At 33.7% G+C, this 70,609-nt stretch overlaps 8 protein-coding genes and 1 long non-coding RNA gene across 15 annotated transcripts in view; 6 read left to right on the plus strand and 3 right to left on the minus strand.

Annotated features, from left to right (window-relative positions):
* Positions 1-1,638: 1,638 nt before the first annotated feature.
* Positions 1,639-6,953, plus strand: LOC136061722 (mevalonate kinase-like). Its single transcript, XM_065759871.1, has 5 exons — positions 1,639-1,982; positions 3,120-3,363; positions 3,454-3,707; positions 4,957-5,370; positions 6,677-6,953. The coding sequence occupies exons 1-5, from the start codon at positions 1,850-1,852 to the stop codon at positions 6,793-6,795; spliced, it is 1,164 nt and encodes a 387-aa protein (XP_065615943.1). The 5' UTR covers positions 1,639-1,849; the 3' UTR covers positions 6,796-6,953.
* A 3,239-nt stretch (positions 6,954-10,192) lies between these two features.
* LOC112020762 (NADPH-dependent aldehyde reductase 1, chloroplastic-like) lies at positions 10,193-12,085 on the minus strand. The gene is given in 4 exon segments (XM_065759894.1): positions 10,193-10,215; positions 10,320-10,678; positions 11,017-11,393; positions 11,846-12,085. Coding segments are annotated over 4 exon segments (882 nt in total). The 5' UTR covers positions 11,969-12,085.
* A 1,581-nt stretch (positions 12,086-13,666) lies between these two features.
* LOC136061727 (DNA-directed RNA polymerase subunit beta-like) lies at positions 13,667-21,067 on the plus strand. Its single transcript, XM_065759895.1, is given in 15 exon segments — positions 13,667-13,731; positions 13,733-13,785; positions 13,788-14,186; positions 14,189-14,833; positions 14,836-14,898; positions 14,901-15,977; positions 15,980-16,105; positions 16,108-16,470; positions 16,473-16,883; positions 16,886-16,925; positions 16,970-17,392; positions 18,157-18,195; positions 18,197-18,471; positions 18,474-19,535; positions 19,538-21,067. Coding segments are annotated over 15 exon segments (5,340 nt in total). The 3' UTR covers positions 19,837-21,067.
* Positions 20,001-20,744, plus strand: LOC136061728 (DNA-directed RNA polymerase subunit beta''-like). Its single transcript, XM_065759896.1, has one exon. The coding sequence runs from the start codon at positions 20,001-20,003 to the stop codon at positions 20,742-20,744; it is 744 nt and encodes a 247-aa protein (XP_065615968.1).
* A 4,122-nt stretch (positions 21,068-25,189) lies between the features above and the next one.
* On the plus strand, positions 25,190-27,053 carry LOC112020763 (uncharacterized GPI-anchored protein At5g19250). The gene is made up of 2 exons (XM_024053322.2): positions 25,190-25,377; positions 26,395-27,053. Exons 1-2 carry the CDS (start codon positions 25,293-25,295, stop codon positions 26,898-26,900), a joined length of 591 nt encoding a protein of 196 aa, XP_023909090.1. The 5' UTR covers positions 25,190-25,292; the 3' UTR covers positions 26,901-27,053.
* A 13,762-nt stretch (positions 27,054-40,815) lies between these two features.
* On the plus strand, positions 40,816-42,811 carry LOC112020746 (uncharacterized GPI-anchored protein At3g06035). Its single transcript, XM_024053302.2, has 2 exons — positions 40,816-41,022; positions 42,184-42,811. The coding sequence occupies exons 1-2, from the start codon at positions 40,938-40,940 to the stop codon at positions 42,684-42,686; spliced, it is 588 nt and encodes a 195-aa protein (XP_023909070.1). The 5' UTR covers positions 40,816-40,937; the 3' UTR covers positions 42,687-42,811.
* Positions 42,812-43,961: 1,150 nt separating this feature from the next.
* LOC136061723 (uncharacterized) lies at positions 43,962-49,400 on the minus strand. The gene is made up of 2 exons (XR_010623576.1): positions 48,189-49,400; positions 43,962-45,620 (listed from the first exon to the last, which is right to left on the minus strand). It is a non-coding gene; the product is annotated as an uncharacterized LOC136061723 (long non-coding RNA).
* Positions 49,401-55,537: 6,137 nt separating this feature from the next.
* Positions 55,538-57,490, plus strand: LOC111996199 (uncharacterized GPI-anchored protein At5g19250). Its single transcript, XM_024028154.2, has 2 exons — positions 55,538-55,650; positions 56,809-57,490. Exons 1-2 carry the CDS (start codon positions 55,566-55,568, stop codon positions 57,309-57,311), a joined length of 588 nt encoding a protein of 195 aa, XP_023883922.1. The 5' UTR covers positions 55,538-55,565; the 3' UTR covers positions 57,312-57,490.
* Positions 57,491-63,507: 6,017 nt separating this feature from the next.
* Positions 63,508-70,609, minus strand: part of LOC111996194 (uncharacterized) — a 12,727-nt gene continuing 5,625 nt past the window's right edge. For 5 of the 7 annotated variants that reach the window (XM_065759879.1, XM_065759877.1, XM_065759875.1 and 2 more), the window contains 3 exons: positions 69,823-70,486; positions 69,526-69,713; positions 63,508-69,112 (listed from right to left, as the gene is read on the minus strand). In XM_065759879.1, the coding sequence (XP_065615951.1) occupies positions 63,614-65,299 (1,686 nt within the window). In that variant the 5' untranslated portion in view covers positions 65,300-69,112; positions 69,526-69,713; positions 69,823-70,486 and the 3' untranslated portion in view covers positions 63,508-63,613. The remainder of the gene's footprint in view (positions 69,113-69,525; positions 69,714-69,822; positions 70,487-70,609) is intronic. The other 2 variants (XM_065759873.1, XM_065759876.1) reach the window with 2 other exon arrangements.

Genomic DNA, 70,609 nt, shown 5'->3' on the forward strand with positions numbered 1-70,609 from the left:
ATGATTATTTTTTCTATATCATCAAGTCAATATACTAATTTATTTTTGGTATAAACGAGATTCAAACCTTATTGGATAACAATGAACTTTACCAATTGAATTAATTAGAATCTACTATACTTCTAGGTTCTCATGTTCACATCCACTGATCCACATGAGGGTGACTACCTATAGAAAAGGCACATGCTCTCTTCTCTCTCTCTCTCTTTCTCTCATATGCAATTAAAAAGAAAAAACAATAACAAAAACAAAAAAGAAAAAAAATTATAATTTGAATCCTCTAATTCATTTTTTTTTTTTACAATTAAATTTATATTCTATATTCTTCACCAAAACAATTTAATTCTGTAATTTTCTTGCCCACTGAAATTTGAATATTTGTTAAATTATTAATTTTTATTCAAAATTTTGTTTATGGGATAGGATGGGAATAATGTGATTTAGTGCTTGTTTGTTTTAGTTTCAAGGTGTCCTTTCATGTATATATTCAAAAGTATTTTTCCCCCTAAACACATTAAACAAAAATAAGGTAACTAAAATAAACTCATTTAAATATACACTTACGAGTTAGCAAGTGAGAATTTTTTATTTTTGGGGATAATTTGATAGTAATAGGTAATTAGTCTTCATCCCGCCCCACATAGTTTTGTCTTACCATATCTCTGCCTTGCCTCGCCTCGTATGATAGTAAAAACTTCCTTGTTCCATTCTCACCCCGTAAAATTCTATGTCAAATTAATTTGCCACGCAATTATTATAATTTTTTTAAATAAAACTTGTTTTATTAATATAAATATACTTGAAATTACGATTAAATTTATCCCATAAAATCAAACTAAATTTTAGCAAAAATTGAATAATACTATCCAAGTGTTTAACAAGACAATATTACAACAAAAACAAAAATCTTAATATCCCATGCATTTAATTAAAGCTATTGTTGATTTTTTTTTTTTTTTGGTTTGTTTAAATAATAAAGATTTAGGGTATGCAAAATTTAGAATTATATCCCTTATCAACGTAGGGTGGGGCGAGGCTAAAATTTCACCTCATCCTCCAAACTTTTGACAAATAAGTGGGAGTAAGATAAGAGACCATATCTAAACTAATGTGATGGAAATGGAAATATGTTCAAGATAAGGATGGGAGGAATTATACCGTTCTCACGGGGGACTAAATTATTTATTCACAATTTCATTAAAAGACTCACAATTTGTTTAAAATTGTTGAGTCAACTTATGATAAAAAAATTGTTAATTAAACTTAACAATTTTATACAACTAAAGTCTTTTAGTATGTTGGTAAACAAGTGACATGAGCCATCGTAAAGATCGAATAATTTCTCCATAAAACTATCTTGTCTAAAAACGAAATTCTCTTTAAGAAATTATCTTTGTTATACTTCTCGTCTAAAAAAGATTTACACTTATTTAAATTTACCGTGTCTGTTTAAAATTTTTTTTGAATGACGGGTAAAGGACTATAATCTCTAGGACTCGTGATACCCACGATTTATCCTTCAGTACATTGTGGATTTCAAACTTTTAGTTGGCTGAATTGGTGCCTCATTTTCCACGCGCGCCATAACTTAGGTGGACAATTCACCAAACCAAACACATCTATATTATTGCACTTATATAAAATTGATATTATTGTTCACACCGCCAATTCAATGAAAAAAAGTGCTCTCTCAGTCAGCCTCTCTCACTATTAAGTTATTTAACAACTTCCACGTGCATTCTCAACATTTATGAACTTACGGAGAGAGTAACAAGAATTTAGCAGAAAAATATTTGGTGAAAATTTAGTGTTTTTTTTTTTTATTATTATTAATTTTTTGTTAAAAACAATGGAAGTGAAAGCTAGAGCTCCAGGGAAAATCATACTGGCCGGAGAGCATGCTGTGGTGCACGGATCCACGGCGGTGGCTGCTTCCCTTGACCTCTACACCTATGTTTCTCTTCGATTTCCCACTCCCTCTGGTATACACACACACTCTCTCTCTCTCTCTCTGTGGTTTCTCTTCTTGTTGCTATTTATTTGCTGCTGTTGTTTTGTTTTGGATGTTTGTGATGTGGGGTTGTGCTGAATTGGCACAAAGATGGGAGATTTGGGACTGAGTTGAATTGGGTATTGATTGAAATGGTGATTGGAGGATACCCTTTTGAGTTTTTGTGGTTTTGTGACGTGTGTGTGCTGCATTATGTTGCTGTGATTGTTTACTTTGGGTTTAATTTCTTGATTGGAATATACTCTTTTGAGCATTTGTGCTTTTTCTCTGTGTGTGTGTTACTGTGCTTAGGATTTGTGATTTTGGGGTTTGGGTTAAATTGGGTTTTGTTAAACTGTTTTGTTTGTGGAAAGTGCTCATTGATGTCTGTTCCAAGTTCCAACCTATCCAACTTTCTCAGCTTATCAACAAATTCTACAATTTTTTAATTTTTTAATTTTTTTTTTTTAAAAAAGAAAGAAAGAAAGAAAGAAAGAAAGATTTTTTCTTTAAAAAAAAAAGTCTTCACCAACCAAACGCTGGGAGACAGATTTGATGAAACTGATGATGAGTGATTCTATGTTTCAACTGTGTTGACCGCGTGAAAAACTTTACTGGTTTTTGATGTATTGTTGATTTTGATAGACATACTATAATTGCTTACCATTTATTAAGGTTTTTTTTTTTTTTTTTTGTGGGTTGAATTGTTGATTGCAGTATACCCTTCTGAGCATATGTGTTTTTCCTCTCCCTCGGTGTGTGCGTTATACAGTGATTTGTTATGGTATTCCTTTTAGAAGGCAAAAGATACACAATAATAAAGTAGGTAAATCTTTACAGAGAGTTATCAAAATAAAATAGGGTAAATCTTTACAGAGAGAAGGGAAGGTACGGACCACTGGACATTAACAGCTCAATGTTTATTAATACACTAGTTCAAAAGAATTTTATCCTCGCAACATACATTGAAGAGCTAGGGGCCAAATTAAATTTATGAAATATGTTATGGTCTTTTTGAGATTTCTGCAAATTTGCACTTCTTTTTTCTTTTTATTCTGGTAAAATTCTTGTTCATTTCTCTTCAGGTTCTCTGTTGAATCTCACTGATTTTTTGTGCTTTTATTTATAGACAATGATGAATTTTTAAGACTCCAACTCAAGGATTTGGCATTAGAATTTTCATGGCCAGTTGCTAGAATCAAAGATGCATTACCTGAAGCAGGAAGTTTGCTCTCTTCAAAACCCACCTCATGCTCAATAGAGACCATGAAATCAATTGCAGCACAAGTTGAAGAACAAAATATTCCAGAAGCAAAAATTGGACTTGCTTCTGGAGTTTCAGCTTTTCTCTGGCTGTACTCCTGTATCCATGGGTATGCTTCCATTAATGGTTGCATTTTTCAATATTATTTTCTTAGAAATCTAATTCTGACTTCTTTTTTTTTTTTTTTTTAACATATCAGATTTAAGCCTGCTACGGTGGTTATCACCTCTGAGCTTCCTTTGGGTGCAGGCTTGGGTTCATCTGCCGCATTTTGTGTTGCACTCTCAGCTGCTCTGCTTTCTTTCTCGGATTCAGTGAGTTTGGACATGAGCCAGCAGGGGTGGACAGCATTTGGGGAAAGTGAGCTTGAATTGCTTAATAAATGGGCTTTTGAAGGTGAAAAGATAATACATGGAAAGCCATCTGGACTTGACAACACAGTCAGCACATATGGTATGTGATCTTGTGCTCTGTGCTATACAAATCTATCCTTTTTTAATCAACGTTTTGCGCCTAAGAAGTGTCTTTTCCCTGTTGCTCATCATTCTGAGTAGTATTTACATTTCACTTTGTGCCTGCTTAGAAGTAAGTATCTTACTTTATTGATGGTAATATGAAAGAGTTGTAAAAGTAGTGGTAATTTGAAAAGTCTACTTGTGGAAGGGAGAATGAATTCAATATTGAATATGAGTGGAAGTGAATCAGCCTGTTTTGTGGAATGGGAGTCATACATTCTCATATTATATTCATCATTATAACCTAATCTATTTTTTTTTTTTTTTTTTTTTTTTTTTTTTTTTTTTTTTATTTTTACATATCAGATTTAAGCCTGCTACGGTGGTTATCACCTCTGAGCTTCCTTTGGGTGCAGGCTTGGGTTCATCTGCCGCATTTTGTGTTGCACTCTCAGCTGCTCTGCTTTCTTTCTCGGATTCAGTGAGTTTGGACATGAGCCAGCAGGGGTGGACAGCATTTGGGGAAAGTGAGCTTGAATTGCTTAATAAATGGGCTTTTGAAGGTGAAAAGATAATCCATGGAAAGCCATCTGGACTTGACAACACAGTCAGCACATATGGTATGTGATCTTGTGCTCTGTGCTATACAAATCTATCCTTTTTTAATCAACGTTTTGCGCCTAAGAAGTGTCTTTTTCCTGTTGCTCATCATTCTGAGTAGTATTTACATTTCACTTTGTGCCTGCTTAGAAGTAAGTTTCTTACTTTATTGATGGTAATATGAAAGAGTTGTAAAAGTAGTGGTAATTTGAAAAGTCTACTTGTGGAAGGGAGAATGAATTCAATATTGAATATGAGTGGAAGTGAATCAGCCTGTTTTGTGGAATGGGAGTCATACATTCTCATATTATATTCATCATTATAACCTAATCTATGCAGAAATTGTTGTCGAATTACTTGAATAAATCATGTGTTATCTACACAATATTAATGACCTGCACACACACATTTAACTTGTTCATGGGGTAGAAATTTTCAATAATTTAGTACATTTCATATCCATTTCCTCCATGAACACACCTCCTGCTAAAAAATAAAATAAGAAGAATTAAAATAAGGGAAGAAAAGGGAGAACTACTTTGTGTTAATATGTTTATCAACTTCACCATACAGTATGCTGTTTCCTTTATCTCCCAAACGCAAGAAGGTCACTGCATTTGAATTTGCTATAAATTTGACTGCAACAGGCAACATGATCAAATTTAGGTCTGGTAATTTGACTCTCATCAAGTCCAATATGCCGCTCAAAATGCTTATTACCAACACCAAGGTTGGGAGGAATACAAAGGCATTAGTTGCTGGTGTTTCAGAGAGGACCATAAGGCACCCAGATGCCATGAGTTTGGTGTTTAATGCAGTTGATTCTATCAGCAATGAATTGTCTACCATTATCCAGTCACCAGCCCCTGATGAACTCTCCATAACAGAGAAGGAAGAGAAGATAGCAGAGTTAATGGAAATGAATCAAGGTCTTCTCCAGTGTATGGGAGTCAGCCATGCTTCAATAGAAACTGTTCTTAGGACAACATTGAAGTACAAGTTAGCTTCCAAATTGACAGGAGCTGGGGGTGGAGGCTGTGTTCTGACGCTATTGCCAACCCGTATCCATTTCCTTGTGCTGTTTATATAATTTAATTTCAAGGATTTTATTTCCAATTTTTTCTTCTACAGGTTCTTATTTTTAGTACATTGTGGATGCTTGTTTTAGTTTCCATTATATTATTGGTTGGCTGTGGAAGTCTTGGTGTAGATATATAGCTATAGTGATTTGACCTCATCAGTTTCCATGATATAATAATATAAACTTTTGTAGCAAAAAGAATTTCTGTACTAGAAATTCTCCGGCGGGGGAGGGTTATATACTACAAGAACAATGCCTCATATTTTCTTGTGTTCCAGTTATCCTCTCCTCCTATGTAGCTCTCAACCTGCACCCATATATATTTGGAGTTGTCATTGGCCTTCTGTGCCAGGAATGGCACCAAGTTCATCCACAGAGAACTTGGAAAAGATTTTCTTTGTGGTGGTGGGGGCAGAAGAGAAAAAAAGAGAGTGGGGGTGGGGGGTGGGGCCTGTGGAAACCTTATTACTGTCAAATAGAGGTTAATAAACTGCTTGGTCTCGTTACTTTCAAAAGAATTTGAGTCAAGCTTTACTTGGATGTTGTACCATTTCAGTCTTATAAGAAATTGAAGTTATTTTATAACCATGAGGAGCTAATTATATATAGGAGAGGGCCCAATGGGATTTGGCTCTGGGTGGGTTTTGAACCCATGACTTCACCCTCCACCATATCTTTATAGAGAAAGGTGTTGTCATTTGAGCGCATTCGTAGTATTTGGCTTTGCATCTGGCCTTTGTGTAAGTTGCACATGGATCTCAATTGGCTTTGCATCAGGCCTTTTGTTCTCTGTATGACTAGTTACATGCTTTTGGAAATTCTCATAGTTATTCTTTCTTGAATTTCACTGTTCTTTTGAAATCTTATTATAATTTGATGAGAGGATGTATTATAGCCATTGTATGCGTTAAAACTTTTACTTTGAATAGAATTTATTACCCATGGAAGCAATAATTCTATTCTTTGTTCTTTTTTTGTTTTTTTGGTAACTTTCACACGCTAGATAGGAATTCAACTTGCAACTTCACCTCCAACTTGTTCTTACTAGGGAGGTTTTGTCATTTGAGCTAGAGCTCATTGGTAACACCTATATAATTCTATATGAGTCTTTTATTCATAAAAAATAAAAATACATTAGCATGGAGAAACTTCATCTTTTCAACTTTTATATCTGAACAAAATTAGAAACTTTTGGATTTTCTGAATAATGTCAGGATGCTGCTATATCATTGATATGCTTTATCTTAAATTTCATATTCAGATGCTTCCTTAACCACATGAATCAGTGCTATCAGGAACAGTTGTTGATAAGGTAATTGCGGAGCTGGAGTCATGCGGCTTCCAATGTTTGATTGCAGCAATAGGTGGGAAAGGTGCTGAGGTTAGCTTTAGTGGTTCATCCTGATCTTCCTTATTTATGAATAAGAGTAAAATCCCTTATGTCAAATAATAAGCATGAAAATGTGTGCTTTGCTGTAACGTTTTCCTCTTGATCTATCTTTTCTGTACTATAATTGTGTCCTTAGAATGATTAATTTAAGTTAATTTATGATTTTTTTTTTTTGGAAGTCTCGGGAATATCCACCTTGTTGCTTCACGGGTAAGACAATTTTAAAAAAGTTATATGAATTTTCTCTCCTCTGTAGATCCTAGTTTGTCTACTTATGAAGAAAGCCAATTTTATACAAATGGATTTTTTCTTTTCCTTTGGGAAAGATACTTGATAATTATCATGCAGCTTACATGCTCTATAAGAAGTCATTAACATTGTTATATACACTTCACAGAACCTACATGGTTAAGGTTTAGCAATATTACTATATGAAGTCCCATTAGAGGTTCTTCATTGTAGTGTCGTCTGTCTAGCCATAAAGGATAGGCATCCGCTAATTCCAATTGCTCTAATTTTCCATTTCATCAAACTGCTGATGTGATTTTCCTTGATTTTCCCTGGAATGTTTGATAGAAATCGTGTAGTTTAATACAATAAATAAGTTCAATCAATGTTGGGGATACTTTGAAGTTTGGACAATCCATTTGGTTTAACATTTTAGTTTTAATAGGTGTATTGGAAATGTGAAAGTAGTCGTAAACCCCGGATAGTGTACTGTTTATCAACCCATTGCATCAGGTATCATATACTATCCTGTTTATCAGCCCATTGCACCAGGTATCATATGGAGCCGTTATATGAGACCATCCTCTCACAGCATGCAAGACCCACAAATGTGTGAGTCCCACATACTATTAGAGAGAGAGAGAGAGAGAGAGAGAGAGAGAGAGTGGCTTCATGGAGCTGCTCCATGGGATAATTTTCCCATTCCATCATGTTATAACAATGGAGGAAAAAAATACATGTAACTGACCCTAACTATTATGCTAAGGATCCATAGTTGACACAAAAATTAAAGCTTCTTGTTATTATTGTTATATCATGTCATAACAACCTATCTTTATAGTTTCAAAACTGTCAAATTAAACCTGAATTTTAAAAATCATATCAATTTAGACCCCTTATCAACCCAAAATGTTTAGGATTTAAATTTATATGATTATAAAAGTGTAGGGTTCAATTTGAAATTAGTAAAATTTGTAACAGTTCTAAACTTTCAAATTTTTTTTTGAAAATTTTGAACCTCTTATAAGTCACATTCAAGATTCTGATTGAACAACCAAGGAATGATTTAGCTCTCTGGTGTATTAATTTTCTTCCAGTCCCCAGTCCCTCCAACATAGGGAAGTGTTTCACATTCTTCTCTACTCCGAAGAAAATACAAATTAAACAAAAATAATACTAAATGGATCAAATTTACTACCTTTACTTGTTATATCCTCTAGTCATATTCCACAAACCAGACTAAAGATTCGTAATGGAATCTTGCTGTCCCAACTGTACCTTCATTTTGAATCTCAAATGTTGAGACCCTAACTATTATGCTAAGGATCCATAGTTGACACAAAAATTAAAGCTTCTTGTTATTATTGTTATATCATGTCATAACAACCTATCTTTATAGTTTCAAAACTGTCAAATTAAACCTGAATTTTAAAAATCATATCAATTTAGACCCCTTATCAACCCAAAATGTTTAGGATTTAAATTTATATGATTATAAAAGTGTAGGGTTCAATTTGAAATTAGTAAAATTTGTAACAGTTCTAAACTTTCAAATTTTTTTTTGAAAATTTTGAACCTCTTATAAGTCACATTCAAGATTCTGATTGAACAACCAAGGAATGATTTAGCTCTCTGGTGTATTAATTTTCTTCCAGTCCCCAGTCCCTCCAACATAGGGAAGTGTTTCACATTCTTCTCTACTCCGAAGAAAATACAAATTAAACAAAAATAATACTAAATGGATCAAATTTACTACCTTTACTTGTTATATCCTCTAGTCATATTCCACAAACCAGACTAAAGATTCGTAATGGAATCTTGCTGTCCCAACTGTACCTTCATTTTGAATCTCAAATGTTGGTGACAAGTTTTATAATGCAATCTGTTGATTTAACTTCAAGTTTCAACTCAGTAGTGTTAGTCAAATGCAAAGTCCATGGCTTAAAGCTTTACAAATCTTGATTTGTTATTGGAATAGAAACCTTGACATATGTTAAAACACTGAAAAAAGAAATGGCTGAGAAGCTGCACCGACAGTGAAAGGTACTTGTCAAGATCAAGTCTGGCTCTTTCCAAGTCAGACTGAATCCCAGAACCCTATCGAAGGAGCTAAAAACAGTGGCCGTATCATAGAAGTGTAATAATTTTTATTCTTGTTCTGAAATTCACACTAAATTTAAGCCATAAAAGAAGTGGTCCCCAGCATAGACTGCATAGTGATACTTCAATAGTAGTGAACTTCAAAACGTTTTGTGAATGTGGAATCAAGAGTTTAGGAATGGAGTACTAGGTTTTTAGAGGGGAGAAAAGGAGGGAAAGGATGGTACAAACAATTGTCTCGCTGATATGAAATATGGGTTACAACACACGGTTTTTAAGTTTTAACCACTCATAAATAGTGAGTGAGAGTCCCTTGTGCTATATCATCGTGCACATAGCATTGCTGCTATCTTGAAATGAGAACTTCTTGTGATTGTACTGATCTTAAGCTGATTGCTAGTGCAGTATTGTATAAAGTCCATATAGGATTGTATTGATCTTAAGCTGAATATTGCCAGTGCAGTATCGTATAAAGTCCATATAGGATCCATCTTTTCCGTGACCTTCATTTCTAAGTTAGAATTCTCCATTTATCTTGCGGCTTTGATGTCCTGGCCAAGTGCTTGTAATTAGTCTTATTGATGATAGGTCAGCCTTGCACTGCTGCAGGCAAGCCTAGTGGTAACCTCTTAAGAGTTAAAACCATAAACCATAAACCATACTTTGGCCATTTCAAATACTAAATTGATAGTCCATTATATTTCGACTCTCATAGCTTAAGAAATTAAACTAGAAGAGAAACATTGACTATTTCAAATACTAATTGATAGTCCATTATATTTTGGCTTTCATAGCTCAAGAAATTAAACTAGAAGAGCAACAGGGTGACAGCCTCTTACAACAAGTAGATCACTTACAACTTAAACAAAGCTTAATTTACAAAGACTTTTATTGCTTCTTAATTTTCATACAGCACATTAACAACTTGCCAAGTACCCATTTAACACCATACTGCTCTCTTGGGGTTAGAGCATACAAAAGAACCTGTAGACGCTAATTGCCACTCTTTCTTCCATACAACACAAAAAACTTGCTATAATAAGGCACCAACAGGAAGCACCAAACACACTCTTCCACAGTCCCTTCAAGCATTCACTACAGTTCCACCTGTAAAACAGATTTCCTCCCAAAAAAGAAACAATAAAGAGTTATCAATCATCTACCTATAAGTACTAAAACATACAAAAATTGCAGCTTAAAATTGAACTTACCTTTAGGATGAAGAACCTGGCCAGTTATGTAAGAGGAGCAATGATTACAAGCGAGGAAGACATAGCATGGAGCAACCTCAATAGGCTGACCAGCCCTGCCCATAGGCACTTCAGACCCGAACTTAGCACACTCTTCCTCACTGAATGATGACGGTATCAATGGGGTCCAAATGGGTCCAGGGGCCACACCATTGACCCTTATGCCTCTCTCTACAAGCTGGAGGGCTAGAGCTCTAGTGTAAGCTACGATTGCACCTTTGGTTGCTGTATATTCGATCAGCTTTTTACTTCCCTTGTATGCATTCACAGATGTCGTGTTGATCATGCAGCTCCCTTGCTTCATATGCTTCAGAGCATGCCTATCACCAAACCATTTTCAAAATCAAGCACACATAATCCTCTCATCACTCGCTCACTCTATTCAGTCAAGCCTTCACTTCTGAGAGCAAACCACTCATCCTATTATTTCTAGGCCACAATACTCAACTCTTAACATGTTAATAAGAGAGATCAAATAGACTAAGAAAGTTACAATCATGCTTAATTTGTGCAATACTAAAAGCTCATATCACTTATTGATGATATATACCCAGAAGAAAACCGAGAAGTCAAGAACAAAACTTGAAATCCTGGTCCTCCGGCCTAGCCTAAGCAATTATGACAGATTTTAAGCCAGATATATTAATATGTATATTACCTGACTGTGAAGAAGTAAGAGAAGATATTGGTCCTAAACACCCTCTCAAGCTTTTCCTCGTCAATCTCCTCCACTGAACACGATTTGTACTGCTCGGCAGCATTATTGATCAGTATATCAATCCGGCCATAGGCATTCACAACCTCATCAACTACCCGTTTGCAATTGTTGTCATATCCCAAGTCAGCTGCTATTGCCATAGGCTCTTTGGCATCAGAAGTCTTTGCCTTCTTGAGCATGTGGCGCGTGTCTTGCGCAACCTTGTCCTCCTGAGCCTTCACATACGTGAAGGCTACGGTTGCGCCCTCTTGATCAAAGCAGTGGCACACGGCTCACCCAATCCCGGAGTCGCCACCAGTCACTAGCGCTACCTTTCCCTGCAAAACTTACACGTTAGTTTTACTACTAGCTAGTGTGCATGCATGCAATGCTAGGAATACCATCACAAAATGTGTTGTGCAATATAAGCCAGCCTGAAATGAATAGCTAGAAATCATGATTGTACTTTTTAAATGAAATTCTTGGTTCCATATAATTTGGCAATAAATTTTCTTCATTGGAAACTAAAATTAACCTACTGAGCCTCAGGAGAGCAAAAATATTTCAAGGATGGCAATGACCTCCAACTAAAATAGTTGTTTTGGATGATACATACGTTATAGGCTTTCTACGTATTATATGTATCATCCAAAACAACTATTTTTATCAACTGTAACAAAGAAAAATTAAGAAAGAAACTGTTTATAAACTCCATGTGGAGTTACCTAAATATATATGTGTGCATGAATTATTTGTATGCATGGGATTTTGAAACGGAAAAAAATCCTACTCGAAGCTTATTGGATGGCGTGTAGTCTGAGCTCGTAAATTCAGGGGTAGGTTCCATGACATGCTCTTGCCCAGGCTGCCTCTCCTGCTTTTGTGGTGGAAACTTCTGACCACCTGAAGCCATTATTGCAAACACTACTCTAAAGGGTCTCTGAGTTACCGGAAATGTCGCCGGAAAGAGAGTATTCCGGTGAGCTTTGAGGTGGGTTTTGGGAGAAAAACAAGAAGGTCTAGTTGCTAAGGCCCTAGAGACAGAGACAAAGACGGAAAGCTTACAAAGATTGAGGCTTTGGAAATGCATATATAGTGGAAATGGTTCAAATAGTTGAGTTATATATAGGTGTGTGGAATGTGGGCACGTGTGGATACGTGGAGTGAGAGAGTGTCAACGTGTCAGGTGAGTCCGCATGCAGCGGACACGTCTGTGGAAACGGACATTTTGGTTTGAAAATAAGGACTCTATGTAAGAGGCAAGAGGCGGGATGGGTTATTGGGGTGTTTCTAGGGTGATCCACTGGGTACTTCTTTGTGGGACTGTGGAAGTACTCTTTTATTGAGTTTAAGGGTACTGACTAATCAGTGTAATTATCTTTCACCTGAATTTGGAGGTTAAGGTCCAGAACTGATCCAGGAAAGCCCAATTATTTGCAGATGAATAGGCCTTGGAATTTGATTTTTCTTTTTTTTTTTTTTTGAATCCTCTTTTATTTAATAATCCCTTCCTAAAAAAAGAAATACTTCCCTTCTCTTTGGATTGGATATATATCTTCGATTGTTTGTATAGTATCTTAAAACAAACACAATATTGAAAAAAAAACCTCCCCTTTTCTATTGAAAAACCAATTGTGTATTTTCAGTCACAAAGCAAAAATTCAGAACAAATTGGAACCATTAACTATTAAATGTGAATTAAAATTTAGGAACGATTCCGGGTTTGAATAGAAAATTGTGTTTTACTAATGATATAATAAAATCCAAACTGCTACGTAACTAATTAATCAATAAAGAAATCCTTCTCAATTTCAATCATAATAATAACAGCAATTATGAATATATGTAAACCCCAGAACATAACTTGTTACACAAATCTTATCTAAATCTAATCGGGTATCTTATCTGTCTATGATGCTTATAGGAAATTCTCGGTAAATTATCGTGCTTCAATTTTATACAAATTTTCATTTTCATTTAGGTATAAAATCGAGATTTTGATAGAACACGACATGCGTTGTACCGAATAGAGCTATAATAAGGGGGGGCGTATCTATAAGATAGTTATATCTGCGCATGTTTAATAAGTCCAAGCCTTCTTTCGCGCTTCACTCGTATTCGATTCTACAAATTGTACTAAAAAAAATATAGGTAAAAATATCTCTCTTCTCCGCAAATTCTTTTTTGAACAATTGAATCCGCGAAAAGGTTAAGTGCTAAAAAAAATTTTAAAATGAATTCTATATTCTTTCTGATTATTATGTTCTTATCTCATTGAACAGATCAAATCCCGAATCCATTATATTTTCTGGTATACAATCAGATTGTAATATCATAATAATGGTAGAAATGGGGTCACTTTTTGTTTTGATATTTTGATATTCTATAAAAACCTCCATAAAATAAAGCCTAAGTATAATTTATCAATTCCTTTCCATTTGTATTTGTTCTCTTTGTTGCAAATTCTACTTTGAGTATACAATTCTCTTTTTATTCCTCCGTTCATACGTTACATACGTTACATATATGAAGATGAGGTTAGGTAAAATTTCATGTGATTCAGTAAACAGAATATAAATTAGATCATTGCTAGATCGATCCATATGATTCGATGAAGGATGAGCAAATAATGAATGGTTTTTTCTATATAGAAAAAGGGAAATTAAAATGCTTGGGGTAGAAATGAGGGAATGTATACAATACCTGGGTTTAATCAAATACAATTTGAAGGGTTTGTAGGTTCATTGATCAGGGCTTAACAGAAGAACTTTATAAGTTTCCAAAAATGGAAGATATAAATCAAGAAATTGAATTTCAATTATTTGTGGAAACATATCAATTGGTAGAACCGGTGATAAAAGAAAGAGATGCTGTATATGAATCGCTCACATATTCTTCTGAATTATATGTATCCGCGGGATTAATTTGGAAAAACAGTAGAGATATGCAAGAACAAACCATTTTTATTGGAAACATTCCTCTAATGAATTCCTTGGGAACTTCTATAGTAAATGGAATATACAGAATTGTGATCAATCAAATATTGCAAAGCCCCGGTATCTATTACCGGTCAGAATTGGACAATACCGGAATTTCGGTTTATACAGGCACCATAATATCAGATTGGGGGGGAGATTAGAATTAGAGATTGATCGAAAGGCAAGGATATGGGCTCGTGTGAGTAGGAAACAAAAAATATCTATTCTAGTTCTATCATCAGCTATGGGTTCGAACCTAAGAGAAATTCTAGAGAATGTTTGCTACCCTGAAATTTTTTTGTCTTTCCTGAATGATAAGGAGAAAAAAAAATTGGGTCAAAAGAAAATGCCATTTTGGAGTTTTCAACAATTTGCTTGTGTAGGCGGAGATCCGGTATTTTCTGAATCCTTATGTAAGGAATTACAAAAGAAATTCTTTCAACAAAAATGTGAATTAGGAAGGATTGGTCGCCGAAATATGAACCAGAGACTGAATCTTGATATACCTCAGAACATTCCATTTTTGTTACCGCGAGATATATTGGCAGCTGCGGATCATTTGATTGGAATGAAATTTGGAATGGGTACACTTGACGATATGAATCATTTGAAAAATAAACGTATTCGGTCTGTAGCGGATCTCTTACAAGATCAATTCGGAGTGGCTCTGTTTCGTTTAGAAAATATGATTAGAGGAACTATAGGCGGAGCAATTAGGCATAAATTGATACCAACTCCTCAGAATTTAGTAACTTCAACTCCATTAACAACCACTTATGAATCTTTTTTCGGATTACACCCCTATCTCAAGTTTTGGATCGAACTAATCCATTAACGCAAATAGTTCATGGGAGAAAATTGAGTTATTTGGGCCTGGAGGATTGACAGGTCGAACTGCTAGTTTTCGGATACGAGATATCCATCCTAGTCACTATGGGCGCATTTGCCCAATTGACACGTCTGAAGGAATCAATGTTGGACTCATTGGATCCTTAGCAATTCATGCGAGAATTGGTCATTGGGGGTTCCTAGAAAGCCCATTTTATGAAATCTCTGAGAGATCAAAAAAAGTGCGGATGCTTTATTTATCACCAAGTCGAGACGAATACTCTATTGTAGCATCAGGAAATTCTTTGGGGCTGAATCGAGGTATTCAAGAAGAGCAGGTTGTTCCGGTTAGATACCGTCAAGAATTCCTGACCGTTGAATGGGAACAGGTGCATCTTCGAAGTATTTTTACCTTCCAATATTTTTCTGTTGGAGCTTCCCTCATTCCTTTTATCGAACATAATGATGCGAATCGAGCTTTAATGAGTTCTAATATGCAACGTCAGGCAGTTCCACTTTCCCGGTCCGAAAAGTGTATTGTTGGAACTGGGTTGGAACGCCAAGTGGCTCTAGATTCAGGGGCTCTCGCTATAGCTGAACACGAGGGAAAGATCATTTCTACCGATGCTGACAAGATACTTTTATCGGGCAAGGTGGATAAGGGGGATATTATAAGCATTCCATTAATTATGTATCAACGTTCTAACAAAAATACTTGTATGCATCAAAAACCGAGGGTTCCGCGAGGTAAATGCATCAAAAAGGGACAAATTTTAGCGGATGGTGCTGCTACAGTTGGCGGCGAACTTGCTTTGGGAAAAAACGTATTAGTAGCTTATATGCCATGGGAGGGTTACAATTCTGAAGATGCGGTACTCATTAGCGAGCGTCTAGTATATGGAGATATTTATACTTCTTTTCACATACGGAAATATGAAATTCAGACTCATGTGACAAGCTACGGCCCTGAAAGAATCACTAATGAAATACCGCATCTCAAAGCCTACCTACTTCGAAATTTAGACAAAAATGGAATTGTGATGCTGGGGTCTTGGGTCGAAACGGGCGATATTTTAGTAGGTAAATTAACGCCTCAGGTGGCAAAAGAGTCGTCGTATACCCGGAGGACAGATTATTAAGAGCCATACTTGGCATTCAGGTATCCACTTCAAAAGAAACTTGTCTAAAACTACCCATAGGTGGTAGGGGTCGAGTTATTGATGTGAGGTGGGTCCAGAAAAAGGAGTTTCCAGTTATAATCCAGAAAAAATTCATGTATATATTTCACAGAAACGTGAAATAAAAGTAGGTGATAAAGTCGCTGGAAGGCATGGAAATAAGGGTATCATTTCCAAAATTTTGCCTAGACAAGATATGCCGTATCTGCAAGATGGAAGATCCGTTGATATGGTCTTCAACCCATTAGGAGTACCTTCACGAATGAATGTAGGGCAGATATTTGAATGTTCGCTCGGGTTAGCGGGGGATCTGCTAGGTAGACATTATCGAATAGCACCTTTTGATGAGAGATATGAACAAGAGGCTTCGAGAAAACTAGTGTTTTCTGAATTATATGAAGCCAGTAAGCAAACAGCAAATCCATGGGTATTTGACCCGAGTATCCGGGAAAAAGCAGAATATTGGATGGAAGAACGGGGGATCCTTTTGAGCAGCCTGTTTTAATAGGAAAGCCTTATATCTTGAAATTAATTCATCAAGTTGATGATAAAATACATGGACGTTCCAGCGGACATTATGCACTTGTTACACAACAACCCCTTAGAGGAAGGGCTAAGCAAGGAGGACAGCGGGTAGGAGAAATGGAGGTTTGGGCTCTAGAAGGGTTTGGTGTTGCTCATATTTTACAAGAGATGCTTACTTATAAATCTGATCATATTAGAGCTCGCCAAGAAATACTTGGTACTACAATCATTGGAAGAACAATACCTAAACCTGAGGATGCGCCAGAATCTTTTCGATTACTCGTTCGAGAACTACGATCTTTGGCTTTGGAACTTAATCATTCCTTGTATCTGAGAAGAACTTCCAGATGAATAGGAAGGAAGCTTAATCGGAATGAATCAGAATTTTTCTTCTATGATCGATCGGTATAAACATCAACAACTCCGAATTGGATCAGTTTCTCCTCAACAAATAAGTGCTTGGGCCAATAAAATCCTACCTAATGGGGAGATAGTTGGAGAGGTGACAAAACCGTATACTTTTCATTACAAAACCAATAAACCTGAAAAAGATGGATTGTTTTGTGAAAGAATTTTCGGGCCGATAAAAAGTGGGATTTGCGCTTGTGGAAATTATCGAGTAATCGGGGATGAAAAAGAAGACCCTAATTTTTGTGAACAATGCGGAGTCGAATTCGTGGATTCTCGGATACGAAGATACCAAATGGGCTATATCAAACTGGCATGCCCAGTAACCCATGTGTGGTATTTGAAGCGTCTTCCTAGTTATATCGCGAATCTTTTAGATAAACCTCTTAAAGAATTAGAAGGACTGGTATACTGCGATGTGTGATTTGATCAAAACTCTGATTTTACAGATTCAGAATGAGAAACTGTCATACCATTCAAGTGAATTGGTATGCCCTGGATCTGACATGTCTCTTGGTAGGAAGAACATGAAGCTCAGAATTATGGGTGTATTCAATACTCCCAAATAAGGGGGAATTGGTCTATGGGCTCTTCAGTAACAAATAAATAGGAATTTCTAGTTCTACCTCGTTAAAAAAAAAGACTTCTTTTGTGGAATTAACCATTCCCTTTCTTTTACTTTATAAAGAAATGAAATTATGTTTATTAAAATAAGCAAATTCTGTCATGTCATGGTTGCAGGAGCCTATCCATCGCATAGAGGCTTTAAGGACATCGTGGCATAACCGTCGAGGCAAAGTAGGGACCTAAAAGATCGAATGTAATGATACATAGACAAGTAAATCCCTTATGAATTCCAAGGTACTTCTTTACTTTAATTGAATGAAATTAAGAATTAAGTAAGGGTATCTCTCATTCGAAGGGACGTAGACTACTCAAGAATTTTACATTTCATTGATTTTACGTCGTAATTTCTAATTGAATAAAAAATTCATAAAATAAAATCGAAATCTACAAAAAGAAAAAAAAATGAATTAATGAAATGTTGCTTGGTCTAAATTGGAAACTTGAGTAAAGAGTAGATCTTTTCTTTTTTTTTTTGGGGGGGGGGGGTTCCGTTTTATAGATAAAGAAAATAAAGTGGAAACTCCTTTCTTTATCTTTAGTTGGTGTAACTACTTGAGCCGGATGAAAGGAAACTTTCACGTCCGATTTTGAAGGGGGATATCCTATAGGATCCTACCCAAATTTTTCTTTTGCTAGGCCCATAGCTAAAAAACCTACTTTCTTACGATTACGAGGTTCATTCGAATATGAAATCCAATCCTGGAAATACAGCATCCCACTTTTCTTTACTACCCAAGGCTTCGATGCATTTCGAAATCGAGAAATGTCTACTGGAGCAGGTGCTATACGAGAACAATTAGCCGATCTGGATTTGCGAATTATTATAGATTATTCGTTGGTAGAATGTAAAGAATTAGGGGAAGAAGGGCCCCGGGTAATGAGTGGGAAAATAGAAAGGTTGGAAGAAGAAAGGATTTTTTGGTTAGACGTATCGAAATAGCTAAGCATTTTATTCGAACAAATATAGAACCAGAATGGATGGTTTTATGTCTATTACCAGTTCTTCCTCCCGAGTTGAGACCGATCATTCAGATAGACGGGGGTAAACTAATGAGCTCGGATATTAATGAACTTTATAGAAGAGTTATTTATCGGAACAATACTCTTATCGATTTATTAGCAACAAGTAGATCGACACCGGGGGAATTAGTAATGTGTCAGGAGAAATTGGTACAAGAAGCTGTGGATACACTTCTTGATAATGGAATCCGCGGACAACCAATGAGGGACGGTCATAATAAGGTTTACAAGTCGTTTTCGGATGTAATTGAAGGCAAAGAGGGAAGATTTCGTGAGACTCTGCTTGGCAAACGGGTGGATTATTCGGGTCGTTCTGTCATTGTCGTGGGTCCCTCCCTTTCATTACATCAATGTGGATTGCCTCGCGAAATAGCAATAGAACTTTTCCAGCCATTTGTAATTCGTGGTCTAATTAGACAACATCGTGCTTCGAACATGGGAGTTGCTAAGAGTAAAATTCGGGAAAAAGAGTCAATTGTATGGGAAATACTTCAGGAAGTTATGCAGGGGCACCCCATATTGCTGAATAGAGCACCTACTCTGCATAGATTAGGCATACAGGCATTCCACCCCATTTTAGTGGAAGGGCGCGCTATTTGTTTACATCCATTAGTTTGTAAGGGATTCAATGCAGATTTTGATGGGGATCAAATGGCGGTTCATGTACCTTTATCTTTGGAGGCTCAAGTGGAGGCTCGTTTACTTATGTTTTCTCATATGAATCTATTGTCTCCATCTATTGGGAATCCAATTTCCCTACCAACCCAAGATATGCTTATTGGGCTCTATGTATTAACGAGCGGGAATCGCCGAGGTATTTGTGCAAATAGGTATAATCCATGTAATCGCATAAATTATCAAAATGAAAAAATGGATGCCAATAGCCATAAGTATACGAAAGAAAAAGAACCCTTTTTTGTAATTCCTATGATGCAATTGGAGCTTATCGTCAGAAAAGAATCAATTTAGATAGTACTTTATGGCTCCGGTGGCAACTAGACCAACGCGTTATTGCTTCAAGAGAAGCTCCTATCGAAGTTCACTATGAATCTTTGGGTACTTATCATGAGATTTATGAGCACTACTTAATAGTAAGAAGTATAAAAAAAGAAATTCTTTGTACATACATTCGAACCACCGTTGGTCCTATTTCTCTTTATCGAGAAATCGAAGAAGCTATCCAAGGGTTGTGCCGGACCTGCTCATATGGTACCTAACCTATGGTATTTATGCTAAGTAATTCTATGACACTGATGTGAATTAGTGTCTCTCTGGTTCAATTAGGACCATAGTTCCTGAATTTTTACGCGAATTTAAATCGAGAAAAGGACGTTTTCCAATCATTGACTCAAACCCATTGTCGAACCCCACTCAGCGGAATATGGAGGTACTTATGGCAGAACGGGCCAATACGGTCTTTCACAATAAAGTGATAGATGGAACTGCCATTAAACGACTTATTAGCAGATTAATAGATCACTTCGGAATGGCATATACATCACACATTCTGGATCAAGTAAAGACCCTCGGGTTCCAGCAAGCCACTGCTACATCCATTTCATTAGGAATTGATGATCTTTTAACAATACCTTCTAAGGGATGGTTAGTCCAAGATGCGGAACAACAAAGTTTGGTTTTGGAAAAACACCATTATTATGGAAATGTACACGCAGTAGAAAAATTACGACAATCCATTGAGATATGGTATGCTACAAGTGAATATTTGCGACAAGAAATGAATCCTAATTTTAGGATGACTGATCCTTTTAATCCAGTACATATGATGTCTTTTTCGGGAGCTAGAGGAAATGCATCTCAAGTACACCAATTAGTAGGTATGAGAGGGTTAATGTCGGATCCACAAGGACAAATGATCGATTTACCCATTCAAAGCAATTTACGTGAAGGACTGTCTTTAACGGAATATATAATTTCTTGCTACGGAGCCCGAAAAGGAGTTGTAGATACTGCTGTACGAACATCAGATGCTGGATATCTTACACGCAGACTTGTGGAAATTGTTCAACACATTGTTGTACGTAGAACAGATTGTGGTACTATCCGGGGTATTTCTGTGAGTCCTCAAAATGGGACGATACCGGAAAGGATTTTATACAAACATTAATTGGTCGTGTATTAGCGGATGATATATATATGGGCCCGCGATGCATTGCCGTTAGAAATCAAGATATTGGGATTGGACTTGTCAATCGATTTATAACCTTTCAAACACAACCAATATCTATTCGAACCCCTTTTACTTGTAGTAGTACATCTTGGATCTGCCAATTATGTTATGGCCGAAGTCCTACTCATGGGGGCCTGGTCGAATTGGGAGAAGCTGTAGGTATTATCGCGGGTCAATCTATTGGGGAACCGGCACTCAACTAACATTAAGAACCTTTCATACCGGCGGAGTATTCACAGGGGGTACTGCAGAACATGTACGAGCCCTTCCAATGGAAAAATAAATTCAATGAAGATTTAGTTCATCCCACACGTACACGTCATGGGCATCCCGCTTTATATATTTATATATACTTGTATGTAACTATTGAGAGTGAAGATATTCTACACAAGGTCACTATTCCGCCAAAAAGTTTTCTTTTAGTCCAAAACGATCAATATGTACAATCAGAACAAGTTATTGCTGAGATTCGCGCGGGAACCTATACGTTTAATTTTAAAGAGAGGTTAGAAAACATATTTATTCTAACTCAGAGGGAGAAATGCACTGGAGTACCGATGTATACCATGCACCGGAATTTACATACAGCAATGTACATCTCTTACCAAAACATATCAATGAAGTATCAATTCATATAGCCCTCTAGTAAATTAGTACAGTATTTAGTTGCTGTTCTTTAGATTCTTTTCTTTAAATTCAGTCATGTGGCTTTTTTCTCATGGGATGAAATGTATTTTAGTTAAGTGCTGCCACATGGCTGAATCTTAAGAGGAGGATTTAAAGAACAAATTTAAGTATTGTACTTAAGTTTTACCTTATATTTTAAACCCCTAATTATATTTGAAGTGAAGTAAGAATCTTTGTCAATATTGAATTTCGGTTTTAAAAGCCTTCCCTAAACTCAATAGATTAAGAATANAGGCCTTGGAATTTTATTTTTCTTTTTGGGAGGGGGGGGGGGTGATGTGGTAGGTTGATTGATTGTTTTGATCTATCTAGGTCCCTTGGTTTGAGTTCTTAATAGGTTTTTTAGTGGGCACACTTATCTACATGATTGTATTCGCTCATTTACACAAATATTTACCTCATGTATCGTTTTAAAAGGCAAAAAGATAATGTTCACGTTTAAAACATAAAAATAGATGTGAGAGAATAAAAACTCTTTTTCATTTGCTGTTTTTAATAGGTTTATATATCATACCAATGTTTGGAGTCAAAGAAGTGTGATGAACTTCCGCATAACTTTTCATTCTAGTGGTATTTTTGTGTTGTTCCACTTAAGAAGGTTTAATAAAGAGCGTGCATCTAACCCACTAATCCGACAAAATTAACCCAATCCAATTCAACTCAATGCCTCAGGTTGATTCTTAGTAGGTTGGTAGGTTTGGGTTGATATATATATATATATATATTCCATTAAGTTTATATTGTTACCCTTATTTTATTTTATTTATTTAGTTTAATTTACTTTGGTATTTTGAGAATTAGTTTTCAATAATTGGGAAATATATATGGGTGTATTATGTGAATTTTAATGATGTTAACATTCTTCCCTTAGGGCGTGATATTAAAAAAAAAAAAAAAAAAAAAAACACTATTATCAACAAATGAAAGGAAGTTAATATTAGTCTTCCCCCGTTTATGGGACCCTCATATTAATATATACTTTTTCTGCGATGAACTAATACTTTTTTAATATACTAAAATTCAATTGTTAAAGCAATGACAAAAAAAATATTAAGAAGAATATTTCCTTCTATTCAAGAAACTGAAAATAACCTTTTCATAATGTATAACTTTAATTAAAAAAACTTAGTCATAAAGAGCCCTATCTTTTAATTTTTACAATTAAATATGCATGATATAGACTTTTCCACTTCCTCATTTTCTCGTCAATTAATTAGAGTTCACGAAAAAAAAAAACCTAGCTGCTTTCTAGCTTATCGTTAAGTTAAATATTCCATTTTTTTTTTATATTTCACTTTTTTCAATCATTAATAAATAATTTCTTGTAAAGACAAAATTTAAATATAAAAATTGTTTTAAGGGTTGTATCTTAAATTTTTTAATTAAATTCAAATATTTAGATAAATTAATAAGAATATTATCTTTCTCAAAATAGTTTTTCTTTTAAAAATTAGAAAGCTTTATTGATTTATAATTAGAGTACATCATTAGCTAAATAAGGCGGAAAAATACGAAGGCAAATCTTTTGTCTTTGGAGAAAGAAACGAAGGCAAATCTTGTATCAACACAATCCTTTACATAGTTAGCAACAACTAACATTAGCAACTAAATTCCCTTCCTAGTGTTAGGGTTCTTTTTCTTTACCTTGCCACATGTTGTATTTGGATTAGAACACTAGCATTCATGATGTTGTATTGGATTAGAGCACTAGCAATAGATGTGTCAAATGCCAATGGCACACCAAAAAAGTCCCACATCAAATCTTCTAAATGCTAAAAAATTTAGGGTCCGTTTGGTAATGTTGTTCTCGTAACATTGTTTAAGTCTTATGAAAATACGTGTGAATAAAAAAATATTATAAAAATACGTGTTCGGTTGTTTAAAGAACACAACCAAACAAGCTCTTAGCATTGATAAAGGGTACAATGCCATGTTTTTAGAATAGGCAGAAAATGTTTTATGTGCTGAACATATTTTGGTATTTTGGTGTTTTTTTTTTTTTCCCACTTTCTCTCTCCCACGTCACATCCCAAGGCAAGTCCTCTTCCTCTCTCTCTGCCTCTTTTTTTTGTCAAATGGGGCCACATGATAAAATATATTTGTTTTGTTAATTTTTTAATATTTAAATTATTTTAATCTTAAAATAGAAGATATGATGTAGAGTGTATTATAAAATAAGATATGATGTAGATATAATAACTTTTTGACCTATTAAATGCTAAATTTTTTATAAGAGCTCATACTAATGCTCTTGGACCTTGCTTTTAGCCCCAGATTCGAGACAGGGTTTGAGTACACTACGTGCGTATCGCAAGAGTTCCACACAAGAGCAGTAACTTGAAAATAAAATAGTTAAAAGACTACAACAACGAGCAAGCAAATACAATGAGTCTTAAAATTTGACAACAGAGGAAAATTAGAGTGATGTGGTAGAGGATTCTTCACAAACGATCAAGGATCTAAGAAACTCATTTTGGCCTTTGCTGTATTTGACACAAGAACGTTATGTTTTTGTGGGATAATATAATGAAGAGAGTTAAGGTTTTATGAACCTTTTTCTCATCTTCTGTGAAGTTTTTTCCTCTTCCCTTGCCTTTTTCATGTTTCCATGCGCTTAACTTTTATAGAGGTCTTTAAGGGAGTCTAAAATCCCACTGCTCGTAATTGATGGGTCTTTTGGGTTGTGTCATGAGAAAATGCAATTGGTTTGGCTTGGTATTGATTTTGGGTAATCGGATTAGTAGAAAGGTTGCTTAGTGCTTACTTGACTCTCCTTGAAGGTTTTTAGCCTAATGAAGCCGCTGGATTTAAGGGATTATGCTTCTCAGCATTTAATGCTATTTTTGCATGAAACTTATAGTGTAAATATGGGAGTCAAATAAGGAATTTTTTTTTTTTTTTGAAAGTGTTAAATAAGGAATTTGCAGTATAGGCATATGTTTCTTGAAATATGAAGGTCATGTTTTCATGTACTCCAAGCTCACTTGATTCTTCTTCCTTTGGGCTTAGAAAAGCATCAAAATCCTCTCCTGGGCCTTCCAACTTTAAGTGGGCTTTGGGCCTCATGTGGGATGAGAATGAGATAGAGTAGAAAAGTCATGGGCCTGATCTTGGTTGGACTATTTTACTGACTAGGCTATGTCAATCTCTGCACAAAATTGGTCCTCTATTGGGACCTGTGTGCTATTGCACCCTTATTTCCTCTTTCATCATTTTCACTTTTTAAAAATTATTAATTTTTTTTTTAATTTTTAATGTTTAAACTTTTTTAATTTCATTGATCCAATAGTTGATATCAAAAGTTAATTTTTTAACTTTTGATTTAAATTTTTGATAAAGTATTACATTGTGCATTTACTTTAATTATTGCACTAGATCACAATCCGTCAAAACACCTACCAAGACGGAGAACAGATAGGATTAAGGCAGAAAATTAGTTAAATTAATTCAACACAATTACACGTGTTAGAATTTAATTAAGAAACTGTCTTACACAACGGTCTTTTTATAGGACAATATTTTGCCGAAATGTTAGCACACACGACGCAAAAACCAGAGCTCTATTGCCACTTTGCATGTCTTCCACGTGCAATTTATAAATGTCCATTCGGCAACAGTTTTCTATTTTCTAACCGAACTCACAAAGCGGCACCTGGAAACCGCTTTGGAAACTGCTACTACTATTAAGCCAAAACTACTAATTCATCAATTCTCTCTCTATTTTTACTTCTTTCTTGTCTAGTGCATTCTTATCTTTCTTTTGCAAAGTTCACAGACTCTCTCTTACACATTAAATCCATGGCTTCCCTGGTCAATCTTAGCCTGTTCCTGTTTGTACTTTTCCATGTCATTGTTTTGCTTTTTCACCCAGTTTTCTGTGATGGTACACTCACTCTCTCCCTTACTCGTGGTGTTTTGAATTGAAGTATTTTGTTTTGTTTTTTTTTTGGTTCTTCATATAATAATACTTTATATGTTAGGGCTAATGCAGTAGTACTTGGATATGTAAACTTGTAACACTATCAGTACATAAATGCATTTATCAATTTCCTTTTAACACAATAATATTAACATAAGTTTAAAAAAAAAAAAAATCTTTTTTCTTTTTTTGGTAATTGAGATTGAAGCCTTTTCCTTTCCTTTTCTTTGTTGCATGCATATCTATTATGTGATAAACTACTAGTGTAAGTGCTTGTATTACTCAATGATATGCTTGGTTCTTCCCGTGGGTTGGTATCCCCATTCCCTCCCACTTTGTTGTAACTTGAGAGAAAAGGTTATTATAGGTTTGTACACTCAAATTCTTCTCAAGAATTTATAAATGCTATGATTCTAAAATACTGATTCTTTGGAGATGACAAGAGTCACAAGACTCGCCCCGATTTTTTGGAGCAAAGCAAAGTGATGTACATTTATACTTTTTTTTTTTGAGGAACATGTACATTTATACCTATACTGTTAAATTAGTGAATATTTACCAAATCCTTTTTAGATTCAATATTTTATTATGATGAATTTAATTATTAAGGAAATTATTTCCTGGCATAAAGCTTTTTTACCATCATGCCTTGCCTTCCCTTGCTCTACATGAACATGGAACTTGGCCTTTTTCTCCCTTCGTAGAATTGCGGTTGAAGAATTGTAAAATGTAGTGGGAATCTACTGTGGTGTATTACTCGCAATTGGATGTGTAGTCTGAAGACTAATAATAGAAGTTTGGCTAGACTAATGATTGAAGTCATGATTACAATTAAAAACAAGTTTGTGTAATAACCATTTCTTAAAATAGAATCACAAAAAATAGTACTTTCAGACTATTTTTTATGTGGCATTACTTGTAATCCATAGCTTCTTACTTTGAGTTCTTCCTAATTCCTATATCATTTTTTTATGTGCGCAGAGGACGAAGACAATCTTCTTCAGGGCATTAACAGTTATCGGAACTCATTAAACCGTCCAGCCCTCATTAAAAACGAAAAAGCAGATTGCCTTGCCGATGAAATTGCTAATGAGTTGGAGGATGAGCCTTGCACCAGCCCCACCAATGGTGCCACCATTAAGCCAAGCTCCACTACTCAACTTCCTGACCTTCCCAAGCACTTCAAGAAGTGCAGAATTGATGTCAACACCACAGTAAATGGGATCATCTTGCCAGTTTGTGTGCCCAAATTGGTTCCAACTATTGTGCTTACTAACTATACACGAACTGCAAATGCCAAGTACATAAACAGTTCAAAGTACACCTTAGCTGGGTTTGGTGCTGAGGATGATTGGATGGTGACTGTTTTGGGCACGAACACCACCGGTGGAAGTTTTTCTAGTGCCATCTCTTTGGTTTCGGAGGTTGGTTTGGGTCATTGCCTAATGTCTTTGTTGTTGGGGTTGTTCTTTATTGTAGTGAGCTAAGGTGTTCCGTCTCTCTCACATTGTGTGTGTTTATGTAGAATTTGGTTTCGTAAGCTTTGTGAATTTGGGCTTGTTCCATTCTCTTTGACATCTTCTAATTGTAGTTGACTATTTTTCTTATGATGTGATATATTTGGAACAATTATTATATGATACTGGTCATGCTGGTGTCTGGTGTTGATAGTCACACTCACGTATAGACGTATAGTTGTTCATTGTTGAATGTTAACTACTAAAGTTTATTTTGGGATCTGGAAACCAAAATAAAATAAAATTGGGGGTCTAACTTTAAGTCATGGCTAAGGTTCTCTTAGCCAAAAAAAAGGCTAAAGTTGTTTTTTCTTTCGGTTTGGGTCATACTTTCGATCAATAGTCTCTACTCAATATGAAGTCCTGCGCAATTACATGAACTTGAGATATGCAATTCGCATACAAAAGTATGTCTTTGTATTTAACTTTTAAAAAAATATATTTATCTTTGAATTGTGTTGACATAAAAGAATAATTTCTATTTAATTGGGGATTGGGTTTTTAAAAAGTTAATAGAATTTTCTTAGAGTTTGTTTGGGATGAAATGAAGAGTTCAACTTATTTGAGTTTTTAGCTTTTTTTTTTTTTTAAGATACTATTTATGAGTTCCATTGCACTTTTAATACTATTCATGGATTTCATTGTATTATTCAACTAACTTTTAACTTTTTTTTAATTTATTATTATTATTATACTTTCAATAAAAAATTTCAAAAAAATTTCAATTTTAGCTAAGTAAACTGTTTCCAAACGGATTTTTAGTATTTTATTTTAGTTGGAACAAAAACCCCTATATAATTAGCCAAGTTTGAAGGCGCATATTATTATTATTATTATTTTTTAAAGAAAATAAAGGTTAGCTGCTGCTAGGCCCCAGCAGCCTAAGGAGCTTACATGGATCTGTTGAGACAATATTCTGTCTTTGCCTTAACTTCTTTTCATGTGACGAATAGAAAGTAGTTGTTACCAAAAAGATGTCTGATAATTAAAGCAAAAGATGAAGTTATTATTGTTACCAAAGATGAAGCAAAAGATGAAGTTAAACCATTGAAAGTGATTTCGGTATTGAAGTACTAATTTTTTGGGAGAGGAAAACTTGAAAGTTGAAACCTCATGCTGAACCATTCGGTAACATGTTGCAAGCATCTTTATAAAAGCAATTTAATTAGACCCGGCTTCAAGTTATAAGGGGGCCACAGATTAGTTTACCAACAATCGGCTTGGATGGAAGGAATTTGAGTTCGATAGAAATGAAATGGAACACAATTAATGTTGGGAGTCACCACTCTTTGCGAGCTTTTTTGTTTTTTTTTTTTGTTTTTTTTTTGTTTTTTTTGTTTTTTGTTTTTTGTTTTTTTTGATGCTGAAAGAAGAGGGATTTGAACCGGACGTCACTATAAGAATATCCGGATCGCGAATTAGTTGACCTATGAGAAAAACTGATATGTGTGTGTGTGAATGTGGAACTAAAATCGTGTTTTTAAGACACGATTTCTACATAACATTAATAAGATTGTATTTTTACCATAAAAGTGGATGTTTATATACAAACTCATATCATATGCGAACTGAAATCATGTTTCTAAAACACGATTTATATATAAAATAAATACTATTTGAGTTTTTACCTTAAAAATATCCAAACTTTGAAGGTTCGGATATCTGATATCCAAACTGTAGGGTCAGTTTTTGTAGCCCAAGCCCAAAAGATTCGGATTGTAAGCCCAACAAACCCAGAACAATGAATTCGTAGAGAGTGGGTGAAAGAGCTGGGCTGGTTGTGAATTAAACAGTAGTTAGCTATGGCGCTTAAGAACGAATTAACATGAGATAGTGCTTGAAAAACTGAATAAATGAACGTCCGAAGAGATGTTTTATTGAATGAGAAGTGATTACAACACTCAGAGCTACAGTAAAGTTATTTTTTCTCCTCTCCACCTCCTTTTTTCCTTTTTTTTTCCTCCCCGTTTTATCAGGAGCCCTTCTTCTTTATATAGCCTCCTCCCTCATCATTCCCGTCGTCCACTTGTCATTCATCTGCGTACATACTTGAGTATAGGTCATATCAAGCATCTTCTCTAGCTTTTTGTGAGTAGCGGTAGCTGAGGTTGTACTATTCAGGGGCCTTCTCCACATAAATGTGGCCAGAAAAGTTGCTGCAGTGCATTGAATACGGTGGTAGTAGCTTTTCCTTGAGATATTTCTTCGTCCTTATCATCCCCAGATATGCCCAGAGCTTATCTTTGTCATTGGGATTGCTAGGAAGGTCATTCGGACCTTCCATACGCTTGTTTGATCAAGACTATTTGTATCCGAGGAGTAAGACCTCTTCGAACCAAGGGTGATCTCTTCGGATTGTACTCTTCTTCCATTTCCGGGTTTCTTTCTTCCAGATGGACTCTACCACAACCAATTTTCCCTCTTTGGACACATAGTAATCTTCAAACAAGGCCCCAGGCCCAATACGTAGATTTGGGCTTTTACCCCCCAACACAAACTAATATGTAGAATTAAAATATAGTATTTTTAAGATATGATTTTGATATAATATGAATACTATTGAATTTTTGCCTTAGAGAAATCTAAATCTTAGGTTTGGATGTATCCAAACTGATAAGTAGAATTGAAATAATATTTTTAAGACACGATTTTTGTATAACATGAATTATATGAATTTTTATTTTAGATATATCCAAATTGATATGTAGATCTAAAATTGTGTTTTTAAGACATGATTTCTATATACATGAATACAATTATATTTTTACCTTAAGTGTGGATGTCTGATATTCAAATCATATGTGACCTAAGAAGTATTACACTATTTTGGTATAAAATGAATACTATTGTTTTTTTGCGTTAGAAATATCCAAATCATAAAATTTTGAATTTTTGATATCTAAACTAATATGTAGAATTGAAATTGTATTTTTAAGACACGATTTCTTAATAATAAGAGTAAGATTGCATTTTTGCCTTAAAGGTAAATGTCTGATATCCAAACTCATATGTGAACTGAAATAGAGTTTTTGAGTGTGCGTTTGGGATTGTTTAAAAAACCAGCTTATTTTACCATTCAGCTTATTTTTGCTATTATTCATGGGTCTCATTGCACTTTTTGGTATTATTCATGAGTTTTACTATACTATTTCAGCTACATTTTAGCTTTATGTACAATATTTTCAGCAAAAAATTTTCAATTTTAGCTAAATAAGCTGTTCTCAAATAGACACTACACATAATTTTGTAACAAAATGAATACTATTTGAATTTTTAACTTAAAGATATTCAAACTTTAAATGTTTGAATGTCTAATACCCAAACTAATATGAACAACTGAAATACCTTTTAGCTTTATGTACAGTATTTTCAGCAAAAAGTTTTCAATTTTAGCTAAATAAGTTGTTCTCAAATAGACACTACACATAATTTTGTAACAAAATGAATACTATTTGAATTTTTAACTTAAAGATATTCAAACTTTAAATGTTTGAATGTCTAATACCCAAACTAATATGAACAACAGAAATAGTGTTTGAAAATGGAGGAATTAGAATTTGAATTCCTTTGCTCTTTTCCATTATATTTTGTATAATGATTTATAAGCCTCAATTAAATAAAAGTCAAATATTGATTATCTCTATTTGCGAGGGAAAATATTAAAGATATAATCATATATAAAATTATATATTCATTTTCTTTTTAGTTTCTTCTATAAATTTTTAAATATACTAAAGAAAAATAATAATTTTCATTTCTTTTCCATTATTATGTTTTTTTATTAATTCCCAAACATTTTGCAAATGTTTTTGCTATTTGTTAATGCAGCGCTTTGTGGTTTTAAAGTCGAATGGTGTTGCCAAATAAGTCTGACTGGTAAAGTAACTGTAACGACCATTTGAATTTTCCAAGCGATAATTTTTGCATTTAGATGGACAATGTAATTGTAAGCAACATTACGGGTTCGTTTGGAACCACTTATTTTACTGAAATTGAAAACATTTTGCTAAAAATATGTAGAAAAAAAAATTAAAAACTGAATTTTGGAGCTATGAGACCCACCTAATAGTGATGAGACCCACTTTAAGAGTAAAAATAAGCGAAAAAGTAAAATAAACTAACTTTTTCTCAAATCCTAAACACAACCTACATTACCAAAAATATTTGTAAAGGCAGCAATTTAAAGTTCTTATGTCCAAAACTGNAAGTATTACACTATTTTGGTATAAAATGAATACTATTGTTTTTTTGCGTTAGAAATATCCAAATCATAAAATTTTGAATTTTTGATATTAAACTAATATGTAGAATTAAAACGTAAAATAAGAGACGAATTAAGAAATTGTAAGGTTTAATAAAGTTTCTAGTATTTCCCATAAAAAAAAAAAAAAAAAAAAAAAACTGTCCTCGTAAAAGTCAAACTTCGCTTATTAATGGTACAAGAAACGTAGAGATGGCACCAAGAGTACCTTGGCATGCACGGCAGCTTACAAAAAGCAGAGATTCTAAGGAAAAATATCGCAAAAAAAAGCTACAAGCTGTTGTTTTCTTTATTCTCTTTTGTATTGATATATATTGCTCATCAGTCATCACAAGACACAGCTCTTGACTCTGAAACCATGGCTTTCCTTAAACTTAGCCTCCTCCTACTCTTTATGCTTGTTCTTCATGATATGTGGACTGCAAACCAATGCATCACACTAATGGTACACACTCTATTTCTCTTGTACGCGTGTGAATAAGTGAGTTTTGCCCTAAGGGGAGAATCAATTTGATATAAGGGAGCTGCCACATGCATCCTTTGTACTCATCCATCTCTATCAATATTTAGAACACTGGTGACTACGATCTCAATATACAGAAAATTTACAGTCTCATTGGAGCAATATATTTTGGTGAAAGACTTTTGTAACTCAAATGCCACATTTTAGTGTTTCCAATAAAAACATCCAATAATTCAAATCCTCCATCTTAAGCTATCAAATTATTAAATATATAAATAAATCATTGTTTTCTTTATCCTATTGTCAACTACCCCGAATCAAATTGGTTAACTCACTCAAAAGTTAAAAGTTCTCGACTTACTTAGCAATTTCATTTTTTGCACACGTAATGGAAATTCTGTAAATTGGATGAAAGGAAATTTTAAATAAAAGAAGTACAAGGTTTTTCTCAAAAACCTTCAAATTCTTCTTATATTTTTTTTTTATTAGACTTGAATTTGACAAATTCACTATTAGATTGCATTTTCTTATTATATCTTCCATGCTAACAAAATTTCAAGAAAATAAAAAATTATTCATAACTATATTATTAATCATATGTTTAAATTTCAAGTTTTTATAGTAATAATAAATTATGCATAAAAACATTTATGGATCAAATAGTAATTAATATTCGGTTTAAATAAAATTTGATAAATATGTTAATAACATAAATAAAGGGTTAAATTTTCAAAATAAATTGTCCTATTAGTTTAGCCGGAGTTCGAAGGGTTTAAAGGGCAGGGTTCTCAATGATTTTTGTGCTTTCGTCCCAAAACTAAAAGCCCAAAACGGAACCAAAGTCCAGCCTATCTGATACTGATAGTCTTCTTCAAAAGCTTCATTCTTCGGCTTACACTACAGCAAATGGCGACGATGCTGAGGAGCACCAGCACCAGCACCACCTGGGGGAACATGGGTTTCACCACGTTGCTTGATCGGAGGTTGAGTCACTTCATGGCTCTCCCTCCGACGTTGGATGCTCCCAACCAATCCACCGTGAGCTGACATTTCCACCGTTCGTTTTGCCCGAGTCCGATCAAAACCCAGATAGCAACAACAACATAGGATTCGGATTTGGATTTGAGTTCCCAAATTTTTCTATGGAGCTTATGGCTGTCCCCAAGAGGAAGGTACCTTCTCACTTCTCACTTCATTTTCTTTTTCTTTTTCATTTCAATGAGTAATATATCAATCTGGGTTTCTTGGATTGAATTTATGTTATTGCTGAGTATGGTTGTGTTTGGGATTTTGGGTTTTTGAATTGAAGTTTAAGGGTTCTGGGTATTGCTAGTATTGTGCTAATATCGCTTATTACAAATATCTTGAGGGTTTTTTTTTTTTTTTTTTTTTAAATCTTTGGAGTGTGAGATTACTTTCTGTGTTCTGAATTATTAGTCTGTGAATTGTTATTGCTGGGTGTAGTTGTGAGAAGCTTTTATGAACCAGGGTATGGTTTCTTTTCCATAACTTTGGTCAGGAGGTTCATTTTCCTGTTGGCTGTCCCATCTACTTCTGTGTTTTAAGAGCCACAATTTTGTTATGTATTGCTGTTGTATGACTTCACAGTTCACGCTTCTTTGTGTCCTAACAGCAACAATTGTATTATGTAGTGCTGTTATATGACTTCAGTATGTTCAAAAATGTTGGCTCGCAATAGATAATCATATCTAGTGACTGTTTGGGCAAGTATTGGTGTTTGAAGACTTTTAAGTTCCCCCATCCCTGAAGAAAACAAAATAAGGTAACAATGGCGGAATAGAGAGAGCAGAGAGAATTGAGAGAAAAACTGTGTGTTTGTATATCTGCAACACTAACTAAATTGTGAATAGCTCTTTATATATAGAGCCCAAAATAGCTTAGCCTCTAATCTAACAAACTAACAATAATCCTGTAAAGATTGGGATTAGTTACACTATATACACACGTGATTAATGTGCATTAACAATAGAGAGAAATATCTTATAACAGAAAATATCTGTGGAGCCATAAGATCTCTTGGACATTAACACTGAAGACTGAAGCTTGTGAGCAGTTCTGAATAGAAGGCAAACAGCTTAAAACAATGTCGTCCAGTGTCAAGTTAAAAGTATCCTTCAGTAGAACAAAACGTCATCGTTTATATTTAAGTAAAGCGATGCCGTTTTGTACTACTAACTTGAGTTAAAATATAGCCGGTTATCTGCTGTGTCTTCTATTCTTCTATCACTCCCCCATGGCGAGTTTTTAGGCAAGCATTGGTTTTTAAAGACTTAAGTTCCTGTTTTTAGACTGTTTAATGTTTGCTAAATAAAAGCACATGGCAATATTTTTGGGCAATATCCCATTTCATTGGTGCAATATTTGTGTTAGGGGGTTTTGATTTTCTGTCTTGTGGATGAGCATTGTAATTGACTCTCAGTCACTCTTTCCCCCCCTTTTTCTTTCTCATTATGTGAATGCTTTATTTTCTACAATGATTCAAGGTGTCCAATATATTGGTAGAACCAATAGTTACATAACTTTTGGCTTAGACACCAAACTGACTAATAATGCTTTGAGCAACACTCTTCTCACCAATCTACTGTTATTGGCAGAGGGTACAAACAGAATGTAATTCAAATGTTATCTTCTGCCCTTTAGTCTTGATAAAATAGGTATGCATGAGCTACGATTCTTTCTATTAGTTTCAAATATTGTGCACATCCATGAACATATCTTACTTGACATTGATGAGGTACTGGTAATTATCAAAAAGATTGTACGTTTAGCAGTAAGAAAGTGGTATGGTATGTACAATTATAATTAGGAATATATGTAGTTTATAATTATGGTGTGGCTTTATCATTTCTCTCTACACACACACACACACACAAGTAAGGATTATCACAGTTTTCTTGGAAGCAATGATCTCTCTCTTGATATGTTTTTCTCTTTTAATGATCATCTGATTCTAGCTTGCCTGTTGGACATGTCATTTTATCCTTCATCTGTTTCAGTCATAAAGGTTGGTAGGTTTTTTGACTTTGTGCTAGCCTAGGGTTTTTTTTTTTTTTTTTTTGGGGGGGGGGGGGGGGGGGGGGGGGGGGAGGTGGTGAGTGTGTGTAGGTTCTGGGTAAACAATGCCTTTTTTGTATGAAATTGATTTTAAAAGAATGTCTACCATGCAGGTTTCTCCCATAAGAGAGGCATAAGAATGGACCCACTCTCTCTCTCTCTCTCTCTCTCTCTCTCTCTCTCTCTCTCTCCCCCTCTATCTCTCTCTCACACGCACACACACACACACACAAAAAACATATTTACTTTTGAATTCATGATGAAATTAGCCAAATGTTTGCATCACCTTTGGATAATTGGCTTGCCTTTTCAGAATTCAGACAAATAAATGAATCTTCATATGACAAAATCTGTGTATAAAGTCCTGTTTTTCTGTAACTAATAAACATTCTTGGTTTCTCTGTTCCATTTTTTAGCATCATTTGGTTCACTGTCTTTGAACATGAGAAGTCTTGAGCAGATAAATTATTTTTTTTCACCCAGATTAAGTTCTTTATCAGCAGTTAGAGAGGTGACAAAGCATTTGATTAATTGATTAGGGTGGTTCATTGCTGCATTTTAGAATAAATAGGCAGGGCTTGAGGGGTTTACACTTGTGATGGCCACATAAAAATTTAATATATACTTAGATTGACAAATTAAAGAGTAAATTATGTTTGCTTTGTTGTATATCTAAGACTACTATTTTCTGTCACAGGAGCTGTAGTCAGGTCAAGCTGCCACACTTCTACTGTTGCAACAGAAAGAGGGAAGGTGTCGGTGAGCAAAACAAGTCATCCAGATAATCATATTCTCAGATATGAAGTATCAAACCTTGGTGGACTCCTAGAATTTTAAATTTTCAGTTTCAACAAGTTTCATGAAGTAGTTGGAATTTATATTGCATCTTTCTTGTAGGAATGCAGGTTATGTTGACCTTGTTCTGTTTCACATCAATACACATTTCTACTAAATTTTTATTGTTGTTAAAACCTCATCCATTGAAGCTGGGATTGTGGATGATTAGATTGGTTAACTAAGGTCTCTGCAAACCGGAGTAGTTATATGAGCAGAATTCAAGATTTTAAAATTTCTATGTGGAAGTTTTGTAATTATCATAAAATTTTTCTGATTTTTTTGGTTCTGTTCAATACACTAATAATCTTGATCAGGCAGTTGTTTTGCAAAAGATCATATAAAAATTGGTGAAGGCTGCATTTCATAATGGTCATCAATAACATTTACTCACCAGCAGATATTTACAAACCCCAGTATAAGTATAACCTAAACATTCACATCACTTTCCCCTTACAATAATCTGTGACTTGGTTAAGAGAACAAGTTCAAAGCATAGAGGTCTGGTATTGGGATAATTATTTATAATGTGGGCGGGATTGATGTCAAGTTAGGATTCAAATAGGTAGGAATGGAGCATGTGAGATGTTAAACCTTTTTTTGTGTGTGTGTGTGTGTTTTTTATTAACTTTCATCAGTTCATGTCCTCCTTAATGGCTAAATTTTCGTACAAGGTTGAAGTTACTGGTAGCACATGCCAGATGGCACAATTAAACACCCGGCCTATGCCCACTTGAGCCTTTTCCTGGGTTCACGTATGATGTTTCATTGTTGTTGCTAAATGGGCAAGCCGCGGAATGTAATGCTCGAACCTCAATCCGACATTGATTTGGAAGTGATTAAACACACAGCAGGCATAGTCTCCTGAAGGGTTGGAGGAGTTCATGGTTGTGAACTTGTGATGGCTGCTAACTTTGTGAGTTGTGTCATCAACTTGGACATATAGAAACAGAGCTTGTTTTCAAAGTATTTATGTAAAGTAAACTCTTATGAGGTGTTGGCAAAAGGAACCATACGGAGTGAAGTGAAGGAATAATGTAGAGCGCAGACTAGATGGCGGTGCTCTAATTTTCCCTGACTGTGCGACTATCCTTGTAACTGGGAGTTTGAGAATTGAGGATATGGGATGGTCGCCTTTTTTTGGTTAAAGAAGCTGAGGGCAGGCTTCTTTAGGTGGAGCCGTGGAGGATACAAGAAGAGGAACTGGTGGCCTACTGTCTGGAAATTAGAGAGGCATTAGTAATGCCAAAGTGGAGTTAGTGAGATGATTCTAGAACCAGCTCATTTTAGAATTTAGATCCACATCCACCCCTAAAATCCACAACATCAAATCCACTAAAATGGGTTCATTTTGAAAAGTGAAAAAATACTAAACTAAGGGCGCCGTTTAGTTGGGGAGAAGAGAAAATAGGAGAGAAAAGTATGCTTGGTTGAAGAGAGGAGGGGAGAGTAAAAATGGTGGGGCCCAAGAGTTTTCTCTTTGGGCCCACCATTTGGGGCGAAATGGTTTTCTCCCCAATTTGGAGAAAAAATGGGAGGGAGGGGTGGGTTTGATGAAAAATTATCCGTCTATCCTGCACCCTTATTCATTTTTTTTCACCCTATATTACATTTGGTTTTTTTTCTCCTTATATAATATTAAATATTTTTTTTCATAGTAGAGGCATAGAAGTAAATTTATACAATCTTCATTTTTTTATTCTCTCATTTTTCTTCTCAATCAAACATAAAATAAGTTTTTTATCCTTCTATTTTTCTATCACCCGAACCAAACGTCATGAGAGAATTAAATCTCTTTTATCCTCTACTTTTCCTCCCCTTCTCCATTTTATATTGTCTCACTTTTTCACCCCAACCAAATGGACCCTACTAGTGAGCACAAATTGTGTGGGTTGGACCTACTAAAATAGATTTTTTTTTATTTTTTTATTTTTTTTGCATTTAGCATTAATTTTATAACAATTTCATTAGCTATCATGTTTCTAAAACGATTTGGGAAAATAGCATCTCGAGTTTGTAAGACTCGAGTTGGTTGAAAAATTCGAGCATTTAAGACTCGAGTTTTAGCGTGTTGGTACACAGCTAGCATAGAGAATGTTCCACGTGGAACTCGAGCCTTTTTAGGCTCGAGTTTTATAAAGAAAATTTGGGTTTTATTGGGTTTAGGTTCTTTCTTCACTTCATATGGGTTCCTCTTCAGATCTTCTACAGGTTTGGGTTCTTTCTTCTTCTTCTTCATGTGGGTTCTTCTTCAAATCTTCTTCCTGCGAAAAAGTTTTCGTGTGGTGGTCATTGTTGGAGGGGAGAACGAATTTGGTCTTTGTAGAAAGTGAAATTAGGGTTTCACGATGAAAAAATTGGTGGGTCTAGTTTGATTGGGGTTAATTTTGTGGAATTGAATGGTGGGTCGGTTATGATTTTAGGGTTTTGTGTGTAATCATTGGTGGGTTTGGTGGATTCTTCTTCTTCTTCTTCTTGTAGGTTTTTCCTTCTTCCATTTCTGGTTCTTCTTCTTCTTCTACGCTTTAAGGAACTCGAGTCTTATTGACTTGAGTTCCACATGGATTACTTGTCCATGTCAATTTCAATGAACTCGAGCCTCATAGGCTCGAGATGCTATATTCCTAACTAGTTTTAAAGAGGTGCTTACTAACGAAGTAGTTTCCTCAAATCATGCTATGTTGCAAATACACTCAAAGTTAGACATCAATTTTGACACCAGGCATCAATTTTGACACCAAACTCAAGTGAAAAGCACACATTTGAACATCGCTATGTTTGTTTTGACATTAACATTTTCTAGAAAATGATTTTTTTTTCAAAAAGTATTTTCTAGATCTTGTTTCCTATATTTGTCAGCAACTTTAAAATGAGTTGGAAATTATTTCTTGATTTTCTTTATTTAGTTTCGTATGAGATAGATTTGTTTTCCATACTTAGCTTCATGTAAAATAGAGTTGTTTTACTTATTTAGCTTCGCATGACATAGAGTTGTTTTCCAAAACAATTTTGCAAAAAACAATTCCATCTCATGCCAAGTAAATAATGGAAGTTAAGATATAGTTTTCCTTTAACCGTTTTTTTTTTTTTTCCTTTGATACTACTAAACACAAGAAAATGCAAAAAATTATTTTCACATAAAGTTTTCTATTAAAACAAATGGATTTCACAAAGTTTTTTTAACACCTAAGGTGACAGGTTGTAATAGAAGTACAATAAAAGTAAAGCTCTTAGTGAAAGTGATGAACTAATCACAATATGTCATCTATTGGTAAAAAATTGTGCCGGTAGTATTGTTATTTAACTATTACATTCTTGAAACTGGTAGCTTGCAAAGCTGCAACACTAGCCTAAAAGACTGTTCTATCAAAAACTAATTCACATACAAAAGTATGTCTTTGTATTTAAGATTTTTAAAATATCTTTGAATTGTGTTGACATAAAAGAATGATTTCTATTTAAATGGGGATAGTTTTTAAAAAGTTAATAGAATTTTATTAGTCTTTTACTTTAGTCGGAAAAAAAAAAAAAAAAATACCCCCCTAACTGGCCGAGTTCGAAGGCACATAAGATTTTTTCAAAAAAGAAAATAAAGGCTGCTCACGTGGATTTGTTGAAACAATATTCTGTCTTTGCCTTTAACTTCTTTTCATGTGATGAATGGCAGGTTGTTGTTACCAAATATATCTGATAATTAAAGCAAAGATGAAGTTATTATGGTTTTCATTAAACCATTGAAAGTGATCTGACTGATTTCATCGCTTTCGGTAATGAAGTAATAATTTTTTGGGAGAGGAAAGCTTGAAAGTTGAAACCTCATTCCGAAGCCTTTGGTAACATGTTGCAAGTATCTTTATAAAAGCAATTTAATTTGACCCGGCTTCAAGTTATAAGGAGATTTGATCTAGATGTGCCAATCAGTTGAGTTACGAGAAGAACTAATATATGGAACTGAAATCGTGTTTTTAAGACATGATTATTGATTTCTACATAACATGAATAAAATTGTATTTTTGCCTTAAAAGTGGGTGTTTAATATACAAACTCATATCATATGCAAATTGAAATATTGTTTCTAAGACACAATTTAGGTATAAAATTAATACTATCTTAAAGAAATCCAAACCATAAATGTTTGGATGTCTGATACCTAAACTAATATGTAGAATTGAAATAGTGTTTCTAAGACATGATTTCGGTATAATATGAATACTATTGAATTTTTTCCTTAGAGAAATCCAAATCTTAGTTTTATATATTTGATATCCAAACTTATATGTAGAACTGAAATTATGTTCTTAAGACATGATTTTTGTATAACATGAATTATATGATTTTTTGCTTTAGAGATATCCAAACCTTAAAGTTTGGATGACTGATATCCAAATTGATATGTAGATCTGAAATCGTGTTTTTAAGACACAATTTCTATATAACAATAAGATTTTATATTTGCCTTAAAGGTGGATGTTTGATATCCAAACTCATATGTGAACTAAATAGTGTTTCTAAGACATCATTTTAGTATAAAATGAATAATGTTGAGTTTTTGCGTTAAAGATGTCCAAACCTTAAAGGTTTGGATTTTTGACATCCAAACTAATATGTAGAGCTGAAATCGTGTTTTAAAAACATGATTTCTTCATAATTAGAGGTGGATGTCTGATATCCAAACTCATATGTTCTGTTATTAATTCCCAAACATTTTGCAAATTCTTTTGCTATTTGTTAATGCAGTGCTTTGTGGTTTTCAAGGCGAATGGTGTTGCCAAATGAGTCTTGACCGGTAAAGTAACTGTAACAACTATTTGAATTTTCAAAGCTATAATTTTCGCTTTTAGATGGATATCTTCCTAGTTCCTAGTGATATATATATATATATATATATATATAAAATATGTAAGAGAAATGTTAACCAACGCACTAAGAATATTGGTTTTATTATTTTTAGAAACATTTTATTGGGAGAATAATAAAATAATAAATATTATTGACAACTTTTTATATTTTTCATGAAAATAGTGTTAAAACTTTCTTATTATGACTTATTAATAAATGCCCTAAAAATATCTGTTAACGTGACCTATAATGTAATTGTAAGCAACATTACCAAAGATATCTGTAAATGCGGCAATTTAAAGTTCTTAAGTTAAAAACAGTAGCTGTAAAAGTCACACTTCACTTATTAATGGTACAAGAAACAAAGAGATGGCACCTGGAGTACCTTGGAATGCACGACAACTTACAAAAAGCAGAGATTCTAAGGAAAAATAAAGCAAAGAAAAGCTACAAGCTCTTGTTTTCTTTATTCTCTTTTGTATTCATATATATTGCTCATCAGTCATCACAAGAAACAGCTCTTGACTCTGAAACCATGGCTTTACTTAAACGTAGCCTCCTCCTACTCTTTATGCTTGTTCTTCATGGTGTGCGCTGCAAACCAATGTATCACAATAATGGTACACACTCTATTTCTCTTGTGTGTGTGTGCGCGCACATGCATGTGAATAAGTGAGTTTTGCTCCAAGGGGAAGGAGATACCATCCATGGATTTTGCTTTATGCGTGCATGTAAATGTGACATTGTGAATATGATTTTTTTTTTTTTTTTTGATAGCGTGAATTTGATTTTTTGGAGTTTAACTGTTTAAAAATATTATATTGAATTGTTACTGCCCACATAGTTAGTATTATCATCAACTTTTGCATTCCAGACGTGCTACCTGAATGTTTTTGTACGGGTCCCATGTATAATTGTAAAACTTTGAATGCATGTCCCCATTCTCAGATTCTCACTTGTTATGAACTAGGCCTTGTAGTTACTGTTGTGTGTTCCTAATGGTAGGTGTCATGTAATAATTGTTGTTTGATCTTAATCGTATGTCATTACCATTGTAAATCTTTGTGTTTTTAGGCATGTTAATTGTGACTTGGAAGTCTGGAAGTGCAAAATTGAAAATTCAATTTGATTTTCAGTTTCAGTGGTATGAGAAACAAAATTTTGGAACATATATTTGCTCAATTCAAATCAGTGGACCGTATATAAAGAATTAGATACAACTCTTTTATAATTTGATTAAGTTACTAAACCAATTATCTGTGAACTTAATCTAAAAACCATCAGGCAGCCACCTTTTGTAAAATCATGAAGGTACTATGATAAAGTGAATTGAACAGTGCTTAAAGCATTTTTATGTAGAATAGTGTAGCCTGCAGAAGAAAAATGGAACAATTTGACCATTTTTATTTGTTGATGATATTTGTTGCTGACTTTGCAGTAGTATTTGGTACTTTCAGGAAATCAAAGCAGAATAGTTTTTGCTTTTTCTCTTTTTCTTTTTATTTTTCTTTATAGCTTTACTTTAGCATCTTATTTTAAGATAAATGGCACATTATAAAACTTGAATGCAAATCCAATAAGTTATATACTAGGGTGATTTTGTTTTCCCTGTTTTGGTTAATCGCTACCCCACTCCTTGCAAAGTATAAAATTATCAATCAACATTGGTAGATAGTTTTAGAACATAGAGAAAATTACTACTAAAATAGGTCAGCCTTGCTGCATTACCTTCTTATTCTTCATTTGTTTAGTGCTAACCCATGCAATTTTTACATCTACAGATGAAGAAGACGATCTCTTCGAAGGACTCAATGGTTACAGGTCATCATCAAATCTCCCCAACTTTACAGAGAACAGCAATGCAGCTTGCCTTGCTGAAAAAATTGCAGACAAATTAGATGCCCTATCTTGTGAAAATGCCTTCGACTACAGCTCTGCTCCAGGCAACAAGCCTAATTTCACTGACTTTGACAAGCTCCTGGATAAGTGTGACATAAATGGCAACAACACACTTGATGGGGTCATACTGCCTGTTTGTGTGCCCAAATTAGACCCAACTGCGGTCCTTTCTAATTATACAAATTCTCAATATGCAAAATATCTTAATGATTCTAGCTACACCGGGGCCGGGATTGGCTCTGAAGAAGATTGGATGGTGGTCATTTTGAGCACTAACACATCAACCGGAAGCTTTTCTGGTGCAGTTTCTTTGATTGCTAATATAAGTATGAGTAACTACCTGGTGGCTTTGTTCTTTGGATTGCTTGTAATTTCAGTGAGCTGAAATGCTCCAGGTGCTTGCCATTTATACAAATTTTCCTCTTTTTTTCAGTGTGTTTGATGTGTAAATTTGTGAACTTAGCAGAGAGTGTTTCTCTTTATGTAACATATTATGATTGCGATTGTGCATATTTCTTATGGCAAGTTCATTGTTGCTTAATAAGTAAGATCTGCATAACAAATTTTAGGGAGTACATGAAGAATGAATGGACTATGCTTTGTTAAACTAACAGGGTATTATTAGGGGGTAAAGGGCCTTTATTAGTATCTTCAAATTATTTTAAGCATATTTTTAGCATGACCTTGTTTATTTAAGGCACTGAAAATGATGCATGAAGACAATGTTGACTAAAGGTGTAAAAAATGATAGATCACAATGAGATTACTAGTTCCCACATAGAAGACAATGTTGGTAATGGAATCTCGGTAATGAAGGGAGATAAAGTACTACCAGACCCTGGTTTTGACAAAGAAGTAGAAGCCTCTCTACTTGAAGAATCATCCATGGTGCATGAAGATCTATGGTTTGATGAAGTCAAAAAGGTTGATACTCCAATTCCACATGTTGGGTTTGTGATTCTAGAAGAGTTTCATAAGGTGGAATACAAGGTTTATCTATTATCAATGCTCCCAAAGACAATTCCTTCACTGCAGCAAGTGTCATGTATTGGATTTTTCATCCTTCAAAGCTTAAAAACTCAGGGTTGAGTTTTCTCCAACCAAGGGAGTATAATGCAGGAGCAAAACAAAATTTTTATTTTATAATTTATATTTTCAGATTTTGTATTTATTTCATAGGAAGTTGGATAATTGTAAACTTTTATTCAGATAGAGATTAGATTTGAGATTAGATAGGGATTAGTATTCTGAGTTCAGTTAGGATTAGTTTTTGTTAGTTGTTATCTTTTACCTCTTTATTTCCTAGAAGCTCTAAGTCTATATAAGAGCCTGTTTTATTTATGTTTGATAGGAGACAATGGATTGATTAATGATATTCCGATTGGAGATTTTCCAATAGTTGGGTGTTGATGCCTAAGTTTTGCTTCGTGCTAATTCCAAGTGACCCCTAAGTTAGGGTTTATCTTTACTTTTCTTGTTAATTTTATTTGTCCTGCATAAATGGTGCTGAATGTGGTGGTGGAACCACAAGAACTTCACTCATAGAAACAAATTAGTGTTACCCTTCCTGTAGCAGATGAGGAGTTGACCAACTAGAAGCTTAATTAAAGTAGGTTTAGCAAGCAAAGAACTATTTCGTGGAGCATAAGAGCATCATCAATTGATATCACATCAATTTTTACTTACTGAACTTCCTTTAGAAAAATATGATAGATTTTGTAACAATAAAAAAGATGAAATGTAAACTTCTAACTACATACACGTCATTGACATAAATCCAATAAACGCCTTGTCCCCCCTCCTCGCATGCCTGGGGGGCGGGGAGTGGGGGGAAGAAAAAGGATTTTACACATCTCCTTAGCAGCATAATTATTTCCCAGGATTGTTTTTCAATGTGCATGCACTTTAAAAGAAGGCACCTCCAAGCAGCAAGTCAGATAGATGATGAGTTAAATTGACATCACCAACATTCAGTATTCACATAGATGATTGGAGGCATCTTTAAGCAGTATCAACTTCCATTTTCTCCGATAATTATGGTGAGATTGGCCACATGAGTTTGAAGCAGCATACAAACATCACCATCCAAATGTTAAAACCAATCAACATGTTGGGTTGAAGTTTTGGGTTGCTTCTTCAGCTTTTGGTACCGATTGTTCTCAAGCTTGGCTCTAACTGTAAGAGAATAAAGCAATTCTGCCTTGGGGCGTGCTTAATATACTAAGATATCAAATAAACGAGAAATAGAATCATAGTTAGAAGCTATAAGATATATCCCAAAATTGTTAGATAGTATATGTGTTAGTGATATTTGATCACATCAAGGTTATTCATAACACAAACCAGTGCATGTTTATCCTGGTCTTTTGGCTGTAATAGATATGGAATGCAGGTTATATACTAATCAAGCTGAGTCAAGAACATGCTAGCTCCATTTCTTTCACAAGTGTGGCTACAGTGAAGTGATTCTATACAGTTCATTTGTATCAATTTTGCACCTACAACAGTCAACAGTGATTTCCAGGAAGGTAAGAGATATGACTATCTACCTGTCTAGTAGCTCCTCTAAGATAATTCTCCGTGAAGGTGTAATGTAATAAATACAACTTTTTGGGCACTGACCTACTGAACTTGGTAGTCCTCTCCATGACCTAATCATATGCACAGATGTTTTAAAACTGAAATTTAATTAATATCATTGGATCAAATTCATGTTAATAGTTGTTATAATACTACTGGAACTACCAAACTGGAAACCCTTTTTTTTTAAAATAAAAAGCCAAACTGGCAACTTGTGCCTTTTTTCAAATGAGAAGGCATGAGGGGCCCTTTTTACACATGAATATGGACACCTTGCAGATGATTCGAAAATTATATAGATATATGAGTGAGAGAAGAAAAAAAAAGATACCACATTTTGATTGGAAAAATAATTTAAAAGATAACCATCAAATGGAAAGAGAAAAATAAAATAAATATAGGAATCAGCACTTAGATTGGTTTGGAACAATAGAAGAAATGCTGAGTTACATATGTAACAAACCATTAAAGGTTATATCTAGAAATTTCACCATTATAGAATTGCTTACAAATTTTCCCTCTCAGATTATAGAAAATATTTCCCGTCATATGCTTGCCATAATAATGGATGCTATCACTGACCTCATGAAATGTATATTGCACTCAAGATCCAGCAGGGATCAACAAATGTTGAATCTGAAGAGTGAAGATGCTCCACTAAACAAATGTTTCCCTTTGGTTCCCATTGTTACTTAGATATTCAAAGAATACTCAGCAACCCAGCAATTATTTTCAATAGCTGTAGCAATTAGTAAAGCATCAGTATCTAAATAATCTGATTACAACATACAAGCATAGAATAATTCTCCTGAGGGAACAAAAACCATTGAATATTGAAATTTTAAATACTAAAGAATTGCATGACCAAGAATAAATGTTAAAAAGAACCACATGAAAAAAGGAAGAGATCTACACTACAATTTTCACAAGCATGCATATCTACAGGTTAAGAGGGTACTACTACTACTATTACTACTAGTCTACTACTACTAATAATAATTGTACTAAAAGATTAACTAACTTGTATGACAAGATGAAGTTCTGAAAATCATTAACATGATAGTTAATCATATATCTACTTTTATGGAAGGAAGTTATGCATTTGGAACACAACTCAACCCGATTATTGATACAAACACCTCATCTGATATGCTCAATTTTCCTATCCTCGTAATAAAACAAAGGTCAAGTACCTTAAAAACAGATTTATTTTGCTTTGATATGTTCTATAAATATATAGCTCCACTCAACTGGCAGGACACCATATGGACAGGTTAAAATAGGACGAAAATACATTCTTAAAAGTAAAAAACACAACAAGATCTGTGGAATTTCTTCTCCTTTATCATGGGTGGGAATTGTGGGATACATATAGAAGTTTTGGAATCATGTGATTTTCCCTTTGAAAACCTTTTTTTAATTAGTAAATAATTCATTAAAGGGCATGGGCAGACAACCCATGTACATGGGAAGTACACTAGAGATAATTTGGCTATATTTGAAGAATCCTCTATGTATTTCATGTTTATGTTTTGTTCTTCAAGGCTAAACTTAGTTAAGTTAACACTATTTCAGTATTTTGTCTCCCTTAGGCTTTTTTGATAGGTAGTCTTTTGTCTCCCTTATGCACACTAAATAAACATAAAATTCCTGACCAATAAGTCCATCCATGTTCACATCTATTCTTCAAGACTCTAAACATACCTTCAGTAGTTGACCCAGTGCATTGGTCATTTTTTTTTTTTTTACCAAGATACCCTTACACTCAGTTCTTATAATTCCTCTTGTTCTCTCAAATGCAGAACTGCCATGAATGAGCAGCATAAACAACATAAGAATTATTCTCCATTGTATATCAAACTGACACTGTTTACACAAAAAATTGTTTTAAACACCCATAAGCATTTACCTGTCTCATTTCGATTGTTTGCTAGGTTGTTACAGAAAATTTTCTAATAATGTTCATATCAATATGCATCTAGCATCCTTTTTCTTTTTAATTTTTATTTATTTTTATTTTTTTATGGGGTGGGTGGAGGGAGGGGTTGAGGGAGAATCAAATTCGAGATTGAAAAGTAGAAAGACTTATAGTTTGATAAATTCCAACTCAATTTAAAATGTCAAAATCATATAACAATTTCCATAGTTTTTTTTTTTTTTAATTTTTTTTTTTTTTATCGCTAAGTTACTCACACACCCAAGGGGATTTGAACCCTCAACCTCACCTGCGAAGGTTTATGGTTGTTGAAGTTTATATCATTGTCAGAGGTGCCATTTGGCCCAAAGGCCATTGGCAATTTCAAGAAAAAATAAATTTATCAAATCATCTCTTTGTTAAAATCGAACCCAAAACACTGACCAACTACCCAACAAGAAAATAGTTAATACACAAGGTTTACTGGAAAAAGGCCTAGTCAAGTTAAATTTATAGGAATGCAAAGAAAGGAAAATCTTACAATTTCTTAAAATTTTGGCATGAAAACTATTTCAAGTAGCATAAAATCTTGAAAATCATATTTCTGTGTCAATGAATTGCATCCCAGCTTTCTCTGTCAATTGTAAAAAACAAGAATTTGTAACTTCTTTTTGGATAAGTAAGAATGTGCAGTGTAACTCTCTCCCAGAATCGGCAATATCCATAATTGCCAAGTTTTGCAGCCTAAAGAAAGGATCAAGAACAACTTTGCTCCCCACCAAGTTAGCCAAAACACTGTCAATTAAATCACCATAGCTGAAAAATACAACCATTTTCTTTTTCTGTCCCAAAAGTACACCCAACAGCTATATCATAACTATGAGTGTATACCATAGACACAACACTTGCCAACCTCTATCATTGAACAAAGATTTCTACAAGTATGATCAACAAGGGAATAATAATGGATGTTATCAAACAAAAACTTCACAAATACAATTACCAGAGGTCCAGAATTTTAGAGGTCCTATGTAATTGACATTCTTCAAAGCAGGAAATGTTTGACTAACATTTTGCAAACTAAGCCCTGAACTTATCAATCAAGATTTGAAGTAGTCTCAATGTCAAACAAGGTTTTAAAAGTTTATCTAGGAGTGCATTTAATTATACTAGATAACTCAACCAGCCAAGTTATTAACAATTACTTCTCCCAAATCACCATGTTCTTAACATCAACATTTACAAAGTAAATGGTGTACCTTTAGTTAAGATACTAGACCAATATTCTTACCGAGGTTATGCATAAAATTTATGTTGAGAAAAGATAAAAGAAAAGAACCTCACCATCTAATGATATAAAATATGTTGATAAACAAGTAATTATGTAATAACCTGGAATGCTGTTGAATTTATGCGCTTTGTGACCTTTGTGACTTCGACCTTCGCATCACATGGGTGGTCGTGAAATTCAGCTTCCATGGTGATGGTGCTAAAGAAGCGCATGCGATGTGAAGGTTGAAGTCGCAGCTGGAACACCAATAAGTGTATTCCCCATGATCTCTTTTGCAGAGTCCACATTTGCTCTTCGCTTTCTCAAGATAATCTCTGGCTTCATGAAAGAGAATAAGAGGATGTAATGGGTGCAAGGGATGGTGCTACCCAAGGGGTAGTTCAGCACATGATTTATGATGAGTGTACTTCGGGCATCCACCTCTTGTAAACCAGTAGCTAGGACCATAAACTGGTTCTTGGCACCCACAACAAGTATCTCCACCTCTGTAGTCTTGACGGTAGACCAAGGGATGTTTTGAATCGCAAAAATGTTGAAGATGCTGTTGCTCCATCTTCTTCTATGACATGCAAAGTCACAGTCACAATCACCGACATCATCAAATTTGTTGTTTATAAAAAAGAAAAAGGGCATAATACATGCAAAGGGCATGGTGAATCCAAATACAAATCAAAGAGAGCACGTGAGAATTGGTGAGTTTAGAGTTGAATAGCAATTTAGTTTTTTATGGCTCTGAATTAGAATTGTAAAAGTAAAACATAAAATTCCTGACCTGTAAGTCCATCCATGTTCACGTCTAATCTCTAAACATACCTTCAGCAGTTCACCTAGTGCATTGGTCAATTTGTTTTTACCAAGACACCCTTACACTTGTTCTCATAATTCCTGCTTTTCTCTCAAATGTAGAACTACCATGCATGAGCAACATAAACTACATAAGCATTATTCTAAAATGTGTGACCCATTTTCAACCAAAAAATTCTCCACTGTATAACTAATCTCTCAATGAATTATCACACTAACACTATTTACACAAAAATTGTTTCAAACAACCATAAGCAGTTACCTGTCTCCTTTTGGTTGTTTGCTAGGTTGTGATAGAAAATTTCTAATAATGTTCATATCAATATGCATCTAGCAATTTGAAACTTAAATTTGAGATTGAAAAGTAGAAAGGCTAAGGAACTGCCAGCTTCAAGACAAGTTTGATAAATGCCAACTCAATTTGAAATGTCAAAATCAGATAACAATACTTTGGGTTTGAAAAAATCAAATAACAATTTCCATATTTAAAAAAAAAAAAAATATATATATATATATATATACATTATCTATTGCAGGGGGGGGGGGGGGGGGGGGGGCCTAAGAGTTCTCTTCGGGCCCACCATTTGGGTGAAATAGTTTTCTCTCCAGTTTGGAGAGAAAATAAGAGGGAGGGGGTGAGTTTGTTTGATGGAAAATTACCCATCTATCCTTTCCCCCTATTCAATGTTGTTGTTGTCGGTTTTTTTTTTTTTCACCCTATATTACATTCAGTTTTTTCCCGCTTATATAATATTAAATATTTTCTTCTTAGTAGAGGCATAGAAGTAAATTTTTACAATTTACATTTTTTATTCTCTCATTTTTTTTTTCAATTAAATAAAAGAGTTTTCTATCTTTCTATTTTTCCATCACCCCAACCAAACGTCATGAGAGAAAATTAAATCTCTTTTAATTCTCTACTTTTCCCCCCCTTCTCCATTTTCTATTGCCTCACTTTTTCACCCCAACCAAATGGACCCTACTAGTGAGAACAAATTGTGTGGATTGGACCTACTAAAGTTAGACATCAATTTCGACACCAAATTCAAGTAAAAAGCACACATTTGAACATCGCTATGTTTGTTTTGACATTAACATTTTTTAGAAAATGATTTTTTTTTTCAAAAAGTATTTTATAGATTTCATTTCCTATATTTGTTAGCGACTTTAAAATGAATTAGAAAATTATTTCTTGATTTTCCTTATTTAGTTTCGTGTAAGATAGAGCTCTTTTCTATATTTAGCTTATAGTTTTTCTTTAACCATTTTTTTTTTTTTTATACTACTAAATACAAGAAAATGCAGAAAATTATTTTCACATAAAGTTCTCTATTAAAACAAATGGATTTCACAAAGTTTTTTAACACCTGAGGTGACAGGTTGTAATGGAAGTACAATAAAGTAACTTTCTTAGTGAAAGTGATGATGCACTACTAATCATAATATGTCACCTATATGGTTAAAAAAATTGTGCCGGTAGTATTGTTGTTTAACTATTACATTCTTGAAACTGGTAGCTTGCAAGTTGCAACACTAGCCTAAAAAACTGTTCTACCAAAAACTAATTCCTGTGCAATTACATTAACTTGAGAAATGCAATTCACATACAAAAGTATGTCTTTGTATTTAACATTTTTAAAATATCTTTAAATTGTGTTGACATAAAAGAATGATTTCTATTTAAATGGGGATAGTTTTTAAAAAGTTAATAGAATTTTATTAGTCTTTTATTTTAGTCGAAAAAAAATACCCTCTAATTAGAGTCCAAATCTTTAGTCTCACTCTTCCTTCTCCAATTTGTGCTCCATAAATAAAAAAAGAGTGCCACATGGCCGAGTTGGAAGGCACATATGATGTTTTTCAAAAAAGAAAATAAAGGCTACTCACGTGGATTTGTTGAGACAATATTCTGTCTTTGCCTTTAAGTTCTTTTCATGTGATGAATAGCAAGCTGTTGTTACCAAATATATCTGATAATTAAAGCAAAAGATGAAGTTATTATGGTTTTCATTAAACCATTGAAAGTGATTTCATCACTTTCGGTAATGAAGTAATAATTTTTTGGGAGAGGAAAACTTGAAAGTTGAAACCTCATTCTGAAGACTTTGGTAACATGTTGCAAGTATCTTCATAAAAGCAATTTAATTAGACCCGGCTTCAAGTTATAAGGGGGACCACGTACATATTAGTTTACCAACAATCGGCTTGGATGGAAGGAATTTGAGTTCAAGAGAAATGGAATGAATTTTTTTTTTTTTTTTTTTTTGGATAATTCGATAGTTGAAAGAAGAGAAGGGGATTTGATCCAGATGTGACAATTAGTTGAGCTATGAGAAGAACTAATATATGGAACTAAAATTGTGTTTTTAAGATATGATTTCTACATTACATGAACAAGATTGTATTTTTGCCTTAAAAGTGGATGTTTAATATACAAACTCATATCATATGCAAACTGAAATATTGTTTCTAAGACATGATTTCAGTATAAAATTAATACTATCTTAACGATATCCAAACCTTAAATGTTTGGATGTCTGATATCCAAACTAATATGTTGAATTGAAATTGTGTTTCTAAGACACGATTTCGGTATAATATGAATACTATCGAATTTTTGCCTTAGAGAAATCCAAATCTTAGTTTATATGTTTGATATCCAAACTTATATGTAGGACTAAAATTATGTTTTTAAGACATGATTTTTGTATAACATTAATTATATGAATTTTTGCTTTAGAGATATCCAAATCTTAAAGTTGGGATGACTGATATCCAAACTGATATGTAGATTTGAAATCGTGTTTTTAAGACACAATCTCTATATAACAATAAGATTGTATATATGCCTTAAAAGTGGATGTCTGATATCCAAACTCATATGTGAACTGAATAGTGTTTCTAAGACATCATTTTAGTATAAAATGAATAATGTTGAGCTTTGCGTTAAAGATGTCCAAACCTTAAAGGTTTGGATTTTTCATATCCAAACTAATATGTAGAGTTGAAATCGTGTTTTAAAAACATGATTTCTTCATGATAAGAGTAAGATTGTAAATTTTTTTTAGAGAGGTGGATGTCTGATATCCAAACTCATATGTGAACTAAAATTGAGTTTCTAAGGCACGATTTCGTAATAAAATGTATACTATTTGATTTTTTTCATTAGAGATATCCAAACTTTAAATGTTTGGATGTCTAATATACAAACTGATATGTACCATTGAAATAGTGTGTTGAAAATGGAGGAATTAGAATTTATATTCCTTTCCATTATCTTCTATATAATAGTTTATAACCTTAGTAAAATAAAGTGAAATATTGATTGTCTCTATTTAAGGGGGTAAAATATTAAAGATATAACCATATATAAAATTACGAGACGGGTTCAAGTTACACCTGGTGTAACTTGATAAGAGTTACACTATTTGTATACCGTAGATTTGTAATTAATCTAATGGTTAAAAAAATAGCATTAAATGCTAATTGACTTATACCTCATTCACCTAATTAATAGCAATTTTGTTTCTCTCTCATTATTTATTATTTAAAACATTTTACATATATTCCTTTTATTGCCAATGACTTTACAAATATATTTGCAATATTTTGTTTTTTGTTTTGTTTTGTTTTTTTTTTTTTTTTTTTTTTTTGTTGAAGTGTTGTTTAATGACTGGCCAAGCTTGTAATTTTTTGATCTGAGATAGAATTTAATCTTCACAGAGACAATGTAAGACCAAGGTACTCTGTATTTCCCTCAAAATTATTCAATGCTAGATTTGACATTGAACATTTATATTTGAAATTATTTGTTAAGTTGATGACAATGCATTAATATTTTTTTTTAATAAAATACTATTAGCATTTTAATCTATAATATACAAAGTTTAATATAACTTAAATATACAAACACACGTTAAAAATAAGTTAAAATTTTTATAATAAAGACTGTATGAATGGATTGAGCTAGATCAATCACCTAGTTGGATTGAGTCAAAATCAAATACTGGAAAAAACTTTTTAGACAAAAATAGAGTGCTATAACTATTATCTAAATTTATTTTTTTGCCTTTGATTTTTTTTAAGTCATTGGCAAAAAAAGGAATATATTATAGTAAAAGGTTTTAAACAATAAATAAGGAGAGAGAAACAAAATTGCTAATAATTAAGTAAATGAGGTGTAAGTCAATTAGCATTTAATGCTATTTTTTTAACCATTAGATCAATTACAAATCTACAGTCTACAAATGGTATAACTTGAACCCATCTCTAAAATTACATATTCATTTTCTTTTCAATTTTTTTATGACTTTTTAAATTTACTAAAGAAAAATAATAATTTTATTTCTATTCCATTATTATATTCTGTTTTTAATTCCTAAACATTTTGCAAATGCTTTTGCTATTTGCTGATGCAGTGCTTTGTGGTTTTCAAGGCAAATGGTGTTGCCAAATGAGTCTTGACTGGTAAAGTAACTGTAACGACGAATTGACTTTTCAAAGCAATAATTTTCGCGTTTAGATGGATATCTTCCTAGTTTCTAATTATATATAAGGTCTGTTTGAATTGAACTTATTGTTGCTGAAACTAAAAACTGAAAACACTGTAACAAAATAATTTTTAAATGTGTGAATAGTGTTGTGCGGTCCATTTTTAATGGTTTTAAATACGTAAACAGTGTATGCACAGTACGTGAACAATGCATACACTGTTCATAATAGTAAATTTTGGCCACTAAAGTCAACATAAGCGGCCTAAAACAAAAAAAAAAAAAAAGAGGCAAAATGCGAAACAAGAAAGACGCAGACGCCGAACGCGGAAACCAAACGCTCACATATATATATATATATATATATATAATTATATAATGTAAGGGAAATGTTAACCAATACATTAAGAATATTAGTTTATGAAATATTTTAAAACACTAGATGATATCCTGCGCGATGCGCGGACTACTTTACAATTTCATTTGAAATTATTTTTATATTTATAAAAATCTACATATAATACTTAAGACTTATTTTGTTGTATAATATTTATGTTTGCCCACAATATTGTTAAATACTTTGAAATTTGATTTTTTTTTAATTCATAATTTATTTTAAAAAATTGTATAACATTGTAAGATTATAATATATTATAATATTTACCGTTAAAAGTAGATTGTATTTTTCAAATTAATTAAATGATTTTGAAATCTACAAATAAGAATTCAAAATATAAAATACTTTTATATACTAAAATTACATAAATTTAAGCAACATACCAAACACTTTCTCAATCACTCTATTCTCACAACCAAATATGGAGATCTTGATCATAAACACCAAATTAATTATCTCAATGGAATTAAGGAAATCATTTGTTAGTATCAACATAAAAAGAATGTGATTAAACAAAGAGAAATTTGCGAAAAACACATTCATTTATCAAAATTCAATTGACTTTAGTTGGACTTTTGTATCCTTTAAAAAAATGCGAAAAATACTTTTAAGTCACCATCAATTTTTGTTTTTACCACTATGGCTACATACAAAGAAACCTACAAATTATGAATTCTAACACAAAATAAAATAAAATAAAAAGCTAACTTCATAAATAATCAATTTGAATGTTTCTTTTTCTTTTTCTTTAGTTCTAAAATAAAATACATTTATAACTTTCCCAAACCAAAATCTCAAACACCCAAAAACTCCAAGTGAATCATAACCTTCACAAAATCTATAATGTCTAACTTCAACATCAAAACTGTAAGCTACCGTCATTGAATAAAAAACGCAAGCCCCCGTCCTTGGTCATAGCCTACTCATACGGGTTACAATCAAATGATACTGCAACGTTGGAGTTATGTAGGTGTCATTGAAAGGTTGAAACTAAATAACATCATTTTTTTCTAAGTGTATTTGAGATAGGATGATATGAAAGGCAATGAACGTGTATATAAAGGAGTAAAAGTGAAAATGATAAACGGAAATGCAAAGAGTTTTTTTGTGTGTGTGAGAGATGGAAGGTCTTGAAACATTGGACCAAATGAAATAAATAGTAGTCTTAAAATATTGAATACAAAATGTAACAAAAATTAGTCTTGAAACATTGAACCAAAGGGAATAAAGAGTCTTCACTTTTAAATTTGTTCTTATCTCTAATATGGCTTAAGGGTATCTTAATTCTCTTCATAGAGTACGCCACATGGCAGAATGTTATGCTCTTTCGCATGAGGTCTCTGCTTTTATATATATATATATATATATTAATTTTATTGGGAGAATGATAAAATAATAAATATTGTTGACAGCTTTTTATATTTTTCATGAAAATAGTGTTAAAACTTTCCTATTATAGTTTATTAACAATTATCTTAAAAGTATCCGTTAACATGACCAATAACGTAATTGTAAGCAACATTACCAAAAATTCTGTAAAGGCGGCAATTTAAAGGTCTTAAGTTAAAAACAGTCACGGTAAAAGTCACACTTCACTTATTAATGGTACAAGAAACAAAGTGATGGCACCTAGAGTACCTTGGCATGCACGGCAACTTACAAAAGGCAGAGATTCTAAGGAAAATAATGCAAAGAAAAGCTACAAGCTCTTGTTTTCTTTATTCTCTTTTGTATTCATATATATTGCACATCAGTCATCACAACACACAGCTCTTGACTCTGAAACCATGGCTTTCCTTAAACTTAGTCTCCTCCTACTCTTTATGCTTGTTCTTCATGGTGTGCGCTGCAAACCAATGTATCACAATAATGGTACTCACTCTATTTCTCTTGTGTATGTGTGCACACGCATGTGAATAAGTGAGTTTTGCTCCAAAGTAGGAGATACCATCCATGGATTTTGCTTTATTTGTGCATGTAAATGTGACATTGTGAATATGATTTTTTTTTAATTTTTTTTTTATTGCGTGAATTTGATTTTTTGGAGTTTAATTGTTTAAAAATATTATATTGAATTGTTACTGCCCACATAGTTAGTATTATCATCAACTTTTGCGTTCCAGATGTGCTGCCTGAGTGTTTTTGTACGGGTCCCTTGTATAATTGTAAAACTTTGAATGCATGTGTCCCCATTCTCAGTTTCTCACCTGTTATGAACTAGGCCTTGTAGTTACTGTTGTGTGTTCCTAATGGTAGGTGTCCTGTAATAACTGTTGTTTGATCTTAATTGTATGTCATTACCATTGTAAATCTTTGTGTTTTTAGGCATGTTAATTGTGACTTGAAGTCTTGAAGCACAAAATCGAAAATTCAATTTGATTTTCAGTTTCAGTGGTATGAGAAACAAAATTTTGGAACATCCATTTGCTCAATTCGAATCAGTGGACCGTATATAAAGAATTAGATACAATTCTTATATAATTTGATTGAGTTACTAAACCAATTATCTGTGAACTTAATCTGAAAACCATCAGGCAGCCACCTTTTGTAAAATCATGAAGGTTCTATGATAAAGTGAATTGAACAGTGCTTAAAGCATTTTGATGTAGAATAGTGTAGCCTGCAGAAGAAAAATGAAACAATTTGACCATTTTTATTTGTTGATGATATTTGTAACTGGCTTTACAGAAGTATTTGGTACTTTCAGGAAAACACAGCAGAATAGTTTTTGCTTTTTCTCATTTTCTTTTCATCTTTCTTTATAGCTTTACTTTGGCATCTTATTTTTAGATAAATGGCACATTATAAAACTTGAATGCAAATCCAGTAAGTTATATAATGAGTGATTTTGTTTTCCCTGTTTTGGTTAACCCCTACCCCACTCCTTGCAAAGTATAAAATTATCAATCAACATTGGTAGGTAGTTTTAGAACATAGAGAAAATTACTACTAAAATAGGTCAACCTTGCTGCATTACCTTCTTATTCGTCATTTGTTTAGTGCTAACCAATGCAATTTTTACATCTACAGATGAAGAAGACGATCTCTTCGAAGGACTCAATGGTTACAGGTCATCATCAAATCTCCCCAACTTCACAGAGAACAGCAATGCAGCTTGCCTTGCTGAAAAAATTGCAGACAAATTAGATGCCCTATCTTGTGAAAATGCCTTTGACTACAGCTCAGCTCCAGGCAACAAGCCTAACTTCACCAACTTTGACAAGCTCCTGGATAAGTGTGACATAAATGGCAACAACACACTTGATGGGGTCATACTGCCTGTTTGTGTGCCTAAATTAGACCCAACTGCGGTCCTTTCTAATTATACAAATTCTCAATATGCAAAATATCTTAATGATTCCAGCTACACTGGGGCCGGGATTGGCTCTGAGGACAATTGGATGGTGGTCATTTTGAGCACTAACACATCAACCGGAAGCTTTTCCGGTGCAGATTCTTTGATTGCTAATATAAGTATGAGTAACTACCTGGTGGCTTTGTTCTTTGGATTGCTTGTTATTTCAGTGAGCTGAAATGCTCTAGGTGCTTGCCATTTATGCAAAATTTCCTCTCTTTTTTCAGTGTGTTTGATGTGTAAAGTTGTGAACTTGGCAGAGAGTGTTTCTCTTTATGTAACATATTATGATTGTGATTGTGCATATTTCTTATGGCAAGTTCATTCTTGCTTAATATGTAAGATTTGCATAACAAACTTTATGGAGTGCATGAAGAATGAATGGAGTTCCATAACTATGCTTTATTAAACTAACAAGGTATTGTTAGGGGGTAAAGGGCGTTTATTAGTATCTTCAAATGATTTTAAGCATATTTTTAGCATGACCTTGTTTATTTAAGGCACTGGAACATGATGCATGAAGACAATGTTGACTAAAGGTGTAAAAAATGACAGATCACAATGAGATTACTAGTTCCCACATAGAAGACAATGTTGGTAATGGAATCTCGGTAATGAAGGGAGATCAAGTACCAGACCCTGGTTTGGACAAAGAAGTAGAAGCCTCTCTACTTGAAGAATCATCCATGGTGCATGAAGATCTATGGTTTGATAAAGTCAAAAAGGTTGATACTCCAATTCCACATGTTTGGTTTGTGATTCTAGAAGAGTTTATCTATTATCAATGCTCCCAAAGACAATTCCCCAACTGCAACAAGTGTCATGTACTGGATTTTTCATCCTTCAAAGCTTAAAAATTCAAGGTTGAGTTTTCTCCAACCAGGGGAGTATAATGTAGGAGCAAAACAAAATTTATTTTAGAATTTATATTTTCAGATTTTGTATTTATTTCGTAGGAAGTTGGATAATTGTAAACTTTTATTCAGATAGAGATTAGATAGGGATTAGTATTCTGAGTTCAGTTAAGATTAGTTTTTGTTAGTTGTTATCTTTTACCTCTTTATTTCCTGGAAGCTCTATATAAGAGCCTGGCTTATTTATATTTGATAGGAGACAATGGATTGATTAATGATATTCCGATTGGAGATTGTCCAATTTTTGGGTGTTGATTCCTAACACCTCAGGTGCTGATGCCTAAGTTTTACTTTGTGCTGAATCCAAGCGACCCCTAAGTTAGGGTTTGTCTTTACTTTTCTTGTTAATTTTATTTGTCCTGCATAAATGGTGCTGAATGTGGTGGTGGAACCACAAGAACTTCACTCATAGAAACAAATTAGTGTTAACTTCACTCATAGAAACAAATTAGTGTTACCCTTCCTGTAGCAGATGTGGAGCTGACCAACTAGAAGCTTAATTAAGGTAGGTTTAGCAAGCAAAGAACTATTACGTGGAGCATAAGAGCATCATCAATTGATATCACATCAATTTTTACTTACTAAACTTCCTTTAGAAAAATATTATAGATTTTGTAACAATAAAAAAAATGAAATGTAAACTTCTAACTACATACACATGTCATTGACATAAATCCAATAAACCCTTTGTCTCCAGTCCTTGCATGCCTGGGGGGCGGGGAGTGGGGGAAGAAAAAGGATTTTACACATCTCCTCAGCAGAATAATTATTTCCCAGGATTGTTTTTCAATGTGCATGCACTTTAGAAGAAGGCACCTCCAAGCAGCAAGTCAGATAGATGATGAGTTAAATTGACATCACCAACATTCAGTATTCACATAGATGATTGGAGGCATCTTTAAGCAGTATCAGCTTCCATTTTCTCCAATAATTATGGTGAGATTGGTCACATGAGTTTGAAGCAGCACACAAACATCACCATCCAAATGTTAAACCCAATCAGAAGTTTCGGGTTGCTTCTTCAGCTTTTGGTACCGATTGTTCTCAAGCTTGGCTCTAACTATAAGAGAACAAAGCAATTCTGCCTCAAGGCATGCTTAAGATACTAAGATATCAAATAAACGAGAAATAGAATCATAGTTAGAAGCTATAAGATATATCCCAAAATTGTAAGATAGTATATGTGTCAATGATATGTGATCACATCAAGGTTATTCATAACACAAACCAGTGCATGTTTATCCTGGTCTTTTGGCTGTAATAGATATGGAGCATGAGAATGCAGGTTATATACTAATCAAGCTGAGTTAAGAATATGCTAGCTCCATTTCTTTCACAAGTGTGGCTACAGTGAAGTGATTCTATACAGTTCATTTGTATCAATTTTGCACCTACAATAGTTAACAGTGATTTCCAGGAAGGTAAGAGATATGACTATCTACCTGTCTAGTAGCTCCTCTAAGATAATTCTCCGTGAAGGTGTACTGTAATGGATACAACTTTTTGGGCACGGGCCTACTGAACTTGGTAGTCTTCAGCATGACCTAATCATATGCCCAGATGTTTTAAAACTGAAATTTAATTAATATCATTGGATCAAACTCATGTTAATAGTTGTTATAATACTATTGGAACTACCAAACTGGAAAACTTTTTTTTTTTTAATGAATAAAAAGCCAAACTGGCAACTTGTGCCTTTTTTCAAATGAGAAGGCATGAGGGGCCCTTTTTACACATGAATATGGACCCCTTGTAGATGATTCGAAAATTACATAGATATATGAGTAAGAGAGGAAAAAAAAAGATATCACATTTTGATTGGAAAAATAATTTAAGATTTGAAATGTCAAAATCAGATAACAATACTTTGGGTTTGAAAAAATCAGATAACAATTTCCATATTTAAAAAGAAAAATTTATTATCTATTACTATCTTTTTTTTTTCTTGGTAAGTTAGTCACACACCCAAACCTCACCCACTACCCATACTTATATGGGTGCTGAAGGTGCCATTTGGCCCAAAGGCCATTGGCAATTTCAAGAAAAATTAAATTCATCAGATCACCTTTTGGTTAAAATCATACCCAAAAAAAGTGACCAATTACCGAGCAAGAAAATAGTTAATACTTAATACATAAGGTTGGCAAGAAAAGGCAAAGGCGTAGTCAAGTTAAATTTATAAGGAATGCAACAAAAGGAAAATCTTACAATTTCTTAAAAATTTGGCATGAAAATTATTTCAATTACCATAAAATCTTAAAAATCATATTTCGTGTCAATGAATTGCATTCCAACTCTTAAAAGTTGTAAGAAACAAGAATGTGTACTCTTGCTAAGAATCAGCAACATCTATTATTGCCTAGTTTTGCAGCCTAAAAAAAAGGATCAGGAACATCTTCGTTCCCCACCTAGGTTGCCAAAACACTGTCAATTAAATCACCGCTAGCCCTGGCCGGTTGAAAAATACAACTTCCATTTTCTTTTTCGGCCCCAAAGTAGCCCGACAGCTGTAACATTACCATGAGTTTATACTATACACACGACACTTGCCAATCTCTATTATTAAACAAAAACTTCTACAAGTATGATCAACAAGGGCATAAATAATGGACTTTATTTTTACAAAAACTTTAGAAGCATGATAATTGGAGGCCCAAAATTTTAGAAGTCCTATGTAACTGACATTCTTCAAAGCAGAAAAGGTCCGACTAACATTTTGCAAACTAAGCCTTGAACTTATCAAACAAGATTTGAAGTAGTCTCTATGCCCAACAAGGTTTTAAATGATTAGCTAGGAGTACATTCAATTATACTAGATAACTCAGCCAGCCAAGTTATAAACAATTATTGCTCCCAAATCACCATGTTCTTAACATCAACATTTACAAAGTAAATGGTGTATCTTCAGTTAAGATACTAGACCAATATTCTTACATAGATGATGTATAAAATTTATGTTGAGAAAAGATAAGAAAAGAATCTCACCATCTATGATAAGATGAAGGGCACTTGTTAATCATGCATAATTCAGAATTTTCGTGGAAATAAAAGCAGCAGTAATAATAATCATAACTAAAATAATGATATAAAATATGTTGATAAACATGTAATTATGTAATAACTTGAAATGCTGTTGAATCTATGCATTCAAGTGTTGCATATAAATGCACCATTTCCCTCCAAAATAATGGTCACCCACCAAAAGTGTATGTGCTAAAGAAGAGGTCTTCACCTAACATTAAATGTGAGGAGAGAAAATAGTACCTGTGGTATCCGGCAAAATGAATAGGACTCCTGCCATTTATAAATTATAATTGTCAGTAACAGACTTTTAAAAAATGAATATAAGCCATTTAACAGCAAGAAGAGGCATATAGACTCAGAGCACCTCAAGAGATGTAAGTACTCTTCCTCATGGTGGCAAATACAGTTGGCTATAATAATTAAAGTCATTGGGAGATTAAAATAAATATCAACACATGAATTGGGCAGGGAAAAAAGGGACAAAGTTAGATGATCAGAACAGGCATATCTATATAGCATCATTTAGAAACAATAATAATAAAACAATTGAATAGTACTGGAATGCTTAAAAAATTACTTCAGGTAAAAGAAACAATAGCATGGTTTTGGAACACAACTACACAAGTAAGTCACAGAAATGTTTTTCCCCTTGAAATTTTAGAATTACTCTGTAACAATGACTTTTTTCATAGCAGGATAGGGCTGGCTAACCTTTTCTAAACTAAGCCCTGAACATATTAAACAAGAAGAATCGTCACCCATCAAGGTTTTAAAAATTACCTAGGAGTACATTTAATTACAACCAGCCAAGTTATTAGAGGATAGTACATTGGGTACAAATCACAATCGTGCTGAGGTTGTGGCTGTGACTCAGAATGGAAAAGCTAAAGAAGATACGAAATTACTTGGCCTGTCAATGGCATATGAAAATGTGACTTTCCTTCCCTGGTTCATCAATGTCTAGGTTTTTTGCAAGGAGGATGGACAGTACAGCACACGTGCTTGGTGACGAGAATAGGGATGAGTTGTCGGCACCTAAAGAAGGAATTTATTATGTATATATTTTACTTGTGCCTCAAATTCATATCAAACTAACACTCAGTCCAAAAATTAGAATTGCAATGGCTAATAATAAGGCTGTGTCTACTAATGTCCAGAGTAGTGACCTACAAGATGCCATGGCACAGGAAACCATTACATGAAGAAGTTCAATTAAATACAAGTAATTGAAAGAAAATGAAATAGAGGAAGATAGGGTCCCAATATAAATAAGTGTAGCATCTTATAGCATGTGTGCTTGATCATTACAAAATAAGCTAACGTGAGAGCACTTCAACTCACCTCAATTGCAGACATGAATAACACAGGAAAAATCATAGCTCTTTTGAATTTCAATTACTATATGTGTCAAACAACTATAGTATCACTTTGGAAAGTGCTTAATAATCAGAAAAATATATACACCCCCTTCATTCAATTTGAAACATTTACCTAATATTAAGTGAATCAATACTAATAAGCTCAAGAACTTCATCTTTGATACTAAGTGAATTGATACTAGAAGTATTATGTAACAATGAGATCCTTCAAACCAGGAAAGGCCTAACCAACATTTTCTAAACTAAGCCCTAAACTTATTAGACAAGATTTGTAGTCTCTTTGCCCAAAAAGGTTTTAAAGATTACCTTGGACTTGGAGTACATTCAGTAAAACTATATAACTCAACCAGCCACGTTATTAACAATTGTTGCTCCCAAATCACCATGTTCTTAACATGTTGTGCCTTCATATTAAAATACCAGGCCAATATTTTTACTAAGATGATGTATAAAATTTATGTTGAGAAAACACAAAAGAAAAGAACCTCACCATCAATGATAATTAAATCATGCATAGTTGAGCTTTCATAGAAATAACAGTAATGGTAATAATATCAGTGACTAAAACTAATGACATTAAAGGTGTTGATAAACATGTAAATCTATAATAACTTAAAATGCTCATTGAATCTTTGCATTCATGTTTTGACTCTAATTGCTCATTTCTCTCTTCAAAATAACGGCTGCTCACCTAATGCAGAAGAAGAAGACATAGAGAATTAATGTGAGCTCAAAAAAAAAATGAATGCAATCAGAATTGCATAGAAATAGAAAATAGAGGTTAAAGTAGTTATACACAGCTGATAAGAGATACCAGAAGTTTTCCTTTTAGTTCCAGAATTTGTTCATCAACTCTGAACTTTATGTTCCACGCTGAAATTCAACTTCCGTTGCTAAACAATGTACTACCATAAAACATTGAAAACTGAAAATTCCTATTATCAACAAGCTCATTGTTTCTAACAGAGGAGGACAAGGCAGGGTACGACCACACACAAACAAGCATGAGTTGGTACAATGTATTTACATTGTATTTGAACCATGATGCCAAGAAAGAGAATTGAAAAAGAATTACTGCATTTTCATTTGATGAATTCCACGCACCAAAACTTATGTGGACTACATCTAGTATAAAATAAAAATTAACATCACATTTTTCCTTTTTATAAACAATCATAGTGGATGTAAAAATTACATTGAGCACATTGATAGATCAACTCTTCACAATAACCATTACATCTGTTACATCGAGGGTGATCTTTAGTTTCCTCAACGAAAGTAAGAGGGTGTGAGTGACAGTCAAATGTGTAAGCACCTCCAAACTTGAAATTTGGGTATTTTCCAATAATACAATTTGGATGAGCAGGATAACTGCAATCCTCACAGTAGTAAAACCAATACTTTGAGTTCCGCCGTTCTTCTTCACATATATCGCAATAATATTCACCAGAGTCATCTTCAGCTCTATAATTGAGAGTGAAGGGATGCTCATGTTGTCCATATCTTGTGGTATGTGGTAATGTAGCACACTGAAAGTCTAGTACAAATTCACAAGTGGTACAACGAAATACTTGGCATCTTTTGTTATCACAACAATTGCATTTCTGCCTATGTGCTGTGTTGGAGAGGATAAGTCGATGCTCATGACCTTCATGGGTAAAGATGTCCGATTTCAAACTACATTCAACGTCGAGATCAAACTCACATATAATACAAATGTAGGTGAAGCCATTGCAACCTTGCTCACAAGCACTACACCGAAACAACTTCTGCCTATAAGGTGCCTTTGGGAGGAGGGTGAGTGGGTGTTGATGAAGTGGGTGTTTCTTTCTTTTGGGTAATTTAACACAAGATTCATGAAGAAAAAAGCTACACTTTACACAACTATAAAACGGAGGGAGAATGTCTCTTACACAACCATCGCATTTTTGGTTATTTAAAACCTCATCAGTAAGCATCAAGTCATGCTCATGACTAAAGTGTTTGATTTCTATGGCTACTTGAGTTTCGTCCTCCCCCATATTGAATTTGCTGACTTTGTAAGTTACTGAGTCAGCTGATTCATCGAGTTCTGGAACTTCATCCTCATCTTCAAATTTTTGCAAATCTACATCCTCCCTGTTTTCCTTGAATATAGCACAATCAAGATGGGCAACAAAATCGCATTTAGAGCAATAGTAAAGCCCATAGCGTGTGTCCAGTTTTTGAACACAGAGTTGGCAAAATCGGGGGTCGGGTTGATGGAATACAAGAGAAGAATGGGTGAGGTGGAGGAGGTGCTTGTGACGCACAACTTTGAGTATGCGTGGGAAAGAAGCACATCTTCCATGAACCCAGAAACTGCATAAATGACACAGGTAGGGCGTACCTTTGCCTTCTTTGCCGCAAATGTCGCAAGTGAATGTGAACGACTTCAAAATGGGGGTCAATGGGTGGTCGTGGAATTCGGCTTCCATGGTGGTGGCCGGTAAAGAAGCGCATGTGATGTGAAGGTTGAAGTCGCAGCGGAAACAGCGATAAGTGTATTGGTTGCGAGATTCATTGCAAAGTAAGCATTTGCTAAATTGTATGTTTTTGCCATAATCTATCTTTTCAGGAGAGAGAATAAGAGGATGGATTGGGTGCAAGGGATGGTGCACCCCAAGGGGTAGTTCTGCACATGATTTATGATGCCTGTACTTGTACCATCCCTCTTCACATCTGCATTTTGTACAATAGTAGCTAGGACCATAAATTGATTCTTGGCACCCACAGCAACTTCTTCCTTTCCTGTCGTCTTGATCGAAGACCAAGGGATGCTTTGAATCGCAAAAATGTAGAAGCTGCTGCTGCTGCTGCTGCTGCTCCATCTAATCTAATCTATCTTCTTTATTTATTTAATTGTATGACCACATGCAAACAATCACACACATATCATCATCATCATCATCAAATTTCTTTATTGTTTATAAAAATTAAATAAATAATAAGTAGAAAGAAAGAAAGAAAGGCTGGGGAGCCTGGGCGAATCCAAATAATAATAAAAATAAAATAAAAATCAGAGAGATAACAAAAAAAGGAGGAGAGAGAGTTCGTGGTGAGATGAGAATTGCTGCTTTCTTTCTTTGAGTTGAATATGTAGCAGCAAATTTGTTTTTACTTTTTATGGCTCTCAGTGAAGTAGATAAAAGTAAAATAAAAAATAAAAAGTGGGATTTGGGCGTGACTCAGCACAGCAGGTTGGAGTTTGATCGTGAATGTTCTTTAAAGGCCTTGGGCAATGTGACCAGTGAAATGAGTAAAAAGTAAAAACTACTGTATTGATTGGAATTCTTTTAATTAATTTCCATTAAAAATATAAGTGAATTTTTTTTTTTTTTCAGGAAAGCATAAAAGTATTGTATACTATAAATAGGAATTACTTTACTTGATTTCATTAAAAATAAACGTGATTTTTTTTAAAATAAAGAGAATATATCTAAAAGTTCAAAATAAAATGGTAAGAATGCTTGCACAACAAAAATTCAAACTATTTTTTTTAATTGATCCTCCATTCTTGTCATTAGAAAAATATAATTTGTTTTTAATTTTTTTTTTCTCTTGTTTATATCAATCGTTAGCATTTATTTAAAATCATCTAACATATATCTATGTTTACCTTTATTCAATATATAAGTAAATAGTACAATTAAGTTTGCCTTCATATTTATATATTGTTATTTCTTTATGCAAGTTTTTACTTAACTTAGGTTACCCATTACAACTCATAACAACAAAACTCATAACAACAAAGCTAATCCAACAAAATCTCCGAGAGAATTTTTTTTTTTAATTTTTTTCTTTAGGTAATAACACTTTAATTGAAAAATTGAACATCATAAAGGTGGTATGGGGATACAAAAATGAAAGAGTAAAGTCTTTTAGAGCTTTACGTAAACCTCATGTGAGCTTGGTTCTGCAACATGATGGTTTTTTTTCTCTCTTTTAATAAATATATTTTATTTTTATTTTTATTTTTTAGCTTGGTGGCATTGGCAGATGTTCTTCATGAAAAGAATTTATTTTCAACTCTTCTCTTCCCCCACGTGATAAAAATGGTGGAAAAATGTTTGGTAATGTTTGAGAACAAATGTAAACTATTTTAGTACTAATAAAGGACAAAACAAATATTTGATAGAGATTGGTTTGAGTTAAGACTTCTTGGTAACTTTTATTGAAGTTATATTCCTCAATACTTTTTTCCATAATAATAGTTTGTTAATCCCACTGTTAGACTAGATTTCTTTCTCCAACTATCATGCTTACAAAATATTAAGATGATCTATTATTCTTTTTGAATATCAAGGTGATTAGATATGAAAAGCTCACTAATCTATGAAGAAGCGATTATAGTTTTTTGCATTCTCAAATATAATAAACGGCTACCTTATAAATTTAACAATAAATGGCAACTAATTATTTTGAAATTTTGCGTGTGATTAACATGTAATAGATATTAAATAAAAAGGTGATTGAAGAAAATAATTATTTATATAAAAAAAGTTGAGTGATATACTATTTATCAAAATTGCATCAAATGTAACATAAACCAAACCATTTAAAGTAATATATCTTATAAAAATATAGCAACAACTGCAATATAATCTTACTACGTTTAACATTTATATGACAAATTTTAAATAAGCAAAAACCTACTATTTATGAATACCAATACAAAAACACACATACATATGAACAAATTTATGAAAGCAACTATTAAAACTTACAAAAAGTTTGGCTTCAAAACACACCTTGGGAAGCTTCCAAATTATTTTATGTATCGATTTTCTTAAGGCTAAGTTCATATGAAAACCCTTTATAACTTCTACCATATTTATAGGATTATCATGTTATTGTGTTAAAGAAGATATACTTTGTCCAACTCAATAAATTATCATATCATTGTGTCAAAGAACAAATACTTACTCCAACATAAAAGAAAACCAAAGAAAGAAGGAACAAAAGAAGCAAGCAAGCAAAGCATTTATGCTTCCTTGCCAACTTAGACTTAAATCTTCATAGTAACATTTCCTACTTCCTTTTTCTTCTTTTTTCTCTCTTTCTTTTGTGTTTCCAAACATGTCCATACTAACATTAAATTTTCTCATTCATTTATGAGATTTCTTTACGCTATCTAGGTTATACACAAATGAAATTTTATCTCGTGTTACATTTAGGTGATGAATTTTGAGTTGGAATTTACTCAAAATTTTACTTTTGAAATACTTTATCTAACACAAAAGAAAAAAGGAACAAAAGCAAACAAGGTATTTATGCTTCCTTGCCAACTTGGAGTTAAATCTTCATAATAACATTTCCTTGCCAACTTTATCTGTTGTGTTACATTTAGATGATGAATTTTGAGTTGGAATTTACTCAAAATTTTACTTTTGAAATTTCTAATATTGATTTCTATTGTTTTTGTTACAAAAAAGGAAAATTAAAAAATTATATAGAATTTTATACTTATCCAAATTCAAAGTCCAATTCCCAGTTTGCTAAACAAACTAAATTCATATGGATTTCTTTCACTCATCCCTTACCCTTTTTTTAAATTGAATAAACACCCTTCCTCTCTGTATCTTTCTTTCATTCCATCACTCCCTACAAGACATAAACTACTGAGAAAGCACACACATAAAAAGCAAGCAAGTGATAAAAAGGTCCATATCTGCAAATTATTTACACACGGAGTCAACACCATATATTAAAAATTTGAAGGTATTTCACCTAAGAAGAACTAAATAACATTGGCAGAAATATAGAAGGTTCTCCCAATTTATTTAGCCGCTTCATTCCTAGTATTACTGGTGAAACATTAAGTAAAATATGTTTCTCAGTGCAGAAAAGGACAATTAAGTATGTAAGAGTTGGAAATTAATTTTCAGCATTCTGGGAACTTGTGATAATGATTTCCTCTGTAAAACTTGACCTCAATAGATATTATACTTCCACAAGGTTGCAAACAAACATTAAAAGAGTATTCTTTACCCAGCTCAATGGACAGTCATGGTAATTCCAGCCATGAAGTGAAACTCAAAGCGTGACACCTGGAGGGACCTTAAAAGTGATCTTAATGGGAATAACCTCGCTGGACACCAGCGAGAAATAGTTGTCTGAGTAATGAACAGGAAGAATTCTCGAACTGTCGATCCTTGATATAAAGTCCTTTTTTCTTTCGTACTCTCCTTGAATGGAGACCCTAAAAGTGATCTTAATGGGAATAAAATAATAAAAAGTTCTTACGTCATTTGTTCATATAGGTTAATCTGTTAGAGTCAGCTTTCTTGGCCACATTTTCAACCTGCATCCTTTGATGAAAACCTTGGATGCAATCTTGAGGGTTATTTTTTTCATTCCATATGGCTCCAGCAGCTTGTAATCTCCACCAAATATATGCAACCAGTAAAAGTTCCTAGATAAAATACCATAGTCTGATGTGTGGTAGAGTTTGAGGAGAAGGAAGTAGACTAGCTTTGGGTTTTTAGACTTTGGATACTTGATCTCAACTATGGGTACTGTTTTTTGGCCAGAGCAAAGAGATTTTTAAAAACTTTGTACTACAGAAATGTACCTTCTAGATCCCAGACCGAGGCTTCAATAGCTATGTTAGAGAGTTCCTCAGACGTAGCATTGACAACTTGCTGATGGCAAGATCAGAAAACAATTGCGAAGTTAGATACCATCTCTGGATGGGATCATTTTAAATAGCATCAAGTACAATGAATGTCTTTGTGTAAAATGCATTAGTTTCATATGTGCTCCCTTCTTAAGAAACAAAAATTTAAGCATTTAAGCCACCCCCGGACTTGTCAACCCACACATACAAAAACAAAAAGAAAATCAGGTATGAGCATTTTTACTACATTTTTTTTTTTATTAACGTTTTATTTTTTGTTCTGTCAAAAAAAAATATCAATTTTATTTATTGAATTCAAAAGATTATTCAGGCTCAATATGTGTTCTGTGAAAACATTTCATCAGATATTAAATATTCATTGAATTTCAAAATCCAATCCAAACATATAGGTTATAACTCTTCTAGTGTAGAAATTACCTCTATAAAATATGTAGCCAGATTCAGCTAGACATGGATTGGTTCTGCAGCACAGTTACAGCCATAGAAACCTGCCGTTTGGTGTAGGAGATGATCATTTAACTGATCACTAATACCAGTCCAAGGGTTCTGTGCCTTCCAAATAAGGACTTGTGTATTTATGGGAAGTCTGGCACTCCAGCAGAGCTCTAAATTGAATGTAGTTAGCCAGTAAAGCTTGATGATCATTTCCAGTTAGGTCACCAAAAAAAAAAAGCAATAGGCAACTAGAATAGCTAGAGAAAAATTTTGTTTTACCTCTAAAAAAAAAATCATCAAGATCCTTTGGGGTTCCATAAAGTTCAATCTGATCAGCACTTTTTTTTGGCTTTGAATAGGGAATGTATTTATGTTATTCCCATATGGGGTTTGGAACTTCTTCTGTGTACCCACTAGGAAGTTGCTTAACCAACAGAATCTGCCAGCCTTCTTGAGACATTGTTGCTCTGATAGTATATGCAACAACCATCCCAACAGAACCAACCTCAGGATTGAATCCATGGCTGTAAAAATCATTCTTAAAAATGCTTCAGGATTTTGGATTTCATAAGGGCCATCAGTGAAGCCCCCCTTACATTTGCAAATCCATCCCACAAGGATCCTTGGATGTAAACACATTTTCCATCAAAATATTGGCTAGGATCTTTTGACACTGCAGATAAATCTTCAGAAGATTTGCTGATTTCATTGGAGTTTTCGAAATAAGGATGGAATCTCAGGTCATTTTTTAAAGCTTTGTTGATGCCATCTGGTGGAACTTGCTCATTTTCAACTACCCAAAGAGCAAGACTTGGATGGTTCCTTAGAAGCTTGACAGTGTCTATAGCACATAGCAAGAGAAGATCATGATCCAGGGGACCATTTGGATTTGATACCAGGTCACCACTTCAACGTCTTCGGTACTCCAAAACTCTTGCCACACCTACAAAAATCAAATAAGAATAATACTGAAATAACTTAGAATATTGGAATCCTTAGGTTCGATTAGCCTTGAGCCATATTTAACCCTGTAGACAGGCTTGGGTCTCAGGAGAATACATCGTTC

Source organism: Quercus suber, unplaced genomic scaffold (assembly GCF_002906115.3).
Source record: "Quercus suber isolate HL8 unplaced genomic scaffold, Cork oak 2.0 scaffold_345, whole genome shotgun sequence".
NCBI lineage: Eukaryota > Viridiplantae > Streptophyta > Magnoliopsida > Fagales > Fagaceae > Quercus > Quercus suber.

Coding starts and splice junctions, on each gene's coding strand:
- LOC136061722 (XM_065759871.1), top strand. CDS start 1,850: ATGGAAGTGAAAGCTAGAGCTCCAGGGAAAATCATACTGGCCGGAGAG. Junction 1,983..3,119: donor TCGATTTCCCACTCCCTCTG/GTATACACACAC, acceptor TTTTATTTATAG/ACAATGATGAATTTTTAAGA. Junction 3,708..4,956: donor CAACACAGTCAGCACATATG/GTATGTGATCTT, acceptor TGACTGCAACAG/GCAACATGATCAAATTTAGG.
- LOC136061728 (XM_065759896.1), top strand. CDS start 20,001: ATGGAGGTACTTATGGCAGAACGGGCCAATACGGTCTTTCACAATAAA.
- LOC112020763 (XM_024053322.2), top strand. CDS start 25,293: ATGGCTTCCCTGGTCAATCTTAGCCTGTTCCTGTTTGTACTTTTCCAT. Junction 25,378..26,394: donor TCACCCAGTTTTCTGTGATG/GTACACTCACTC, acceptor TTATGTGCGCAG/AGGACGAAGACAATCTTCTT.
- LOC112020746 (XM_024053302.2), top strand. CDS start 40,938: ATGGCTTTACTTAAACGTAGCCTCCTCCTACTCTTTATGCTTGTTCTT. Junction 41,023..42,183: donor ACCAATGTATCACAATAATG/GTACACACTCTA, acceptor TTACATCTACAG/ATGAAGAAGACGATCTCTTC.
- LOC111996199 (XM_024028154.2), top strand. CDS start 55,566: ATGGCTTTCCTTAAACTTAGTCTCCTCCTACTCTTTATGCTTGTTCTT. Junction 55,651..56,808: donor ACCAATGTATCACAATAATG/GTACTCACTCTA, acceptor TTACATCTACAG/ATGAAGAAGACGATCTCTTC.